Below are 72,089 nucleotides of genomic sequence, written 5' to 3' on the forward strand. Positions count from 1 at the left end.
ACTGAGATCAAGCGTTTGTATGTTACATCCCTCTCTAAATGTCTGAAGTAATGTGCCATTGAAAGCATTTCCTTGAAGATTCAACACACTAAGGCTATCACCAATCTCACCCAAACATGGTGGAATCCGACCAATGAATTGATTGTGAGATAAATCGAGGACAGCTAGGGATGTTGCATTGCAAACTGATCGAGGGATTTCACCACCGAGGCTATTGTTTGAAACTGAAAAGAATAAGATGGAGGGTGGTGGGATAGGAAGTGAGTCTTCTAGCTTGTTGGAGCTAATGTCCAGAATGCTCAAGTCACTCAACGAAAGATGGGGAGATGGTTCTATTCCCCGTAGAACATTGTGAGAAAGATTTAAATAGTTTAAAGACCCATTGCCAATCTCCCATATCCATTTGGGTATTTCACCACTAATTTTATTGTTGGAAAGATCCAATTGCCACAACTGCTCTTGATTTCTCAAGAAATTTGGAAATGTGCTGATGTTGCAAGAACGTAACAACAAAAATTGAAACTGGGGGATGGAAACAAACGAGGAATTACCACTGCCATATTGGACTGACAAGTTGTTATCTGAAAGATCCAGAGAGTAAAGATTTTTGAGGTTTTGAAATAAGCCTAGCTCCACAACACCACTGAAATTATTGGAAGAAATGTCTAGGTCTTCAAGCTTGATAAGTTGAAAGATATATCTGGGTATCATCCCCTGCAATTTATTGGATGAAAGATAGAGGAACTCCAGCTGTGAAGAAGAGGCATTGTGAAACTCGCCAAGTTGACCACTAAGTTGGTTACCTGTGAGACCCAACCTCTGTAATGATGGGAGTGAAAGCAATGATGATGGAATGGTCCCATTAAGCAAATTATTCGCTAAGCTGATCACTTTGAGACTCAGAAGCTCATTTCCATATGAAGAAGGAATTGGGCCGCTCAATTTATTGGATGAAAGATACAGATATTGCAGTTTGGTAAGGTTCAAAAGTGAGGATGGTAATGATCCTGACAAGTTGCAATTGCTGAAGTCTAATTGAGTCAAGAATTTGAGATTATTGAGAGAATCTGGTAACTTTCCTGAAAATCCAGTGTATGAAAGGAACAATTGCTGTAGAGTATTGTTTTGAGGGAACTCTGGCAAATTGATAGCTACAAGTGGATTACCTGATATGTCGATGATTCGTAGGTTTGGCAGCTGGAAAACACTGTCAGGGAATTTTCCATGCAATCCACACTCTGTAAGGAGCAGGGACGTCAAGGAGGATAAGTTCCCTATGAAATTGGGGACTGCAGACGAGAGATTGTTTCCACTGAGGTCGAGTTCAGATAGGAAATGGAGCCGTGAAAGGGAAGAATAGATGGAGCTTGAAAGATCACATTCTTGTAAGATCAACTTGCGGAGACTCCCTGGGAAGCTGGGCACTGCTGAGGAGAGATTGTTTCCGCTGAGGTCGAGTTCAGATAAGAAATGAAGCTGTGAAAGGGACGAATAGATGGAAGCTGAAAGAAGACAATCTCGTAAGCTCAACTTGCGGAGAGTAGGGAGTGGCAAATCTAATGTCTGGCCCTGCTGCAGTAAGATGTGTACCCAGTCTAGATAGAGTTCACTCAGATTGGACAGGTTTTGGACGAGCGCTCCAATGCTTGGGTTTTCGAGTTTCAGGTAGTGAAATCCAGAACCATTGTAATATTGATTGTAAGAAAGATCGAGAGAAACCAAAGTGGTCAAGCGGGAGATTTCCAGTGGGATTTGGCCATAAAAGGATAAGTGAGAGAGGTTGAGATGGGTCAAATTGGTGAGCTGGTCAAACCCAGATGGGAATGGAGAGGGATCAAACTCATTGTAAGCGAGGTTGAGCCTCCGCAGGCTCCGAAGACGAAAGAGGCTTTCAAAATCAATCCGACCAGAGATATAGAACTCACTGAGGTCGAGGCTGATCACGTGACCAGTGGGTCCATCGCACGTGATGCGTTCCCAATTGCAGCAATCGGTATTGTTTGAATTCCAAGAGGGGAGAGTAGAGAGGGTGGAGGCAGTGAAGTTAAAACCATGCTTGAGGTGTAGGATAGCAGAGAAGTGATGATGGTTGCATTGTTGGGTAGTGAGAAACAGAAGAGATGATAAAAAGACAGGAATGAGAAATGATGGGTTTTTAGAAGAAGAGAGGAGAGCCATTAGGTAATAGAGGTTGGGATGTGTAGGAATAGAAAGCGTGAGGTTTATTTATAAACAGAAAGTGAAGAGGTTTTAATAGTGTTAAGACTCGTTCGTGTGAAATACGAGAGCCGCTCATATGAGTAGTCATCAAAGAAAGAAAAAGAGTCTTGGGAATTTACATGGAAACGGATTGGCCACTCCCCCTGCCACCGGCCCGGTGGCTGTGGTCGGTGTTCTGTCGGCCCCACCATGATGTATGTGTTTCATCCATTTTTACAGATCATTTCAGTGCTCGCTCCCAAAAATGAGAGGAATATAAATCTCAGGTGGACCACACCATAGGAAAACAATAATGATTGGATATCCACCGTTAAAATCCTCTTAAAGCCCACTGTACTGTTTATTTGACATCCAATGTGTTGAGTAGGTTATACAGACGCAGATGAAGGGAAAAAAAACAAAGATCAGCCAATCCAAAACTTTTATGGCCCCTAAAAAGTTTTTAATGGTCGACACTCATTCAACACAGTTTCCTGTAATGTGGTCCACTTGAGATTGAGATATAAATCATTTTTGGCCTTATACCATAAAATGATCTAAAAACATAAATGGACAGCATGGATGGAACAAATACATCATGGCAGAGCCTACGGAGCAACCACCAGCCATTGGCGGGTGACAGGGGATAGCCAATCCGTTTCCTATTTACATACACAGCGTATTGGCTGCTGTACACACCACCGACCTGGGTGTATGTTGACCTAACCAAGTTACGTGTGTCCCATGAGGTATGTATTATATCCAAACCGTTCCTCCAGTTGGCGAGCTCGTCGTAAGGCTTGAGAGGCAAAATAAGAGAGATCGATCCACGGATTAAGGGACCGCACTGCATTGCAGAAGTTTTTGATCATTATGATATTTGTTTTTCCTCTTCGTCCATGTCCATGCGACCTTATTAACAGATTAGATTAAAAATAAATGTTAGGGTGGGCCTTAGAAATGTTTTAACGGTGAGAATCATTATTCCATTGCTATTTGTGATGTGATCCACCTGCACTTTGGATATGACTTATTTTGGGGCTCATTCATTAAAATGATCCCGCCAAATAGGTAAACTCCATGGATATAATAAATACATCATTGTGAGGCCCGTGTAACTTTGATAACCGTTAATACAACTCTGGAGCTCCGTGAGCATCAGCGGGACATGAAACCAAAAATGAGGTGATCCAAAACTTTAGTGGGCCGCATTGGAGGAAGAAGTAGGGATTCAGTGACCACCGTTTGATACGAATCAAACATTCATATGGCCAAAACGTTTCACATTAGGCAAAGTTTTTGGTGTTTTCACTTCATCACAGTGGTAATGACCTTATAAACGGTTTGGATGGCATATAAACATCAAGCTAGATTTGGATTGCATTGTTGATACTGGTTAGTCGTAGATGTTACCGTAAGTGGACCATACCATAGGAAACAAACAATGCTGATTGAATGCCCACCATACCTTGCGGTAGGTTAAAACATTTCCGGATTAGGTGCGGCCCAGTCTCACCCAACGTAGTGTGGTCCTGACTGTGGAGCCCACGTTGATGCATGTATTGTATATCCAAGCCGTCCATCCATATTTCTGCTCCATTCGAGGCCATTAACAAAAAAAAAAAAAAACACAAGCACGTCCAAATCTCAAGTGGACCACGGTGCTGATTGAATTCCCATCATTAAAAATTTCTTAGGGCCCACTTTAATACCCACTATGTGCTGATTGATAAGGACACAATGACCTAGATTTAGGGAAATACAAATATCAGCTTCAAAAACTCTTGTAGCCCACAATTTTTTTTTACCGGTGGATGTTCAACAACTACTGTTCCTCCTCTATGGTCCACCTGAGATTTGGATCTGCTTCATTTTTAGGCTCATGCTCGAAAATGATACAGAGAAACTGATGGAAGATGTTTATATACGATACATACATAGAATACCACCAATGTATTACAACGGAAAAGAGAGACAGGAGCGGATTGCCTACGTACCAGAGTGGCTACTGGTCGCTGCTATACAGGGCTATCATGATGTACTTGTTTAATCCACACTGTCCATGCATTTTACTAAGATAATTTTAGGGCATAAGCCCAAATATGAAGGAGTTTCACTTCAGGTGCACCATTCTAGAGGAAACAGTGGGGGGCATTCAATTAACTGGATGACAAATGAACATGATTATGAGCATTATGGTGGGCCTTAAGGAGTTTGTAATGGTGGGCATTCAATTAGCATCGTTTCTTATGGTATGGTCCACCTGAGATTTGGATCCTCTTAATTTCTGGGTTCATGGCCTAGAAGAAGCTGAAAAATGGATGGATGGGCTGGATATACAATAAATACATCAAGATGGTCCCACGGTCATCCTAGCTATGCAATCTGCGTTTGAAGAAAATTGTTGATTTTTTTTTTCTTCTTTATTAACTGGTGGATATTTTAGTCATTTTAGAAAAAATCATAAGGAAAATGGGAGAAAACAAACAGAAGGTACCCTTCACAATAACTTCATTAAGGAAGTACTTTAATGACAATTTAATTTATAAAGGTATGAGGATGTAAATGCCATGTAAAGAAAGTACTATTTTGTAAAATTCTTTTGATAGAAATTAAGTAAGCTGCATGGTAGAAACGGTGAGGATTGAACATCAACGGTTGAAATGTTTGTGGGGCCATAGAAGTTTTAAATCAGACTAACACTATTGTGTTTTCAGTTCCTCCCAGTAAAAGTGACCTCATGAACAGTATAGATGACATATAAACACCTTAGAACTAGGGAGGTTTCAATGGGAGGCATTTTCATACCCACTTTTTCCTGCTGTGTGGCCCAATTGAGTTTTGGATCTACTTCATTTTTTGGCTCAGGTTATAACAGAGTCTGGAAAAATTGATGGACAGGGGGGATTTCTTACAAACATCACAGCTGGTCCACCTAGCTTCTGAGCACAGGAACTTCCTGCCCACTTTTTCCCGTTATTGCTGCCACTTAAAATTTTGGATTTGCTTCATTTTTGGGATCATTCCCTAACAAAGTCTGGAAAAATGGATGGACGGGGTGGATTTCTCACAAATATCACAGTTTGGTCCCACTCTGCTTCTGATCAATACAGGAACTTCCAACCACAGGTTGTCCAAGCAATCCACGGACTAGATTCAGCAATCCACGGACTAGATTCAGATATTCAGACGGTTGTGATCCTTTTAGGCAAAATAGATGGATAAGTTGGATTTCTCACAAATACCACATTGGCCTCACCCAGCTTCTGAGCATTGGAACTTCCTGTGATAGGTTGTCCTAGGCAATTCACATCTCACATTCAGATATTCAGATGGACCTGATCCTTTTAGGCAAGGCATGCATCAACACTATCATGATTGTCTGGTAATTGGCTTTGATCAGCCTAACAAAGATGGCAGCTACTCATCAGTCACTACTTTATCTTTGTCCCCTCTCACAAATCAGGGCCAGACATGTATCAGGATGTGAATGATTGATAAAGTGATTTATAGTCACCACATTTTGTATACATATGTGGGTCTGGCTCTTTGAATCAAGGCATTTTCAACATGAGGATTGCCTAGTGAGTGGCTCCGATCTCACACATGTAACTTTTTCTGTGCGTATATTGAGTGCCAGAAGAAAGGTGCACTGAACAAATGCATGCATGCATGCAAGCACAAATATGATCTTTTGTCGTACATCTGATTCATGCACCGTGTGCCACCTTATAAGTTGACTGACCGGATCTTTTTTTCTTTTTCTTTTTTCCAGCCAAGGCATCTATGCAGTGAGGCTACAGTGAGTAAATTCCATGTTATGATCACGTGGAGGCATGTACCGTGCACAATAGAGTAAGGCCCACTTCACCTTGTATCCATGATATAATGTGGAAGTTGGGCTTAGGCCTTTTAGATGGATGGGATGAAATTTGCCCTATTTCCAAACACTGATAATCAACTAACTACATGAACGGACATCATTGGCCGTGATCATTCAAAGGAGGTGGCATCAAGTGTCCCACTTTCCATCTCTAGTCCATTTTTCTTGAAATGGAACACTTCCACACGAAACACGGCACATATACATGCATGACTTTGACAGTCGTCATTAGATGTGGGGCACAACATGCTTTAATTTCCAACTGCTCTTGGAATACCTAGCACAAGAATCTCACCAGGTCAAGCCAGCCATGACTATCAGCGGGTGGCACCATTTATTTATGCGAAAGAATCCGTGCACTATTTTTTTATTTTGAACTATTGACTGCCCTCATTTCTCCATTTCTTACTGTGTTTATAAATTATAGTTAGCAAACAGTACAAGCTACAAAATAGGATGACAAAGTGTCACACGATTACCTGATCTGGTGTGGCAATGGATTATAAGATGGGTGGGAAATTGATCCGGATGATTTACAGTTAACTGACAGCTTTGAAAGATACACATCATAGTGTTCCTACACACAAACCAATAGTTTGCATCCCATTTCCCATTGTTTCGTTTGATGTGACCCACTTTGAATTGTAGATTTCTTTGGTTTTTTTTTTTTTTTTTGTCCGAGGGCCCCAAATCCAAGACGTAAACTGGAGGACAGGAGTGGATGTTGTAACTTTGGGGGCAGATTAAAACTACCTTGGCTATTCCGAGCTTGGGACAGGTGAAAGCTCAAAGCATCTATAGAGGGGCCACCATTATGTTTGGATTTTATCCACCGTCCATCCATTTTCTCATACTATTTTAGATTAGTAGGCTAAAAATAAGATGTTTGTCCTCTTCGGTTCAACAGTTACGGTGGCCAAAAGGTTGCATCGTTCTTCCAAATCCTTCCTATTTCTATATTCTTGCAACCATGCCTCTTCTCTCCACCATCCATATCTTTCTGCTAGATCGATTTTCTCTTCTTGAGTTCAAGCCATGTATTGTGCTTGGGTTTTGGGTTAGGTTATTTCTGGACCTTGGTTTTAACTGGTTTTTCATATGGGGATGTTACATATATAACATTATGACCCCACATAGCTTTAAGAGTCACGTGTGTAAATGAAGGAAGTCACTCATCTAAGTAATCACCATATTTCACCATATTTGCATTATATTACAAGTCAAGTCAACACCGTAGTCCCCATCATGCAGATGCCTTGCCTCACAAGTAACAAGTCCGGTCTAACCAATTATTCACGTGAAAACGAATGACCGGTAGAATTTATTGCCTGTCTCCGCACTTCTAGGCAGGTGGGCGCATTTCGCAGCAAGTTCGCAACGATGCAGGGTAGGGCCCCAAAGAAATGTTTGTGAGAAATCCACTACGTTCATCAGTTTTGAGTGCTCATTTTATGAAATTCGACAAAAATTAAAGTGGATCTAAAACTCAAGTAGGTCACACTAGAGGAAAATTTGGGCAAAAAAATTCCTACCGTAGAAACTTTTTTAGGCTCCACCTTGATGTTTATATGCAATCTAAACCATTTATAAGGTCATTACCACTGGGATGAAGTGAAAATACCAAAAATAGAAGCCTTAAATAAAAATTTTATTGCCCCAAGAATGCTTCAACGATTCACAATGAATCCCCACTGTTTCCTCTTGTGTAACCCACTTAAGTTTTCGATACACATCAATTTTGGTCATATCCTAAAATGAGCTCTCAAAGCGGATGAACGGGGTGGATTTCTCACAAACATCTCCATGGGGCCCACCCAGCATCCTTGCACAGAAACATCCTGCAAAAGGCTTTGGCAGGGAATCCGCATCCATTGGATGATGGGCCTGATTCTTTAAGTGAAGGCATTTACATGGTCAGGATTGCCTGATCAGCTGCTCAATCTCATGAGATTGCTAACATGCATGTTCCACGTGGATGCTATCATAGTGGTGTCTCTATTCTAAATGACTAAAGACTTTAAACCATGATATCTACTGACTTCAAATCTTGTTAATCCTGTTGTAAAGAAGTTGTGGTACACATTGTTATAAATGGAAGCTGATTGAGGCAGATTCAAAGTTCAAGTGGACCATACTACAGAAAGCAGTGGGGGACAATGAAGCCCACCATTGAAACCTTCATAGGGCCAACCATTATGTTTATTCGCCATCCAACCTGTTCATAAGGTGACACATGTACAGATGTGGATGAAGGAAAACCCAAAAATCAGCTTGATCCAAAACTTACGTGTCCCCTAGAAGTTTTCAAGGCAGGCGTTCAATCCTAACTATTGAGTCTTCAAGTCGCTAAGATGTCCTTTTCACCATTGAGCCCAAGTCTACTTTAAGTTGGTCATGCTAGTGTGAATGCTATTTAGGTAGGATCTAGGAAAATATACTTGACATCCATCTATCACATTATGGGGTCACACTTTTTTATCGACTATTCAAGTCACTAATTTTTTTTTTAAGGCAACATAACCGAAATTCATTAAACAGAGGAAAACAGACAACAAGAAAAGCAAAAACAGAAAAGAAAAAAAAAAAAAAAAAGCGAAAGAAACAAGAGGCGACTAATTGCTGAGATAGCAGAAAGCCCCTAGCTACCTAAAAAAGAAAAATCACACTATTCAGATCGATGACATTGACAGCCCATTCTAAAATCATCTTTTTAGCCCTAGACCCCACTGCTTTAACAGTAGACGATCTGTCATTGAAGCAGCGATCGTTTCTTTCAGACCAAACCGCCCACCAAATTGCCAAAATAATCATACGCCAGATCTTCAATTTGCTTTTAGAAAGATTAACCCCATTCCATGCTTAACAGCTCCGCAGCGGACTCCAGGGATCCTCTTGTGAGGAAAAAGTTGGTCATAATAGTGCCAAAGTTATTAAGGTAGAGACCATTAAAAGTTTTAATATCTAGCATCTATCTATCACGTTATGGGCTCCTATTTTTTTCTTGTTGTAGCATGTGTTTTGTATTCACATTACTAGTTCTAAGGCTAGATAAGGAGGTTTGTGTCTAGTTGGCAACCAAATCACAACTTCTATCATAAATCCCAGGAATCTCATTGGCTCTTCAAATCATTACCTCCTTTTAGGGAGAAAAAGATTGCACCAAGCACAATCAATGAAATGTATTAAGCAATGGGCCACTACACAAAAAGACTACACAAAGCACAATAGGTGAAATGTACCAAAAAGTAGGCCAGACGGTATTGTGGTGCATTAAGTTGAGCATGCATGTAAGAATGTACTGCATAGTTTAAATTGATCAATGATTCCGCATTCAACTTGTGTAATGGTGAGAACATGGGCTGGAATTTTTAATCCATATATGCCTAACCTCAGCTGCTGAGTGGAAGCTTAGCTCCCCATCAACAAAGAGGACTAGGCTTAAACTTATTATGTATTTGGGTTGTGTGGGCATGCTGGATCACATATCAAGCTTGATTATTGTATACAGCATGTGTTTGTAACCATGTCTTGTGTAGAATATTATAACCACCATCCTAGACAGGTCATTGCTCAAATTAGACTCATCCAACAATCCTAACCATCTGATTTGTGCCTTCAAATGGACCATTGAAAGGAATCTTGTGTGTGACTTCAGATTGTTAAATTGATATGCTAACCCCTTGGATGTTGCTTCCAATTGGATTATTGACATTGTCCACAACAAGTCCATCAATCCAACTATTTTCATTAGTTAATCAATTTGGGTTTTGGTTATGGTCCATACAAAATGCAGCCAAGAAATTAGATGGTCCAGATCAGGTGCATCTCCTATACTGTAGAAAGTATTGAATATTCATGTGTGGTTCATTCACTATCAATTGCATTGGTTGAAAATAAGCTTGCTGTTTTATTTTAATTCTGTCAGGAACACCTTTATTTGAGATGTCTAGTGTGAGAGGATCATCTCCACCTTTTTTAGTGTCACAGTACAACTTCGGCCTGAAATCTGTTGCAACTTGTCCCCACTACAAACGATGAATTATGCAGCGTTCCGATCATCTAGAAAATGTAGACGTTCCAATGTGGGCCCACTGTTCGGTGATCCCTATTCTTTGATATTAGCCTCCTATTATGAATGGGCGATGCACCGAACACCTCCTAGCTTCTGGTGGCATGATGTATACATCCAACTTGGGAGTCTTCTGGGCAATGGCACATCCATTATGGGTCTCACGTCATCAACGGTTTGGATCATCAAAAATAATTGAAAATTTAAGTGGACCCCACAAATCACAATGCACAAATTTTAGAAAATGCGAAGTGCATTTATTTGATGAAGAAAATGTAAGCCATTTGCACTTCCCTAACTTGTAATGATGACATGCTATTCTCCAAGAACATTGTTACAAGCAATGTTGTCAAAATCCTATGATTTAGGATTTGAGTTTAATCTCAAGTAAAATTATTTGAATCCCACCTTTGAATCCTTTTTTATATGAATCTTATGATTTTATGATTTGAATCCCTATGATTTATAATTCAAAAGGTCATAGCATTGATCATTGAGATTTTTAATCTGATAAATTCAATATGCTAGTTAGATGGTTATCTTAAACAGATCAACGGTCTGGATTAGAAAGCTATGAGCCTCATCTGTCAGAATTGAAAACGGATGGACTTCTTATGAAGATAGGGGACCATGTATGATATTATTCCTGTTCGTTGCATAGGTAATCGCAGCGCGTATACAGACCAATGCCATGAACTAAATTGAGATTGGTTGGTATTTGGTGATCAGGTCCGTTCATCACGTGGGGCCCACCATAAAAATGTTAGGCGGGACCATTCTTCAGGTGGTACTGCATCAGAAGAATGGGACAGTACAAGAAACTTCCCAAATTGTGTACCACCTGATGAGTGGCTAGCCTGATTTTGGTCCAATGCATAATTACGGTGGGCCCGATCAGATGAAAGTCCAGAGCATGACAACTTGGCCACGTACGCACGGGTGGAGTAATCACCTCTTCAATTTCTCCTGAGCTACGGGTATGCAGAGTATCCTCCCATCCTCTGTTTGTAGAAGGCACAACGGTTGGGTGATGCAGACCATGATCTGATTCAGCCCCTTACCAAAGTTGGTGGGCTACGGTCCACCTACGGTCGGCCCATCACATGAATAGTATGGTGTTATCAGCTGAGTAAGTGTCCCCTGCATATTGTGTTATCAGCTTGAGCAAGTGTCCGCACTTCCATGATCAAACGGTCCACATTGAACTTTCCCAAGCCCACACGCGTGTACAAGGCAGTTCATGAATATTTGTAGTAGGGTGGCTAACATGCACAATAGCCAAACCGTCCATCAGGTAGGTATGACCTTGTAGATACTCTGATCCGTTTGACAGGGGGTCCACAGTATTAGAAACAGTTGAACGGATAAGATTCTCAACGGCACATGAATAATGAATGGGACTGGTTTTTAGGTCCCAGACCTAAATGTTGGTGTGGCATCCAATGGGTGGATTGAATTTCTTATAATTATCACAGTGGGCTCTATAAGAATCAAAATTGCAACTCTCTCTATCCTAGCTGTTTTCCTTTAATAGGGCCACTTGAATATGATCAGCTTAATCTTTTAGTCTTAGCCCTAATATGAGATTAGGCATCTAATGAATGGAGCAAGTTTTGCATAGACATCAAGGTGGTATGTTAGATCCACTCCGACCATTAGATGTGTATTTATATATTAGCCTAGATCCAAAATATTAGGCTGAACCTTCACTTAGGCGGACCACATCAAAGGAAACAATTGACATAGAGAAGTCCCCCTTGATTTTTAGATGGTGAGAATTATGTGAAATCCACTCTAACTATTAGATATCACACCAATTTATGCCCAGAGGCACTAAACTCAGCAGGTGAGAATATATTAAGGGAAATAGTTTAGAAGGTGAGTGTTGCTATATATTCTTATTCTAATCATGTAGTCCACTTGAATCTTAGCGAGGATTGATTTATGGACCCTCGTCTAAACCTCAAGTGACGGACTTGATGGTTTGAGGTGGAAAATTTTTTTCTCACAAGGACACACACTAGAATGGGTACTTGAACCCATGACCTTAGTGTTGAAACTCTTGTGAGTGTACCACTAAGCCATGAATAAGGACCCATCCAACGTGGATTTAACATAAACATCACTGTGTCCTCAATTGAGCCGCTACCCAACTACCGCGCCTTTGCTTGCCCTTCCCACCTGGCTCCAAATCTAAGGGCCTGTTTGGCCAGGCGAATCCCATGGGATTAGGAGGGATGGGATGGATTTTACGGTAATGATGGTGGTGTCAGTGGATTGGTTTAAGATCCATGGGATTGCTATATCCCAAAACAGCATATCCTGGGATTTTACCTTCCAATCCGTCCAACCAAGGGATGGGATCAATTTTAAGGTAATGATGGTGATGTCAGTGGATTATTTTAAGATCCATGGGATTGCTTATATCCCGGGACATGTTCACCGGGTCTGTTTGGCTCGTCATGCATATCCCATGATATCGCGATCCCATCCCTCATAATATCGTGGGATCAGTCTACCCAAACAGACCCTAAAGGGAAGGTACTCCAATGGGGTAGCTTATGGAAAACCTTTTTGAAAAGAGTATTGGAATGCAAATTTCATATTAATCATGTAGGTTCTATTTGTAAAATTCCCTTATTATTTAAGAAAATGTTCTAAAAACCTGTATATTTAATATGAGATTTACTAAAGACTACCTAGTTAATATAAAACTTATATTTTGTCATCTTGTTAGAAAGGTTTTCAAAAAAATATCTCATTAATCAATATAATCATCATTCCACTATCATTAACACTGCCTTGCCAGCAAATGGGTGGGTGTGCCCCACCGTGATGTTTATGTAAAACTCACCTCATCCATAAGGTGCACCACCCCATGTTAGGACACCGACCCAAAAATTAGCTCCATTCACCCCATGTTAGTGCAAGAACCAAAAATTTGCTCCATCAGTGAATCAGGTGGCCAAATGATAGGAGACAATAAATAAGATGATGCTTATCCTCTACACTATTTCCATTATTGTGGTCCATGTGAATCATGCATAGGTATGATATTTTTTTCTTATACATAAGTTTTTGTGTAGAATCTAATGGTTGGAGTGGATTTAAATAATTATCATGGTGAGCTATATAAAAATCAAGGGTCAACATCTCTAGGATAACCATTTCCTTTGGTGTCACCCAGGATCAATCCAATCTGTATGTCTTTGGGCCTAATATTGGACTAAATATCTAATAGTTGGAGTAGATTTTACATAAACATTGTGGTGGGCCTGTTAAAACCAATATCAATATCCCATACAATTCTTCCTCTTAAAGAATCTATCTGTGCCATTAGACAGGGATTCAGGGACTTGATTTTTAGTGGGGCTCACGGTGATGTTTATGGGAGATCCACTCTGACCATTAGATGTGTAATCCCAGTTTAGGTGTAAAGCTAAAACATAAAATTGGGTTGTAATTCAGGTGGGCCATGCCAAAGAAACCAGTTGGCGGATAGACATTCACCCTTGATTTTTTTTAGGGACTGCTACGGTGACTATACAAAATCTACTTCATCCATTGGATAACACATAAAAATTCAGGACCACGGCATAAAAATCAGCCCATCTGTAATTCAGGTGGCCCATACCAACCCTTGATTTTAGGACGAGTACACTCATTCTTTTTCAAATTTAGTAAAGCAGCGGTTACATTGTTTTAGAGAAATGGTCCAGTGCTCGGACAACACTATGAGTTACAGTGCCCCTAGTTGGATTCGGATACTTGGAAAGTCAACGCATTGATCTAAACTGCTCATTAACTGTACCTTTTGTAAGGTAGCTCATGAAATGTGTTAGGAACTAACAGACAGTTTAGATTGATTGATCTGGCTATCCAAGTGAATCCATGCAACTAGCTGCACTATGAGTTAATAGGTGACAATGGGCTGGGTTTGGGCTAGGTGAGACTAAGGCCGGGTGCCCAACATTTAGACATAAGGCCTAGGCTTAGACTGAACCACACAGCATGTGGAAGCCTGAGTGGGAAAACAAAAAGAAAAAAAAGCCAACCCAGCCCATGACAAGCCTATTTTGAGACGGTTTGGAATGTAAGTTACTTACCATAAGTTACTTACGTGATTTCTTCTTCTTAATGAGATAAGTATGTATCATGTTTGGTAATTAAGAATGTACTTATTAGTCAAAAAGTAGTAATATAAGTCATGTTTGATCTTCAGCAACATAAGTATTTATCCCTCAAGTATGTATAGTCCTCTTATACATTCACTGTCCATCATGTTGGGCCAACCGTTGATGTGGATTGTTCATTGTGTGGGTGCACCTGAGAAAGTCTTTACCATTTTGGGTGGTTCCATGAGCTCGAAGGAAACAAACAGGAAATTAAAAAAGGAAGACCAATTTGGTCAAGTGACACATAGCGGCTAGGGGGTTTTAATGGGTGGGTTTAAATCCCCACGTTTTTTCTGTTGTGGGGTTTACTCATCAGACCCCAGAGTGTTTCAACCATAGAGATTCTATCCTTATTGTTTTTTAACTAGTGGGACCCACTTAATTAGCTTGGTGGCAAGCACCTTACCGTGGATCCCAGCTGTTGGCTCCATATCACTGGACCCCAGGGAGGCTACGGTGGTGGGCATAGCAAAACTGATGGATGTCATGGATATACAATATAGAGAGATGGGCCATCAGGGCATGTGCAATGATGGGTGTCATTGCTTCCTGCTGTTAATGGTGAGGTTATTTTGATGGATAAAATGGATTTCTCAAAATTATAGTGGGTCCCACTGTCCCACATGGTGAGACCCACGCTCAAAAAGACCTCACCAAAGGGATGAAGAGCGATGATCTAACACATGACAGAGTGGTACTTCAGAGAGAGGTTTCAGCGGTAGGTGCTTGGTCACCACCGTAAGATGGTGGACCCATGTCTGAGATTTAAATCTGCCACAGTTTGGGCCTGATAATGGGTGGATGATGTGAGCATCACATACATCAGCAGGGTCCACAAACTGGTGGCCGACTAGTGATACATTAAGTTAGTGTTAGTGCTCACATCAACTGCGTCTATATACCCAGCAACAGGTTGGGTTGCAAATATCACCAACCTTTGGTGTGACCAACAAAAACAAAGAAAATAATTTGCTTTTGGAAGAAAAAAAATAAAACAGACCGAAATAAATAAGGTATATTTTCTAAAAAGTTACTTATTCTAATTTAATAGTCAAACTAACTTGATTAAGAAAAGTAACTAAATGACTTACATAAGTAAAAAAAAGTTATTTATTTGGTAGTATCCAAATGAGCCCTTAATGTCCTTTCCATCTAAATGATGGTTTAAAAATACATGTTTGCTTCCATATCATGAAAATAGTATATGAACTAGAGCTAAACAACAACAATAAAATGTAGCACTTCATAGCCGTCGGATTTTATTTTTATCATGCTCAATGTTTTGAGACCTAAAAGGAAGTTCATCCAAACATCAATTCAATCGGTTGAACCCTTGTCAGAAAACTTTCCTATCTTAGAATAATTAAATAGAAGCGTTTGGCGATAATTTACTCCCAATGTTTGTACTCTGGGTGTCATGGTTTTGACCATTGATAAGTCTAATTTTCATTTCCATGAGTAAACAGATGACCTTATGATCGAATTAGGAATCCAGTGATCTAGCCTATTTTGGTGGACATTTCGATCCAAGCTAATCTAGCCATTCAGTCTGGTCCAATATTAATGATGAATGGTCCAAACGGGTGGGCCTGTAGGATTTGACGGTTTATACAATCTTGAGACCTTCGTGCAAAGCTGAAAATGAGTAATCTACATTCGAAAGTCTACCTAAGTACTATTGCACAAATAGGATATGATCACCCCCTCTAATTTTATAGTTAAGATAGTGCCCGGATTAATCTGTAAAAGGCATTGATTGTTCAAAAGTGGGCCATATGTACACACTGAGGATAAACTCTCCTCCCTATTTTCTTTTTTTGAGAATTCTTTGAGAGCAATTGCACGAAGGATACATTCCCTTCTCTCTCTGTTTTTTTTTTAAAAATTTTTTTTTTAAATTTTTCTATGAGGGCCGAAGGAATTAGATTAGGCATGAGTTACTGATACCAAATGTGTCTTTGATAGCATGAGTTACCTTATCTAATTGGATATCTTCCTGATACCAAATGGGTCTTTGATAGTATTTAATTTGGAATCACCGGGAGGGGGTATGTGTGTGGTAAAAAGTTTCTATTCCGTGGCCTCACCATGATGGAAGGTTCTATTTGAGCTCATAGGAACTCCTCATGCAGTTGAGCTGTGTAGGCTTCACCATGATGTATGTTAAACAACAACACCGTGAATTTGATGGTCCTCTTTAAATTATCACTATCTCAAAAATCAGTTGTTTGCGGAGTTTCGGGCTATACCATCTAAATTCATGTAAAGAGATGCGCCCACCTAAGATTTGAATGCATTTGAAACTTGGTCTAAACCCCTCATCCAAGTTGGACACACATGATGGATGGATTGGATTTGTGAACCACATTTCATTGGGCTCAAAAAATAATTATAAATATTTTAATGGAAAGTAACCACCTCTCAACTCTTGTATGTGGTGTGGGCCACAGAAGTCACGGATTGACTTGATTTTTATGCCCCAGGCCCACCATGAAATGGTGCATCTGACTGATGGGGTAAATGTTCAACATACATCATGGTAGGGACCAAAGAACTCGGCCACACGGGGAGTTTCCATGAGCTCGACCGTATAGAACCTTCTCCCCACCCCCGCCCCCATATAGGCGATTTTTGTCGTCGCCGCCATTTATTTATTTACTTTTTAAGGTACCCCCAATCGATAAATAAATGAATAATTCATTTCTCATTCTCTCTCCGCCCCCGCACGACTCCACCACCTTCTTGACAGTGCAAGAGCTCGAAGAGATCGATCAACTTCTATTGAGATTGAGAGACATAGTCATTGGGCATTTGGAAGGAAAGCGCCCACGTGCTTCTTTCTCTCTGATGGCGTTATCATGGCCGCTGATCTTTCTCAGCTCTACTCGCCCACTCTCCACGGCCCCACCATCCGTACGATCGCATCTCCTTACCCGCCATCACCTTCCAACCATCTCAGCAACCGCCCTTTCCACTTCCCAACTTTCACTCCCCGACAAATCCCATCCCTTCATCACCACTCCCACAAAACCCCACGACCGGGTGCTGAAGATCACAGCCGCCCACTTCAACATCTCATTCCCACCGCTCATCTGTCCTCACGATCATTGGAGAATATGGACCTCGCTCTTCACAGCTGGTGCATTCGGCCTCTGGTACTACTTCCCACTCATCGATCCTGCCTTGATTCATTTCTTCTTTCCTCTTTTTATTTTGAGATTTTGATTCAGAGATGTCTGTTTTGAAATGGGATCGAAAGGCCGGAGAAGACGAAAGTGCGGAGTGCGCTGAGCGGCGCCCTGGTCAGCACTCTGGTGGCGCTCGCCACGACCAACCTCAGCATCATTGCTAGTGAGGTCCCGGTGTATTCTGTTGTCTTGGAGTATCTGCTGCCGGTCGCCATTCATTTGCTGCTCTTCAGAGCAGATCTGCGTCGCATCCTGCAGTCCATTGGGGCGCTGCTTTTGGTCTTCTTGCTTGGATCAGGTTACTCTTATTAGCGAATAGTAGGGCTTTTGATAGTAATTTACTTTGGATATCTACCAAAATTGTATATGCCAGCGTGGCCCCACCACGAAGATCACCTCGTGCAGACATTAGGTTGGTACACTTGTCAGGTGGGCCACACATGTACATCAATTTTAGACTGTTGTTAGTTCTCATCTAAATTTCCAGTGTTTCTGTATGTGGTGGCCCACTTGTTGGGTGGACCGATCTGATTTTCGTGTCAGGTGATCTTCATTGTTTTGGTCCACTGTATGCAGAGTCTTGAATGTTCTAGGCATGACTCGTTTGCACATGAACTAGGTTCGGGACTAAAACCATAAGTAGATGAGGATAAGGTCTTTCATTAGATGTTTCTTTTATAATTAGAATTAAGGAGACAGGAAATGATTAAAAAGGGAAAGTAAAAACAATCATAAAAGAAGGGTAAAAGATAGGATTGAAGAACGTTTGAATGTTGCTACCTTTAAGGTTGCCCCATACTATTATATCAGTTTGCAAGTGGGTTAAAAGCAAACCCGCCTGCAGGATACAACAAGCCCAACCTCTCGATCTGAGAATTGTGTCCTTATATTTGCAAAATCAAAGTGGGTGCCTACCAGACACAACAACCTCAAGTATGCCCAAGAATAAGAGAAATTACTAAGTTGTGTCATTCAGAATAGAATTACAAAATAGCAGAAAACCAAATCTTGGTCTAAGAAAGCAGTAGAGATTTGAGAGACAGGGAGAGAGAGAGGAGAGGCTGGAGTCTTTGGAGCATATTCAGACACTCTGAATAGATACAGACCCCTTCAGATGCTTTTTGATGGGTTTGCTATATTTAGAAATTTGCCATCTCCCCAATTCAAATTACAATGATCTCCAGATCCAACCCATCTAATCACACCTAATCGACCCAGGGGCACAATCCAACAGTCTAATCAAGCAAGTGCAAAGTGTACTTCAAGCGGCCTTCCTCATGCACGCACCACAATGGCCTTAGGGACTCATGTGCCTGCTGATGGGGTTGCTAAGCACCTATGAGCAAACATAGTAAGGCTTGCATACGAGAATACTATACTAGAAAATCAACCTTTTATGAAGCTTAAAATATTCCCATGTATTTCTGATGTGGGACTATTTTAAAAGACAAAAAAGGAGAGAGATGCAAAAATCACAAAGTCATTTTCATGAAAACAAAACCACACCTTTTCTCATCTTTTCAGAATTTCCATTTTCTTATTTTAATACAAAATTCATCATTGTTTTCATATCTACAAAATTGGCATTGAGTTTTAATCAAATAAGTGGTCCATTATTTGTTTGTTTATTTATTTATTTTGAAAAACACTGAAATAAACTGTATTTAATCATCAACCTATTTTATTTTTTAAGGTTTTTACCTTCATTACTTTCCTCCATTTGTGTTATTTGTTACTAATGTCTTAGAAATAAAAAGGTTGACCCCAATTTATTGGGCACGATACCTTTCACTGACATTGAAAATGCAACAGTGATCAAGAGCCTCCGTGTGATGTAGAAGGTATACCAGTATTGTAAACTTAAAAATTACATTATGTAGTTCTTTAATGTAGCTCTACACTACACAAATTGAAAATTACCATCCTGCAGTGACCACATCACGTCCTGGATTTTTCATCTGTTTTGGGTGGAATCCATCCAACTTAGAGCTGTTTTTCAATTACAAGTTCTGACATTTCATATCGTTACAGTTTCTCCTTTGAAAACTTGGAGGAGTTTCCCTTTGCTGATGTGTGTTCTGAAGTAACCATAGTTTTCAGCAAAAATTAGAAGGATTTATAACCATGGTCCTTTTCTAAATGCTATACAAATATGATATACAGAAACACATATAACACTGAAACAGCATACCACTTGATTCCACTAGTTGTAGCTATTGCAATTTTCAAAGTTTGAACAGTGTACAGGAACTCCCTCAAGCCTTCATCTACGTTCTGTGGGATCATCTTGAGAAGCTTCTTCGCTGCTTTGACCTGAAAAAGAAGCAAATCATTCCATATAAATGGTACCATATAACAAGAGAAGCTCTGTTTCTTACCTGTTTTCTGCTTGGAACAAATTGAAACATGTGAGGCCTTTCCTGCATAACAAATGGTTAACAATGTTGAAACTAGACCGAGGAAAATGATCATATAGTGATAGTCAACACAAATGAGTACATAAAGATTATGCAAGTTGATATGTAATATAATTAGCAATTTGGCAACTGAAATAAAATTGTGTATGGAACACAGTCTCATTTTCTAAAAGACTCTAATTGTCCAAAAGAAAATAAATAGTCCTGCAAGTCTGCACCGTTCAAATGCTGACTGATATTGCAGTATAATTATAAAACATATGCAGCTTTGTTAGATAATATGTACTACAGGGAAGGTGGAAGAGAGTCCAATCATTTGCACAAAACTTATTCTACTCAAAATTATAGAGTCATACTAAACCTCATTGAGTTGTGGATACCTTATGGTTAGTTTACAATATTCTAGGAAATGTGACATCAATTTGTTTGTTATGGCTAAACCAAGAAATCTCGCATCAAAACCTTTTTCCCGAGTCTCATGATCTTGCTCTTTAAACTATAGAACACAGATAGATGTAGATATAGACAACCTACAATAATTGGATCATTTGGAAAAACTGGAGTATCCAACTCAGATGCTTGGATATTTGCATAAGGTATCCGCTACTTAGAGACTTGGAATTCTAATTCAAATGGGGCTTTGAACTCCTAACATAGTTTTGTTGAACCATTGGTTTTTTTTTTTTTCTCCTTTCTTCTTCTTCTTCTTCTTCTTTTTTTTGACAAAATTGCTCACTCCATTCAGAAACTGTATCTGTTAATGAGGCACCTTATACGATTTTTTTTATGTACTTAGATGATGCATGGCTTGTTTTAAGATTAAAATATGTAAGTGGTTGTTTTAAGTTATCAAATTTGAAGAAAAAAGTCAAACTTGTGTACTAGTTGCTATTTTCTATGGATTGTTTTGTTTTGTTTATCATCTCCTCACTTTATGCAATGGATTAAGGGAGTTGTTGGTTTTATCCTCTATGAATTTTCCTTTTTCGAATTTTAAGCATGAACTCTTGCAAAAATTGCATGAATCTACGGTTGCCGCCTCCTCTAAAATTTCAGTGCACCCACGAATGATATAGGGCAAGGTGTTCCGTATCCGTTACGATACGCCTGTAAATGCCAATGTGTATAGGTAATGGCCATGACCGTTATGCGATACGGGGCAATTAGTTTTTTGGGACTGTCTCAGCCGTTATGGTAGCCGTAAAGGCCGTTACAGGGCATAATGATCGTTACCCCCATAACAGTCGGAAAACAACCACTTTTTTCTATTTAAATCTATCTCTCCTCAGCTTTTTCAAAAAGTTTCGTAGATCATTTTACAACAGATTTTGACCACTCTTACTAAAGTTTTTAAGATTAAAACTAAAAATTGAAGTGATTCGATTGAATAGATCTTGCAAAAAAAAATAAAAATGAAAAAGTAGTATTTATGCCTTTTTATTTCTAGTTGTAACACTTGATTGTAATGTGTAAACATTAGATACATATAATCATGTTCACAAATTCACTAGACGGCCCGATACAACATTCTCACCAAAGAGTGGACCATTACGCTACCATAGACATGTTCAAAACAAAAAATGAATACATATATAAAATATTTACATTGTTTTGGATTTTCTACATATTTTTTCATAATTTTTCAGTCAAAAGAACATTTTCAACTGTTATGGGAGTCGTAACGGTCGTAACGCCCTTGTAACGGCTGTTAGGGCCAATACCCGTATCGGTAATGGTGGTGACTATTACAGCCACCGTTGCCGATACGGAATACCTTGATCTAGGGTCACCTAATGAGTGTTTATGTGTGCAGATGGTACATTTTATTGCAAATATTACCTTTTTTATTTTTTTTTATATTACTCGGCCTGTGTACATCTTGTGCATGACTTTGCCTATGATTGATAATTGCAGTTCTTATCTTGGTTTCTCATTGAATGTCTTATTTAGTTGGGAATCATTTCGCAAAGAATCATGGATTAGATCTACACAAGGTTGTATTCAAACAGGCTATTGATGCAGGTCTCAAAGTCTGGTTCTGTAAAAGTGGAGAAGCTTATGAATGTCGAACGATACTCCTATGTGATGCACATTAGCTCGACTGTGAGATCTTTTGCTTTCAGTCATAAATGGATGGAAAATAGAACTTTGACAAAGTTCCAAAGTCTTACATATTACTTCTACGTTTTGTTGAAATTCTTGATACATATTGGCTAATATGATATGAATTTGTCAATAATCTGCTGACCTCTACCAAAATAAAGGGGTTTGGATCTTCCAATCTGATGGAGATTTGTAGGGCATCCTCCATCTACAGTTCGGGCTCCAATCCTTTTATTTTAGATTACATCTTCTCTATGATTCTGAAAAGTTGCATTCCCATAGCTTTTATCATGACAATGAACCTTGAGTGAGCAAACAAACTCCAATTCAAATACCTTATTATATGTCATTGAAGCTTTTAACACTGGATGTGTACTGTTTGGTAGCAACTGGCTCAAAACCTGGTAGAAAATTCAAGTGTTTTTTTCTTTTCTTTTTTTTTTCTTTCTTTTTTTTTTTTTTTTTTTTTTTGTGTGCAGGTTATGGGGGACTTGTTGGATCATCAAACTAGCTGGAATGCTGGAACATAATCTATTGTTGCAGTTTAATGCGGACCAGTGTATTTGGAAAAGTTGCACCAGTCCTCTATCTAGACCAGTGTATTTGGATGTAAGCTATTGCAGATTGCAATTTGTTATTGATTGTGCTTAAAAGATGAACTTCATTTCTCTAGTCTACTGATCACAGTGCTACGAAGGGAAACAACTTTTTGAATTTGATTGGGCTCACAAAATAAGATCTTGCCTCGTATTGTTGTGGACGATTCGCAAAGAACAACACTTCACAATTGCCCGATGCAAAAATGAAGAAATTTACAGAAGATGCTATCAAATTCAAAATGGATGACAGTATGTGGATTCATAATTTTCACACTACCCTTTGCATTTATGTTTTAATTGAAATACACATAAAGTTCGAAGTTTACTGTTTTTTCTTTCGTTTTTCTATGTATGAAGCATACCTTCAATGTCATGATATTTCCTTTCTTGGCTTTTTGCAGCTGCTGAACTGTATGACTTTGATGATGAGAAGGTGCATGTTGATTTCCCTAATTTTGATATTTGAAGATGGGCACTATGAGTTGCTGCTAATGTATTTAATTCTTTCATAAGTTCTGCTTATTGATTCATTGCCTTAAAAAATGTATCCCCACGCCCCATCATTTCCCTTCATCTCTGAAACCCTCACAGGGAGCTTCTGATTCCCTTCGAACTCTCTGTCCAAATAATTGGATCAATGTAAAATGGAGAAAATTGATGTCTCCTGCTTCTTCTGGATTATGCAGATTTGTCGTCCGTTCGCAGAACTGATCCGATTATAGCAACTTCAGAACACTTGGATTTAAGATGGATGGATGGGATGGAAGTTGGATCAAGTTGGTTGGGAGAAGCATTTTTGGTTTTGCTGCTGCAGCTACCACTGTGATTGCCATCAGCTGCGATTCCTTGGGCCTCGCGGAGTCTCTCATCATTGCTTTCCCTGCTTCTCATGGAGAGCTTGATCGGCCTCGTGAATAGGATCGAGAGGGCCTATATGGTCCTCGGCGATTACGGTGGCGACAACTTCTTGCTAACTCTTTGGGAAGCCCTTCCGTTCATTGCTGTCGTCAATGGACAGGTTCGTCTCTCAATCTGTTTCCATATACTTCAGCTTCTTCATTTTTGTTGAGTTATGTGGTTTATACTTTGATTTTATTTCATTTGATTGCAGAATTCTGCAACGATTTTGGAGAGCATCGTCAGGCGAGATTTTCTTTTTAGGGGATCTGGTTGGAGTACTGAATTTTTTATTCTTTTACTTTTATTTTTTATTTTTTTGAGTTTTTTCTATGGTGGATCTTGTGGTATTCTTGAAGGGATTGTCACATGTCGGCCATCTGCAGCTGCACAAGACAGACAAAGGACAGACGGAGCATGTTGAGTTTCTTCATATTTTCAGGTTTAGGTAAATCTTGTTTTTCTATTGCTTTGTAGATTCGATGTTTGATTTATGGGTCTTTTTTGCCCCGAAATCTCCCCTACATTGTCGCTGCTTCTTGATTTTATTTTCATCTTGAATTCCATCAATTCTAACTTAATGAGTACATGCATACAGCAACAAACATCTTCAAGTAGGCAGAGGAACTGTAAAAGCGAAATAATTACTCTCTACTGCCATTGATCCGAATTGTTTTTTTTTTTTTAATGAAATAAGGTATTTCCACCATGCTCTTTTTTAATAATTATTTAATAAGTAGGTTGATTAGATTGTTGAATGAATACATGGATATGAAAAACTAACGTTGAATCATGAGGGAATGGAAAACTACAAATTTCATCAGTTACTCTGCTCTACTTTCTAGTCCATGAATTTGTTTTTGTTTTTGTTTTTTAATTTTTTGTGAAATTCGATACAGTGGTTGATGAAGGATTTGTTTATTTATATATATGATGAATTCTGCCCCTTTTTCTCAATAATCAAGAAAATTAGAATTCCTCAAAAAATCATTTTCACTTGAAGGTATTCAACTCAGATCTGTTCACAAGTGCAAATTGGGTTAACTTTGTACATGAGTCTGTCCCTCATTCTGGGATCTTTTGTTGCAAACTTCTCTGGAAAGTAGAAATTAGCTATTGTTTCTAGCTTTTGATGCGTTGATGATATATATATATATATATATATATATATATTAATGGGATGTGATTGTAGGATGTGCATTTCCAATATATTAACTGTAAGTTGCAGCTATCTTTTTTATCTACTAAAAATTTTCAGTAAAACTATTTTTATTCAATGTATAGAATGTGATATTTCTAACAAAAAACAAGAGGCAATAACTTACAATGCATTTTGCATATTTACAAACAAGTCCGTCCACAAACATATTAGGATAGAGAATGTTAAAAATTCACCCTACGAAAAAAGCAAGGAACTTGTAACATTATGGTTAAGTTGGATTTCTGCCACCAATAACAATCCAGCCTCCGGTGGTGATAAACAATCGTAAACTTTAACTTTCTTTTGATCTTTTTTTACCAAAAAATCCAATTAGATTCTTGTTTCATGTACTTAAAGCATTACTAACATTACTTATTAACTTGAGCATCAGAAACAAAAAAAATAAAATTAAAATGAATATGAATGCCTTATTAACATTATGTTTGATAGTATTTAGCAGCAACTGGCAATGAGTATTGGTGCAACTCTTGTGACAGTGTACTAGCAGTCTGTAGTGCTAAATCCTCTGTTTGTTGCAACTTAAAAGTAGTCCATGGGGATCCATATGTGCTGATGAGCACAGGACTTGCATGTCATCGTAACGCTTGCTGTGCATCGCCTTTGTATTCTTTTTTACGAAAGAGTTACCAAAGGTGCACTTGGTGTTTCTAGGATTTGGTTTATGAGGGAGAAGAAGTATCTTATCCATCATTGTTATGGCTAAGTGACGCAGGGGAGGACGTGAGGTCGAGCACCGTCTTCCTCAAGAGGATAATTATTCCGAATCCACGGAACTTCTCTGGACTCCTCACAGAGACTTCTCGAATCCACGAGGAAAGAAAGCAGAAAATAGAAATAAATTCTAATAAATTCGAAATTGATTGATGAATAATTGATAATTCCATAATGTGTGTCCTTACACCATTAATATAGAAAAAAAAAATAAACTAAAATTCGTAATTACCAAAAATAGCAAAATTCTAACTCTAATAAAAATCCTAATTCTAATAAAACTCTTCTAAGGCCTAATTTCTAAAAATAAAAATTGCAAATAAACTTTCTCTAGAAGAGTCCTAGTATAACTAAAATTTATTTCTAAAAGGAAAGAAAATCTAAAACTCTAAAAAATATTTAAAAAATCGGAATTACTAAAAATAGTAAATTTTTTTCTAAAAATTCGTTTTTGAGCTGAAAGCGCACGTTTTCTGACGAAACGGACAGATGCGACCCACTTTGTGGGTCGGTTCACCTCGGATGGCCCGTTTCAGTAAAGATTGATAGGTTGCATGCCCCATAACAATACCCGGATCAAAAGTTATGGTTAATTCACCGTCCATCTTCTTTTGTCTCAACCATGCTGGGAACGTATATGTGATACGTTCTACATCAGACCCCTCCACTTGAAAAAAACTCGTCCTCGAGTTACGCAAGAGACTTGGCACATGAGTCTGAGATATCTTCTTACGCCGATGTTCATTAGTCCTTTTTTTGTACTTGGCATTAAGCTCTTGAGCTGACATAATATACGTACTCATGTTTTCCTTGACTTGACTAATATTGATCAGTTCCTTCACATCTGTCTTCAAGATCTTATATTTTTTCTGATAATGTGGACAATTAGGCGGACTTGCCCCTGAGATGGGATCAACGTAATTTTGCATATCTCGTATGGGAGGTAATTTATTGGGGAGTTCATCGAGCACAACCCCCTTGAACTCCTGCGATACTGGTTCCAAATCCTTTAGGATATTCACAGGCTCCACATATTTTTTCTCTTCAACTACTGCATATATGTCTCCCGTTTCCTTAGATTGTTTAACAAAGGCCTGTTCAGTCATGAGAGATTGTCCCTCTACTTTAGAAGTCTTGAGTTGGCTCACCGTTTCCATAGGGGTCACATGTTTTCCACTGATGAATCCTGTGGTTTGTTGCAACTCCGTTTTGACTTGATCACCTCTCGCCGACAAATAATAGGATTTCTCTGCATAACCCTTTAATGATTGGTTATCTTGCCAATAATTTTGATTTTGTTGGAATAATACCTGATCGTAATTGGTAGGGAAGAATCGCATGCACAATAACTTCTTCATCTGCGACCACATGCGGATTGGCGCCTTCATCATTCTCGTTCGCTCGAGTTGAAGTTGTTCCCACCAATTTGAAGCTTTGTCCGTCAACTTGTAGGCCACGAGTTTAACTTTCTTTTCTTCCATTATGTTCATGTAGTCGAAGAAACGTTCGACTTTAAGCAACCAATCGAGGAAGTCCTTGAAGTAGAGTTGACCATTAAAACTAGGAAAATCGACTTTCATCTTGAATTCTTGGTCCATCCGATCCATCTGATCAATGGCTCGTCTAGGATGCTGTAAAATCATGTCGCTAGATCCCACTTTATCAGAATTGATCCTGTGGTTCACTGATAGCGTCGCCCTACGATTAATATGATTACGAATTCTAGCAATTGTTGATGGTGGATCACCACCATGAACACGGAGCTGCTTTAGGGCCTCCGCCAAACGATCCGCCATGCGATCGATGGAAGCCTGCAGCCCTTGCATGGCTTGCCGATTCTCTCGCCGTGCTGCTTCGAAAGCTGCCGCCGTTAAAGGTAAATTTTCTGAAGCACCGCCCATGGGATTGTTGCCCGACCCGTCGTTAGAAGCCATCAATCCGAGGAGAAACCTCGCTTTGATACCAAATTGACGCAAGGGAGGACGTGAGGTCGAGCACCGTCTTCCTCAAGAGGATAATTATTCCGAATCCACGGAACTTCTCTGGACTCCTCACAGAGACTTCTCGAATCCACGAGGAAAGAAAGCAGAAAATAGAAATAAATTCTAATAAATTCGAAATTGATTGATGAATAATTGATAATTCCATAATGTGTGTCCTTACACCATTAATATAGAAAAAAATAAACTAAAATTCGTAATTACCAAAAATAGCAAAATTCTAACTCTAATAAAAATCCTAATTCTAATAAAACTCTTCTAAGGCCTAATTTCTAAAAATAAAAATTGCAAATAAACTTTCTCTAGAAGAGTCCTAGTATAACTAAAATTTATTTCTAAAAGGAAAGAAAATCTAAAACTCTAAAAAATATTAAAAAAATCGGAATTACTAAAAATAGTAAATTTTTTTCTAAAAATTCGTTTTTGAGCTGAAAGCGCACGTTTTCTGACGAAACGGACAGATGCGACCCACTTTGTGGGTCGGTTCACCTCGGATGGCCCGTTTCAGTAAAGATTGATAGGTTGCATGCCCCATAACAATACCCGGATCAAAAGTTATGGTTAATTCACCGTCCATCTTCTTTTGTCTCAACCATGCTGGGAACGTATCTGTGATACGTTCTACATCACTAAGTTTGTAATAAAAACTTTCTTTGTTTTGTAACAATTGGTGATGAAGCTGCACGACAGTAGGTGTGTTGTCAGCTCTGCAGATTTTACCTGTTCCCTGTTCTGCATAGCCTTTGGTTTGCTCATTTAAAATGTGGTGCTATATTTTGGTTTCGTAGGTTAGTTTGACAAAAGTATTCACAATCAACAACTAATTTGATTTTGGGAGAAGAAAATACCCTTTTGAGTAATTCTGAACTGATTTTCCTGAAGCTGGTGCTTCCCTGCTGCACCATAACCATTGCATGGTTACTACACCCCATGCATCACGCATTGTTATAAAGATTAAGCTTTCCACTAAAGTTGAAATACTACTTTCTCACATAAAGTAACCTGGAACATTTCTAGAAAGTCTGAAAGACAACGAATCTCCTTTAAACTCTCCAAAAGTTTAGTATTCACCTAATTAGGATAAAACTCCCACATTCCTACATAAGGGTATCAATACCAAACATTTACCATATTTGTATTTTTCTCGTTTAAATATCATTTCCAAGCACAAGTTTCAGGAAATACAAAACCAACCATCCTTACAAAAGTCCTAGAATATGGGTGTTTGATCGTTATGGCCTAACCGGAAAATAACAATCTGTAAATCCAGGAAAAGGGACTCTGTATGACCTTGTAAGCATATGACAGGAGTAAAAGTATGTTCTGTCAACTAAAATTTTGAATAAGGCGATATTTATGTTCTATATTTGTATTTGGAACAACATGGCAAATTCTTTTAACGATATGCCACGAAACAAAACTGATCCATCAACCAAACTGTAGTGGTAAAATATCGATTTTTTCCTCCCTTGTATTTGTCTTTTTAATGCTTTTCCATTCCAGGAAACTTCGAAGAACATATTGGAAATTGGATATCCAAGAGATGACACTAGATATGAAAATTCACCTCAATCAGAGTATATTGACCTCCCCCAGTACAGGCAAGCAACACGTGTATTCGCAGCAACCATTACTCACAAACAGCTTTGATTCTGTTCACTCATCATTATCTCCTAGCTTTGCCACACTACTGACAAGTTGTTCAACAGAAAATTTGAAAGGTATGATATGCAAACAAGAAGTGTTGTAGTCTTGCCATATTGTTGTGTAGATTTTCTTTTGTACATTGTTCAAAAAGCTTGTGGCCTGACTGAAAGCTTGGTTGAGTTGACCTGTTCAAAACGGGAGCAAAACATTCCAAGTTGATGATTCACTTGGAGTATTAGTAGTTTCAACCCAGCAAGTTTCTGGCTTGTTGAAACCGAAGTAAAACTTTCAGTTTCTTCTGGGAATTGCTGGCATTTTGTTTGGTATCATCTTTTTGTTGATTCCATCCACTCCTTTACCGCTTCCAACACAAGGAAAACCCAATTGAAATTGGTGAACTTTTGGCTTGTATTATTGGTTTATGTTGGCTTGTAATTGAAAGGTCCCCTTCACGATTACACTTGTGATCTGTTTTCTCTCTGTACCAATTTCTTCTGACCGAGGTTTACGAATGCTGCAGAGGCACCCGAACCAATGGAAACAGAATTCGTGTCCCAAATCATTGTATTGTTTTTTCTTGACCATTCATTTCTTTGATAACAATGTTCCTGCTACTCCAATATATGTTTATTTATTTATTTTGTTCTTTTTTTTAGCAGAGATACTTGTTGGATTCTTTTGATTACACAACTAGCTCAAAGTATTTGTTAGAGTCAGAACCTACATCGAGTAATTTGATTACACATTGGATTGCAGGGATATGGACCGCGAAGACGATCAACCCAACAGTGCCATCTATGTTCAACAAGCTAATGCATGAAGTGGCTTGAGGAGAGGTTTACCAGTTCGGTCTTCTCCATTTCATTGGACAGTGGCCAATCTAGGAGCGGACCACATGAAGGATTTTTATTTATTTATATGTATTCAAGACCATTTTCAACATATTATTGTAAATATTATATATTTTATTGTAAAGTAATACAATTTTTGTTTAATATTCATTTTTAATTGTACCCTAACATTTTTTAGGTTTCAAATATTAAAAAATACAGGTTCCAATCGAAAAAAAAATTACTGGCTTTTGCCATGGGTTGCACGGCTTTTAACAGTGCTTCTCAAACCTTTGCCGGCGCTTCTCAAACCTTTGTTGTGCTTTGGAAGACATTTATCGACACTTGGACAAACTTTTATTTGACGTTTTTAATGTTCCTAGGCGCCTTTTCAATGATTACTGGTGGCCAGCAACGGTGCTTCAGAAGACTTTTACCAGTGTTTGGACAGACTTTTGCCGGCGCTTTTTCCGCTTTCCCAGACGCTTTTTTAGTGATTACTAAAGCTTATCCTGGTATTTTTGACCTTTGCTGGTGCTTTTGAACACCGATAAAAGTCATTTTTCTTGTAATATATTTAGAAATCAATTTCAAACCTCAAAGAAAAAATGCAAAGAAGGATTTAAAGGTAACAGCAAGATGCATCATAAAAATTAGGGAAGAAAACCATAATGGTCCATTCATCCGGTAGGTTTCTGTTGAACTGAGTGAACGGCCAGTGGTCCAACTCAATCTATGTGTATGTCCCGCCTAGTGATGGGTTGTTCTAACTTCTTCAAGTAATCCTCGTGGTATAGCCACTAGTTTTACAGGTATGATGAGAGGTGCTTTTGTCATTTTAAGTTATTAATATGAGTAGCCCGGCCAAGGGCAAATGCATATACCCTGCACTCAACACCAAAACAAACAAGACTTCTACCTGTTACACGCAACGGGTAAAACATTTGTATTCTATCTCGACCACCGAATTTCTTGTGTGACATGCACTTGGTGCAAACAACCCCATAAACAACTCCTGTAGGCTAGATTCTTAGTAGCAATGTAAAACCATGCCTAAAATTTCCAAGTTAACAATGTGCGGTTTGCACGTGTTTTGGACCATGATGACTCTTGGAATATTATCTATTCATCCTAATTAGACTAATTTGATGACCGGACTGTATAGAATATACACACCATTTAGGCCACACACATAACCTATGGTTGGCATCCCCTCTTACATTATTTCTTGTGTTTAGGCCCAACTCAGTTGTGGATGGAGATGAATTTTTGTCTTATGCCCTAAAATTTCAGGCATACCTAATTTAGGGACTGGATGTCAGGCACACAAAATAGTGGGCTTAGAGCTCGATTGTTGTTCGAGCTGTGCTGTAGGCCCACCTTAAAGGCATGCATGAAAGTCATACATATCCATTCATCAGGTTGCCAACACTGTAGAAAACTATACATGATATAAAACAAAATTACTCAAGAATACAAGTGTGGCCCACTTGATGATCTTTGGGTTGGGACCTACCTTTCTAGGGATGGGTGCCATATACATTGTCACTTTAGCTATATAAATTCCTAAATGTAAGAGTGCAACCTACAGTTGTTATGAAACTCAAGAGTTCCAAACAATGACAAAAGCATGAAATCCTTTTATTTTTGAACGTCCCCTTCGAAAAGTGCCAATGATTTGCAAATGGACTCATTTGCTAAGCCCTCGTGTCTGTGCTTCAAGCTCATGTATGGAATCACATGTTGCAACATGGGATATAAGTGTGAGATCCCATCCATCCATTAGGTTGGTCTGACCTTTTACATGTTTTCCTTAAATAAATCTGGTCCACTAAGCATGTGGCCCCTTAAAAGTAGATCAACCAAATTCTTGGGCTAGGGAATGAATATGGTGATATTTTTCTGATGGATGGTTGGATTTTGGCTTCATAGTTCCATGCTGGCATTATGGCATGTAGATGAGCTTTGGTGCTCGAGCATATGGGCTTAACAAAGCTCTCGAAAGTTGATGGATGTGAGATTGTAAATGGGATAGAAAAAGTATGATTTGTAACCCACCACCAACAACTATTAATTTGGGTATATTTGATACATCAGAACACTTCCTTTTCCCTTATGCTAGCTAACAGGTGTGTAGAGTTAAGCACTTGAACACAAGCATCCAGAATGAAAATTAAGCTAATAACTTATCTCTCCGCATCAGGTAGGATACATTTTTTTCAGTTTATTCTTCTTTACAAAAAGGTGGGAGCACACTGCCTGTAATTTTTTGATATGAAAAACAACCATTTACAATCCTAAGGAAAGACAAAAAAAAAAAAAGAAAAAAAGAAAAATCCAAACAAAGGCAAGGCTAAACCAAACAAAATCAGCCACCTCAAACCAACAACATACGTGCCTAAACATTTCTCGGAGAAGCTAGGAGTCATGAACAACCATAACTTAAATCCACTTATGGTCATCGCTTTAGAGCAAATATTGCAGAGGAAAAAAAAAAAAAAATCAATGAAAGCATCTTATTTATAAATTTATTATATTCTTTCCTTCCCTTTGCCCATAATGTTACAGTCTAGAAAAGAACTCCCGTTCTTACTTTATATCTGACTCCAAATCCTATCCACATGAATTTCCAATCCAATTCTGAATTCGCATCTTCAAAGGTTGGTTGACATTATTGATGGTGGTGCAATGCATTTTCTCAATAGTGAAGGTTCACATAATTCTGAATTTTTTTGGAATGATTCATTTATAAATATAAAAACCCGTTTAATTTGTGATATGCTTCTCATAATGTGATTTTGTGAAAGGTTCAATACTGATAGGAATGTTACCTTTGTCAATTGCCAAGAAATCTCCCCTAAAATATTGATCTAATCCATCCACATGTGGGACTTCTTTTTATATTTATTTATTGCCAAACCATGGATGGGATGATTAGGTTTTTTTGATAAAATTGATTCTTTAGAACCGTAAGCAATAGATGATGGGCCTAACAGATAGATGGCTCACTGCTGAATAGGCCTACTTTCCCATAAATTATGTTGATTGTCCACTTAATAGTTATTTTTCAGATGGTATGCTTATTGGTGGGATTTTTACATGGTGGCCTAAAAACTGTGTTATGAATGTAATGCACGACCCATATTGCTTGGTTAGAGCCAAGTGTCCCCTTGCAAGTATAAAACTGTATATTATGGTGCCTTTAGAGCATATGATGATTTCCACACTTTTTTTTGGCATCACAAAAGTCCAACTCAAAAATCACCACATGATAACAAGTGATTACTCTTACACTCCACATACATAGATGTGGGAAGGTGAAAGAACTTTGTGTAATTGATTGAAAAACACAAAATATAAAAATATACATAAAACACCACTCTTCTTCGTCTGAATGTTTGCTTAGCCTACATTTGTCTAGACCATTGGGAAAAGAAAAAAAAAAAAAAAGACCACTAGCTAGGCTACATTGGTTAGATCATCCAGCTCATAGATTAAGTTATCTTGTTGTTAAGGTGGGCCAAAATTTGAAAACAAAGAGACAGCTGAGACATTTTTTTTTTTCTCTTTTTCTTTTTTTTTTTTTTTTTTTTTTTTTTTTTTTTGCTTGCAGAAATGTGGGAGCACACCACATGTAATTTTATTTATTTGAAAATGTTCTTTACAACCATTCAAGAAGGTGTAAATGCAACAAACAACTACAACACATATCATGAAAGACCAAGCAAAATACACAAAATTACAAAGAGGAGAAAACAACTAAAACTTTTTTTCTTTCAGCCACAAAACTATACAATTAACACACTTACCCTAGCTCCAATCCTATTACCATCATTGCTATTTAGTAAATACCATGGAAGGAAAAATCAAAGAAAGCATTCCATCAACAAATATATAGAATTCTCTTCTTCCCTTCCTCCAAAGTGCTAGAGTCCAGAAAAGCATCCCTACACCTACTCCATATCCAACTCCAAATCCTAACCACATTAATTCCCAATCATATTTCCTTTCAGATTGCAATGTTGACAAAGTGGGCGATGGTGCACTCTTTGCATCTTCGCATTTGTTTGCTAGTGGAGGTCCACACAATCCTAAGTTTCCTTTGAATGATTCATTATTAAATGTAAGAAACTGCCGACTTTGTGGTATTTTGCCTATGAGGAAATTCTGTGAGAGATTCAAAACTGCAAGGAATGTTAGCTCTGTTAGCTGCCAAGGGATCTCTTCAGACAATTTATTATGTGAGAGATCTAATGATTCTAGATCCCTTAGATTCTGTAGTGATGTTGGAATTCCGCCTGTTAAATCATTGTTGGACATATTAAGCACAAGGAGTGACTTTAGATCCCCAATTGATTCTGGGATATGCCCATAAAATTTGTTCCTTGAGAGATCCACTACAGTGAAGGCAGTAAGGATCTTTACCACTTCCATCATTAGCCCTTTGCTCACTACAGACACTTTGTTTTGATAGTATATGGAACTTCTACCGTGTATGATCATTTGCCCTTTGCTCACTACAGACACTTTGTTTTGATAGTATATGGAACTTCTACCGTATATCATTTTTCCAAGGACCAAAGATTGGGATTTGTCGTCTTCCATCATTGCCTTCCAGCTCTTGAACATATTTGATGGCAAATTACCCTCAAAGCTATTGAAAGAGACGTCGAAAATTTGTAACAGAGGAAAAGCTTGATTTGTTAGAGGATGCCCAATTGTGCCATGAAATTGGTTGGATCTCAAGACGAAAACACGCAACTGGGATAAAGCTTCCGACCAAAAAGGGAAGGTGTCATGTATTTGATTGTTTGCAAGGTTTAATACCTCTAACATTTTGCAATTGACCAAAGACCTTGGCACTTGACCCTCTAATTGATTCCCACTGAGATCAAGCATTTCTATGTTACATCCCTCTTTAAATGTCTGAAGTAAGGTGCCATTGAAAGCATTTCCTTGAAGATTCAACACACTGAGGCTATCACCAATCTCACCCAAACATGGTGGAATCTGACCAATGAAGTGATTGTGAGATAAATCAAGGACTGTTAGGTATGTTGCATTGCAAACTGATCGAGGAATTTCACCACCAAGGCTATTGTTTGAAACTGAAAAAAAAAAGATGGAAGGTGGTGGGATAGGAAGTGAGCCTTCTAGGTTGTTGGAGCTAATGTCCAGAACACTGAAGTCACTCAACAAAAGATGGGGAGATGGTACTATTCCCTGCAGAACATTGTGAGATAGATTTAAAGAGTTTAAAGACCCATTGCCAACCTCCCATATCCATTTGGGTATTTCACCACTAATTTTATTGTTGGAAAGGTCCAATTGCCTCAACTGCTCTTGATTTCTCAAGAAATTTGGAAGTGTGCTGATGTTGCAAGAACGTAACAACAAAGATTGAAACTGGGGGATGGAAACAAATGTGGAATTACCACTGCCATATTGGACTGACAAGTTGTTATCTGAAAGATCCAAAGAGTAAAGGTTTTTGAGGTTTTGAAATAAGCCTAGCTCCACAACACCACTGAAATCATTGGAAGAAAGGTAAAGTTCTCGAAGGTTGGTAAGTTGAAAGATAAATCTGGGTATCATCCCCTGAAATTTATTGCTATCCAAATAGAGGTTCTCCAGCTGTGAAGAAGAGTGGAACTCGCCAAGTTGACCGCTAAGTTGGTTACCTCCCAGATACAACCCTTGTAATGATGGAAGTGAAAGCAATGATGATGGAATGGTCCCATTGAGCAAATTATTCCATAAGCTGATCTGTTTGAGATTCAGAAGCCCGTTTCCATATGAAGAAGGAATTGGGCCGCTCAATCTATTGTATGAAAGATCCAAGTATTGCAGTTTGGTAAGGTTCCAAAGTGAGGATGGTAATGATCCTGACAAGTTGCAATTGCTGAGGGCTAAATCAGTCAAGAATTTGAGATTACCGAGAGAATCTGGTAACTTTCCTGATAATCCAGTGTATGAAAGGATCAATCGCTGTAGAGTATTGTTTTGAGGGAACTCCGGCAAATTGATAGCTACAAGTGGATTGTCTGATATGTCGATGATTTGTAGATTTGGCAGCTGGAAAACACTGTCAGGGAATTTTCCATGCAATCCACACTCTGTAAGGAGCAGGGATGTCCAGGAGGATAAGTTGCCTATGAAATTGGGCACTGCAGATGAGAGATTGTTTCGACTGATATCGAGTTCAGATAAGAAATGGAGCTGTGAAAGGGAAGAATAGATGGAGCTTGAAAGACCACATTCTTGTAATATCAACTTGCGGAGACTCCCTGGGAGGCTGGGCACTGCAGAGGAGAGATTGGTATAGCTGAGGTCGAGTTCAGATAAGAAATGGAGCTGTGAAAGGGAAGAATAGATGGAGCTTGAAAGACTACAATTATATAAGATCAACTTGCGGAGACTCCCTGGGAAGCTGGGCACTGCAGAGGAGAGATTGTTATAGCTGAGGTCGAGTTCAGATAAGAAATGGAGATGTGAAAGGGAAGAAAAGATGGAGCCTGAAAGAAGACAATCTATTAAGCTCAACTTGCGGAGATTAGGGAGTGGCAAATCTAAGGTCTGGCCCTGCAGTAAGATGTGTACCCAGTCCAGATAGAGTTCACTCAGATTGGACAGGTTTTGGACGACTGCTCCAATGCTTGGGTTTTCGAGTTTCAGGTATTTACCGGAGGAACCATTCCAATATTCATTGGAAGAAAGATCGAGAGAAACCAAAGTGGTCAAGCGGGAGATTTCCCGTGGGATTTGGCCGTAAAAGGATAGGTGAGAGAGGTTGAGATGGGTCAAACTGGTGAGCTGGTCAAACCCAGATGGGATTGGAGAGGGATCGAAGTAATTGTCAGCGAGGTTGAGCTTCTGCAGGCTCCGAAGACGAAAGAGGCTTTCAAAATCAATCCGACCAGAGATAAAGAGCTCACTGAGGTCGAGGCTGATCACGTGACCAGTGGGTCCATCGCACGTGATGCGTTCCCAAGAGCAGCAATCGGTATTGTTTGAATTCCAAGAGGGGAGAGTAGAGAGGCTGTAACGAGAGAAGTGAAAACCATGCTTGAGGTGGAGTAAAGCAGAGAAGTGATGATGGTTGCATTGTTGGGTAGTGAGAAAGAGAAGAGATGATAAAAAGAAGAGAATGAGAAATGCTGGGTTGTTTTTAGAAGAAAAGAAGAGAGCCATTGGTCAATGATAGATGGGTGTTGGGAGTTTGGGATGTGTAGGAATAGGAAGCGTCAGCTTTATTTATAGACAAAGAGTGAAGAGGTTACTACTGTTAAGACTCATACGTGTGAAATACGACTCGTGGTGCCCGTTTGATTTTCCAAATTCCAATATATGTGTGGCCCACCATGAAGTATGTGGCTTATCCACACCGTCCATTCATTAATTCAGCTTAATTTAGTTAATTAGAAAACAATTGAGGAAGATCAAAATCTCAAGTGCACCACATGCAAAAGGGAATTTAACACCGACCGTTAAAAACTTCATGGGGCCACTATTTCCTTTGGTGTGGTCCACTTGAGCTTTGGATATGAATTATTTTTGGACTCATTTACTAAAATGATCTCTTCAAATAGATGAACGGTGTGGATATAATAAATACAACATTGTGATGCCCATGCAACTTTGATCTCATTTGACGAGCTCGGCAAGCGTCAGCGGTACGGGGATTTCCAGCCAAAGTCTTTCCCATGAAGTTCCTGCATTGTGATGCTAATGGGGCCCACCGTGATGTCTATGAGAAATCCACACCGTGCATCCGTTTTGAGAGATTATTATAGTATCTAAGACCAAAAATGAGGTGGATCCAAAAATCAAGTGCGCCGCACGGGAGGAAACAGTAGGAATACAGTGACCACGGTTTGAAACATTAGTATGGCCAGAAACTTTCATCTCAGGCAAAATTTTGGGTGTTTTCACTTCATCACAGTGGTAATGACCTTATAAATGGTTTGGATGGCATATAAACATCAAGCTAGATTTGGATTGCATTGTTGGTACTGGTTAGTGGTTGATGTTCTCTAAGCCTACCGTAATTTACGACTGTGGACCCCACCTTTTATCCAGCGGTTTTTTGGAAGCAATACAAACTTAGAATACGCAGTTGGACCTCCTCGTACGGAGTCAGAATTTGAGGACGAAAATACCCCTCCTCCTTACGGAAACGGATTCGGTACTCCCCCTGCCACCAGCGAATGGGGGACTGTCGGCGTTCTGTGAGCCCCACCATGATGTATGCTTTTCATCCATGCCGTCCATACATTTTTCCACGTCATTTTATGGTATGAGACCAAAAATGAGGTACATCCAAATCTCAAGTGTACCACGTTACAGGAAACAGTGTTGAATGAGTGTCAACCACTAGAAACCATTAGAGGGCCATAAAAATATAGGATGAACTTGATTTTTGTTTTTTCCCTTCATCTATGCCTGTACGAACTAATCAACAGATTAGATGTCAATTAAACAGTTCATTGGGCCTTAGGAGAAATTTAATTGTCAATATCCAATCAATATTATCTTCTTGTTGTGTGGTCCACCTGAGATTTATATCCCTCTCATTTTTTGGACGAAGGATTAAAATGAACTGAAAAAATGGATGAACGGAATGGATGAAACACATACATCATGATGGGGCTCACAGACCACCGACCACAGCCATTGGGTGGTGGCAGGGTGAGTAGCCAATCCGTTTCCTTTTCTTTAAACCCCTGTTGCTTTCACTCCCTTCTCAAAATAACAGTCTTTCACTCCTTTTCAATGATAAACCGACGCACGGAGGTTATTCTTCTCATTTTCCTCGTCGAATCTTAGTGAATCATGTAGATATCATCATTCTACATTTGCCATTTTCTTTCTTGGCTGGGGTTACGTAAAATCCCATGAAGTGGCTGCATTTGCAATCCTTGAGAAGGTTAAAAATATTCCCTCACTCCAAAGCACCTCTTTTCAACCTACATTTGACCTGTACTACGGTAGTTGGTGGTACAAATATTTTTAAAAAATGCTCGGCTCGTACAATTGCATTGCATGCGAAGTTCGGTCAATTCCATGTATTAGGCTTACTCAATTTTATGTGTTAGGCTTAGTTAATTTTATGTGTTGATCGGTCCAATCCATGTGGAACTCGCTCAATTCCATTTGAAGCTCACTCAATTCCACGTTAGAGCTCACTTGATCTCATGCTATGCTCGCTGAATTTCATGTTTACCCTGCTCAATTTCATGCTAGCATCGCTCAATTTAATGTTAGCCCAACTTAATTTCATGGTAGGTAAGATAAGGTCAATTTAATGTTTGCTTCGATAAATTTCATGCCAGGATCAGTCAATTTAATGTTTGCCCAGCTTAATTTCATGCCTAGATAAGATAAGTTCAATTTAATGTTTGCCTCGATAAATTTCATGCTAGTATCGCTCAATTTAATATTTGCCCAGCTCAATTTCATGATAGATAAGGTCAATTTAATGTTTGCCTCGATAAATTTCATGCTAGGATTGCTCAATTTAATGTTTGCCTAGCTCAATATCATGCTATGCTCGCTCGATTTAATTTTTTCCCTGCTCAATATCATGCTATGCCAGCTCGATTTAATGTTTGCCCCGCTGAATATGATGTTATGCTCGCTCGATTCAATCTTTGCCCCACTGAATATCATACTATGCTCACTCGATTTAATGTTTGCCCAGCTCAATATCATGCTATGCTCGCTCGAAATATCATTTGCCCAGCTCAATATCATGCGACGCTCGCTCGATTTAATGTTTGCTTGCATAGCTGAATTTATAGTTTGTCCCGCTCAATTTTCTGTTTGCCCTGATCAATATCTAGTTTGCCCGACTGATTTTTTGGATTTTCCTGTTGAATTTTGTAGGTTGCCCCCCTCCATTTCTAGTTTGTCCCGCTCAATTTTCATGTTTGCTCTGCTCAATTTTAGTTTGCCCCGCTGATTTTCTAGTTTACCCTGCTGAGTTTCATGTTGGCCCCGCTCAATTCCATGTTTCCCCAGCTCAATTTCTAGTTTGCCCCGCTCATATTTCCAATGTATGAGCTTTGGTTGTTTATTTGATGCTAGCTCAATGAATTTATTGATGTACTTATTTGATGCTAGCTACGGTCAATTTAATGCAAGTTGATGCGCATGTGTTAGACTTAATCAAATTTATGCGTTAGGCTTATTGAATTTGATGCGTTGATGGGGATTACATACACTCGATTTAATGTTTGCTTGCATAGCTTAATTAATAGTTTGCCCCACATAATTCTATGCTATGCTCGTTGAATTCCATTTCGCTCAATTTCATATTTGCCCTGTTGAATCTCATGCTTATCCCCCCGTTGAATTTCATATTTGCCCTGCTCAATTTGTACGTTGTCTTGCTCATTTTTCCAGTTTGCCCTGCTCAATGTCATGTTAGATTGCCTTACTCAATTTAATAAAATACGATACGAAATCATTCGTAGAAGGCCTAATCCATATAAGCTCTGGTTGTTTACATGAAAATTTAACGCGTTGCTTATTCTTTATTTCCTTAAGCTTTGTATCATTCTCATTTATAAGGGAAAGCGAGTTTTCGGTCTTTTATTATTTTATTGAGTTTTGTCTTATGGGAAGCTTCCGTTGTTTAACGATTTATTGATAATTTGTCATTGCATTGGATTTTGCAGATAATGGCTACGAGAATCATCTGTTGCTATGACGGGGAGTTAGAATGTGAAAACAAGCAATGGACGTACACGAGTGGAAGTACGGAAACTATTTCGCTAGATGTTGATACTACGTACGAGGAACTTCTATCCAGAATGTACAGGATTATTAAGAGAACACCAACAGATTGTGATATTCAGATGAAAGTTTTGTATTCCTGCTCCAATAAATCAATCCCTCCAACTGTACTTGAGGACGACGATGATATCAAAGTGTTCTTGGCAACATAGTTGGAGCATTCGAAAAAGTTCATCCCTTTAGTCATCGAGACAATCGAACACATTAATATGACATCACACATTGACAGTGTGGCAGAAGAGCATGGCGTGGAATTTGAATATAAGCCAAATCCATTACAAGTAGTAGGAACAAATGATCAACTGTCCAAGTTGCCCCAAACATCAAAATTTGTGAGTACCCAAGCCTGCGGTGCATGTGACATTGACCTCATTTGTGATTGCATGACACCGCCTCTAGCAACAACAGCAGATCTGCCGTCATCATCCATAGCCCGAAGATACATTAGTCCTGAAAGCAACATCCCACATGCAAATCTTCCCGAAACAACAAACTTCAATACCCGTCAAGTTCCTGTGCCGTTTGATGATGCTGCATTCACTAATGCAGCAATGCTGGAATATACGGATTCGTTGAGTGAATCGATCGAGATAGCCGTTGGGCAAACATTTAAGGACAAGAGTCGGTGTCAGCATGTTTTGAGCCAATTTGCCCTTCAAAATAAATTTCAGTACAGGGTACTGTACTCAAATTCTAGGAGATTTACGGTTGTATGCTTCGAAGAAAGATGCGAATGGAGGGTTCATGTATCACGCGTGGGTGATTCAGGAATTTTCAAGATACGGACTTATATGCCAAATCACACGTGTGGCATGTCATGGATGAGGAGTGATCACCGGCAAGCAAGCAGTAAGTTAGCATGTGATTTGGTTGTTAGCCGCATAGAGCAACGCCTAGGGTTGAGGCCACGTGATATTATCTTCGCCATGCAAGAGAAGTATAATATTGTTATCAGTTATAGGAAGGCATGGGCAGCTAAGGAGCTTGCAATCAATCAGGTGATGGGGTCTTATGAAGACTCCTACAATCAACTCCCCTTGTATTTACATGAATTGAGGACGGTCAACCCAGGGACAGTAAAGAGACTTTCAGGTTCGAAAGATGTTTTGTTGCGCTCGGACAATGCGTTAGAAGTTTTCAGAAATCATTGCGGAGGGTATTAGCCATTGACGGGACACACTTAAAGGAAAAATACAAGAGTGTTTTATTCATCGCCACGGCCTTAGATGGGGACAATCATATATTTCCAGTTGCGTTTGGCATCGGGGAATCGGAGAACGGTAATAGTTGGAATTGGTTCCTTACTTACCTTGGCGATGCGATAGGGTCTCCGGAGGATCTTGTGATTATATCCGATAGACATAAAGGTTTACTGAAAGAGGTACCCCATGTCTTCCCACGTGCAATTCATGGCTACTGCGCATATCATATCTACAGAAACTTGGTGGACACCTTTAAAGACAAGTCATTGGAGATGTACTACTGGCGGACAGTGAAGACATGTAGGGTGGCTGAATTCGACAAATTAATGCATGATATCGAAATGGCCAACACCGCAGTACATGCATGGCTGACAGAAATCGGATATGAGAGATGGGCATCTTCACACTTTCTAGGAAAAAGATTCAACTTGGTTACTACAAACATTTCCGAGTGTGTCAATGCCCTCTTCAAAGAAGCACGCGAATACCCCGTTACGAAATTGATAGAAGGGGTTAGATTGAAGATACAGGAATTGTTTTATAAGAGAAGAGAATCTGCGGCATCGTTTATAGGGCCATTGACACCATGGGCGGAGCAGCAGTTAAAGGATCTTGTGCAGAAAGCGCGAGATGTTCGCTGTCATCCTATTTCTCGAGACGAGTACTATGTTGTGAGAGATTATAATGATACAGTCAATCTCAGTAAGTTTTCGTGTACATGTCGCGAGTTTAGCGTGAAGGGGTATCCTTGTATGCAGTCTTGTCAGCATGTATAAACTACAATCTCCCTCATTACTCATACTGTTCCCCATTCTACACGGTGCAAAATTACAAAGCCACATATAGCGAATCGGTGTACCCAGTACGTGACAAGAGTGAGTGGGAAGAAATTTCAGTGGGCTTCAAGGAGTATTGTGCGCAAATTAAACCCCCAGGACAAAGGAGGTCAGCTGGCAGACCCAAAAAGCTTAGAATTCCATCGCGTGGAGAAGAATCGAAAACAACAAAGTGTGGGCGATGCAAACAAACTGGGCATAATCGCCGGAGATACAAGTTTCCCATATCTGAAAAATAGCATACTTTGTAAATTCTTTAGTGTTTTGATGTATAGCATACTTTGTAAACTTGGTGGATGATGAATGAACTTTCTACTTTGTCCCACTGTATTTTCAATTTGTCCCGCTAAGCTCGTCGAAAAGGAAAATGCACATGGAACTCCATGCAAGGCAATTGCCAAGATACTAGAATGAGCAAAACCAAAAACTGATGGCTGATAGACAAGAACTTCACAGGCATAGAAGGGAAACTCCTTGCCCGCTCATTTTCATGAGAAATTCACTGAATTCCTAGTTTGCCCCCCTCAATTTCATGTTTCCCCCACTGCGTTTCTATTTTGGCCCGCTCAAGTTTAAATGGCTACAAAGCAGGGCTGGACCACAGTTCCAAAGTACGATCGGAGGTGGAAGTGGCACCAGGAATAGAAGGATTATGCAACTAAGGATTGGAGCACATGCAAATAGTCACACCAATGAGGTGAATTACATCCACCTGAGATCTGCTGCAGAATTTGGACTGCAAACCAGGCTCTAGTTTCCACCAACTAGATGGTTAAGATAATCCAATGAGGAGTGACTTTTGATTCTCCATCCAAAATGGGCCACATGACTGCATATGCCTAAATTGACTTAAATTACATGCACGGTGGATGAGTTGCAAATATTTAATAGACGATGGGAGAACACACGTGAGTCCTTGGAAATGACGTGGACAAATGAGACCCGACATCATTAGTGTACCTTCTACATAAACAATCCACACTCGATTATAATTTATAAGTAGCTAATATAACAATCGGGTTTGTGTTGGGTCGAGCAACCTGGGACCTCAACCTAAGCCCAGCCTAAGTTTTCTCGGGTTGGTGTTTGTATAGCCCAACCCGAAAATCACCTGGGCAAACTAGGAGATCGGCGATGCAAACATGAAATTCAGTGGGGCAAACTTAACAGATAATTTTATGGCTTAAGCCAATAAATCTAAACGTATCCAATGTTCAAATGGACCACACTCATTTTCATGTTTGCCCCGCTCTTTTTCATGCTTGCCCCGCTCTTTTTCATGTTTGCACCACTTATTTTAATGCCTACCCCACTCATTTTCATGTCTGCCCTGTTCATTTTCATATTTGGCCCGCTCATTTTCATGTTTGCCCCCTCTTTTTCATGCTTGCCCCGCTCTTTTTCATATTTGCCCCGTACTTTTTCATGCTTGCCCCGCTCATAATTGATTGTCCCATTGTTCTTCTAGTTTGTCCCGCTCGTACTTGAGTTTGTCCCATTGTTTTTCTAGTTTGCCCCGCTCATACTTAAGTTTGCCCCACTGTTTTTCTAATTTACCCCGCTCATAATTCAGTTTGCCCCACTGTTTTTCTAGTTTGCCCCGCTCATATTTCAGTTTGCCCCGCTGTTTTTTAAGTTTGCCTCGCTCATAATTCAGTTTGCCCCGCTGTTTTTATAGTTTGCCCCGCTCATATTTCAGTTTGCCCCGCTGCTTTTTAAGTTTGCCTCGCTCATATTTCAGTTTGCCCCGCTGTTTTTTAAGTTTGCCTTGCTCATATGACAGTTTGCCCCGCTGCTTTTCTAATTTGCCCCGCTCATATTTCAGTTTGCCCCCCTCGGGTGGTAGACTCTTAGGAGTTTCAACACCCAGTCAAGCGCTCGAGTATCCATAGGTGATGAAATTCCACTAGTGTGAGTGTGTGGGGGTATGTGTTCATGCTTCCCCTACTAAATTTCATGTTTCCCCCGATCAAATTTCTAATTTGCCCCACTCAATGTTTTCTCAAAGTGATCGTTTTATATATATCGCAATAGAGAATTCCATCGTTTATAGTTGAAAAGAGGAGTCAAAAGAGATATTATGGGGTGAATTCCATCGTATATATATCACTGATCAAAAGTGTCCATGTGGGGTGAAGATATTATCACGTGCACTCCACAGATTCCATGAAACATGCATCAAAGCAGCATTCCTCTTCTGCTTATAGTAAGGAGAAGATGATTTCCTAGTAAATAAGGAAACAAAGTCACCATAGGAAACGAAGAATGTATTTTAGCCAAAGACAATCAGTTTCCTGATTCATCCTATTGTTTTCTGATCCCATTCCCACCTATTCATATAGCATACCCTGCATCCACTCATACAGTAGGCCACTGCACATGAGACAAATTGATGGCTGGCTAAGCATGTTTTAGCTGTTCATTTGTTTTGTAGACTGTGCCCCATCTGATGGATCAACTGCTAGCGCCCACTGATTACTGAGCCAGGTCGTTGAAGGAGTAACGCCCAACTGATGGACAGCTTGGATCTTGCAGTTGTTTACTATCTAGGCACATGTGATGGCATGTAAATCGGCTGGATTGTAAACGCTTGAGACTTTGAAGTCTCATTACATTCTTAAGCATTCAAAGAAAGGATATTAACTGTTAAGAGCAATGGAGTTCAATTGGCAAACTGGAAAAAAAAATAAAAAAATATTAATTAATATTATTAAAAGTTAGAACGTGTGTAATTATAGTTTATGGTGTGAATGAAGCAGAGGTAAATAAAGCAAAGAAGAAGAAAAGCTCACCCGCCTTTGTAAAGATGTTGAATGTGCCCTCCCATGCGTTTTTCCATTGGTGGAAGAAACAAGCAACTAAACTCACCTGCCTTTGATAGCCGGCCACAGCAGCAACTTAATTTATTTTCAAAATTGCTTCTTAACCTAAGACATCATTTCATATTGTGATTCCTTTTTACACATCAAACACCCGTTAACCGATGGCGCTTTCGAATGATATCAATTGTAAAAGTCTTGTTCAATGTACTAGACCACAAAAAAGCCTCGCAAGAGAAATAACAAAGGATCAACCAATGCATAGTTATCCTAAAGGGCATGTTTGGATTTGTTGTAAAAGGGGCATTTGATGCATAAACACCCTTTTGAGCAACCCCCCTTCTGAGCCACCAAGGCACTGATAGCTTTATTCACTTTTCTTGCATATCTGATCTAAACAACTGATGGCATTTTTTCTTCACAAACATAGACGGTGCTATGAAGGGTAACATGGATGAGTTGCCACAATGACAATTTCACATCAAAATCTAGCCCATCAAAATGTTAGGGTGCTTTGCCTGGGAAGGGTGGCTACGAATTGTGAGCAAACCTTTTGTTGGGGGGATTTTCAAATATTGCTAGCATACATATTAGCAGAGAACATTAAAAACAAACCATAGATTCAAGAATTCCTGGCAAATATCACCCGAAACATAACTACATCCATACATTCTTCTCCTATATACCTAACCAGTAGAAAAAACATAAGGTACCCAACTACAAACTATTAAACTATTAGGTGAAAATTCCTCATTTCTTACAACCCACAAATACAAAACACATAACCACAACCATGGCTTCACCCGAGACCTAATGGTCCTGTGAATCAGTCGGATGTGGCTCTACTCCATCCTTTTGGACGCAGCATAACACTTCCTTCAACGTACGTAAGATCTTCTTGTTCCATTGCTCTTGTTCGGTCACTTTGGCCTTCATTTCAGTCCTGAAATCAGTTAATTCAGACCAAACCGATGTCAACTCCTCTTCCACCCGATTGAAGCGCTCATGTATAAGCGGGGGGGCCACAAAATCTTCGTCGATGTCTTCATCATCGTCTTCCTCTTCTGCCTCTTCTTCTTCCTCCTCCTCTCCTTCTCCTTCCTTATATCGTTCTCCTCTTTCAACCTCTTGTTCCCTATTCAATTTCATCCTTTTAATAGAATTAGCGTCAATAAAATTCTGCGGCTCAAGCCTTACATTGCAGCTGAAACTAAACCCACAGTCCTTCGCCATCTTACAGACTAACCGTCCAAAGGGTAAGGACATATTGGAATTGGTGGCCGCCATCATTATATGCCGCATTACAATAGATGGGTAGCAAACCTTTTTGCGGGTACCTACTAAGTATAGAACCTCCAACATATACTGTGTTAGTTGTGTATGATTACTCAATCTAGGATACACATTGTACGTGGAAACAAGGTGGAGGAACCTGTAAACTGGAAGCATCTTTGTTACCTTCAAACAATTATCATCCTGTATCCAAGGCTTATTTTCACCACAAACATGAACAGTCTTCTCCTCCTTGTACCTGGACCTCTTCGAATCCTTATATGGAACAACCACTGTCCCATGTGGCACCCTAGAAATCCTCTCAATGTCAGTAATACTAAAAGTTCTCAAGGAATTACCGATTAACACGTCGAAGGTCATTGACTGTAGACTTGGATTTTTAATTGAAGCGTAGAAATGTCGCACAGTATCAGCGTCGGCATTGTTGTAGGGTGTGAAGATAGGATTCCACCCAAGTAAGGCAAGCCACTTGCGCTCTTGGGTATCGGTGAACAAGTCCTTATGCACGTACCGCTCAAAGCATATCTTGCGTTTGGCGAATCTTCCAATATCCACTGCTTGTTCTGCCCCAACTCCCCAGCCGCGAGACGTTGACGGACCCGCCCGAGACATGGATGGACCCTTTTGAGGTCCCGAGGTAACTCTCTTCTCCCGGGTAGCTGCGACTGTTGAGGTTGGCGCTCCAATGTCCTCCCTTCGCTTGGAGGGACGATTGTATTGTTCTTCTTCTGTTTCCTGTGCACCACACTTCTTAGCCATAAGGCTCACCATTAATGGGAATAGTAGCCATGAAGAAACGAGAAGAAGGAAAGCCCCCATTGGAAATTATCAATGGGTTTTGTTTGGAATTTTGTAGATTTCGGTGGAATAAGATAGAAAAATGAAGAAAATGAAGGAAATGAAAGTGGGTTATGGGATTTGTATGGGAGTAAAGAAGGGAGCAAAGAAGGATTTGAGAAAATAAGAAGGATTGTGGAAGAAGATTTTAGAGAATGGAATGAAGATGATGATGGGTTTAGGATTGTGGAAGAAGGGAACGTGACTAGAAGATGAGAAGGTGTGTGGAAGAAGAGGAAGTGGGTTTTAGGCAATGGGTTTAGGAGATATAACTTACATTTCGACCGGGCTTCGGGCTTCGGGCCTGTTGTTAGGCATTTTAATGGTCGAAACCGTCGACTGGCTAGAAGTACAGGACAGCGAGATGGGGTCGACCGGGTCAACCCGGTCGACCGGGTAACCATATATACAGCAAGATGGGGTCGACCGGGTCAACCCGGTCGACCGGGTCACCATATATACAGCAAGATGGGGTCAACCAGGTAGATCCGGTCGACCGGGTAAAAGTGTATTAGAGCCAGATGGGGTCGACCGGGTCAACCCGGTCGACCGGGTAAAGGGCATATTCCAAAAAAAAAATAAAATGAAATAGATCCAAAACCAAGTTTCTTCTTCTTTTTTCCTTTATTTTAGGGCCTGGCTGATAATCCTTTATTCATTTTTCTTTTTTGTCAACCTCACTCAGCAAAACCAAGATTCAACTCAAATATAACATATGTATAGTATTTTTACGGATATTTGGAAAGAGAAAACCCGATTAAATGCTTCAACCTGGGGTTTGGGTCAAGGGTCGTTAGAACCTATCTATCATTACGAGGTTTATAAGGATAGTTGGAAAGAGAAAATCCAATTAACCTATGATTTAGGTCAAGGGTCGGATCTCACCTCTTAGTTGATTCTAGCGAACAACAAAGGAGTTCTTGGGCTATGATTCTAACGAGGCACATGCATGAATCATTGCATGAGACTTTACTACTGAAATTCTGACGATTGTATTGTCTTCCGGTTCTCTTTGTGTTAGTTGTGTCAGGACACATGTATGCGGCCATAGCTACGAAAATTGGAAGAGAGCTCGAATTTGTTACCTTTTATCAGCCACACTTCGCATCCACTACGGTAGGACCGAGGTCTCTGGCGAATACACCCACACACACTTCGTCCATGTTGCTGGAATTGTTGTAGGAGTGAGTGAAAGAGAGGGGTTAAAGGGTTTTATACCCTGGTTTTAGGTCAGTTGGCCCCGGCTTTCGCTAATTCACCCAAATGGCCTTGTTGGACTTTATTCCGGTCACCATTTCTCAATCAAGGGTCAGATTTGATTGCCCCGCTGCAAGGACATATCTTCAATATTCAAAGCGAAAATTTAGGTGAAATCTGAAGGCCGAAATGCCCCAGTTGACTGTCCCAATTTACAGGGCCATTTGTTTAAAAAACACAAGATTTTATTTCAGGGCTATAGCGATATGCACTTTACAAGTGCCCACTGGTCGATGCGATTTGTTCATTTACGGGTGCGGTCTGGATCTATCGTCCGTGATGTACCACAAGCCCAGTTTGGTAATATCATTCAATCCCTTCCAAACCACCAGGCCAAACGGGCCCTAAAATCAGCGGGGGAAACTATAAGGGCCCGTTTGGCCAGTCGGATTGGAAGGGACTGGATGGTATTGGAAGTTAAATCCCGGGATTGGCCGGGCGTGCCAAACAGAGACGGTGATCTGATCCCAATCCCACCGATCTTAAGACAATCCATTGACAACATCATCATTACCTTTAAATCACATCCAATCCATCCTAATCCGTTAAAATTTGCCAGGGACGTGTTTGGTTCGAGGGATTGGAAGGGATGAGAAGGTTTAATCCCGGGATTGGCAGGGTGTGCCAAACAGACTGGATATAGCAATCCAGTCTAATAGCAATCCCATGGATCTCACGACAATCCACTGCCAACACCATCATTACCTAGAAATCCATGCCATCCACCGTAATACCATTCAATCCCTTCCAAACCACCCAGCCAAACGGGCCCTAAAATCAGCGGGGCAAACTAGAATATCAGCGGGGGACACTACAAAAACAGCGGGGCAAACTACAAAATCAGCGGGGAAACTGTAAAATCAGCGGGGCAAACTACAAAATTAACTGGCCAAACAGAAAAATCAGCGGGGCAAACATGAAAATGAGCGGGGGAAACATGAAAATCAGCGGGGCAAACTACTAAATCAGTGAGGCAAGCATGAAAATGTGCGGGGCAAGCATGAAAATGAGCGGGTCAAGCATAAGAATGAGCCGGCCAATCTCAAGCACTGAGTCACAGCAACAGCATACTTGATCGATAAGTATAGCGAGGCAAACGAAAAATATAGTGGGACAAAGTATAAAGTTCATTTCATCATCCACCAAAATTACAAAGTATGCTATACATCATAACTTACAATTCCGACGAATATGCCAAATTTTTTTAAAGTATGCTATCCACCAAAATTACAAAGTATGCTATACATCAAAACTTACAAAGTATGCTATACATCATAACTTACAATGTACATTCAACGATGTATATAGTACAATGTATACAACATATTTCGAAAATTCATCCCATGCCCTAAATAAATATCATCTACAAACTAGAGACAATCAATCATATGCTATTGACTTCCTCCAAACGGCGGTGAATTTTTGCATGTCTATTCCCGCCAAGGTGAGACCGCTACACAAAATATCGATGTATTTCATTACAAATATACCACAGTCATAACCATTGTCCTGCTTCGGCGCATATTCATCGACTCTGATGGTCCACTTCTTCCCTTTAAGTGCAGTGCTGTCTCCAGTAGCATGAAAGAGGATGGGGAGTGTATCAGTCATCATCTTCATCTTTTGCTTGTACTTCGGTAATAAACGGGTGCACAAGCTATCCACAATAACAATTTCTCTTGCTCTAGGATAGATGACTAGCAGAAACCAATGTGAATTATCGTGATTTATGGGTGCATAGACCTATTCGTGATTCACAGAATAATATATTAGTCAAACATGATAGAAGACATAACAGTAAGAGATGATGTTCTGTGACAAGTGCATTACCCGTTCATAACACCAAATTGCTTTGGCGTATAGTCTATCTCGCTGTTTGGCAACTGCGTAGGCCGTACCCATCTGACCTAATAGCTCGGCCCGTTCTGACGCTGATTTGGAGGCCTGGTATGCAGTCAAAATAGGCAAACACCCCTCAAGGCTTTGCTGTTACAAACATGATGAAAGTTCACGTCATGTAAGAAAATTAAATTTTCAAACAGATTATGGATTAGCGCAATAAACAGTTACCGTAAAATACGTAGGACAGAATTTACAATCTTGAGGATATACTATTGTAAGGTCGTTATGCCTTTTCTCAAGGAACTCGATGTATGTGTCGATAGCCTAATCAATAGGATAGTATGATTTAGTCATAGATTAATATAACACATAATTATATGTCAATCAATGCATAATATAGAATCAATTAGTAATACTTGCCTCGTTATCAACCCACGCATCCTTCAACCATATCGTACCGAACCATTTTCCCGCTGCCCTGGCTTTGTTTGCTTCATACCAGTCCTCTACCTCTTTAACCTCATGTGCGGATAGTATCCTGAAAGGATCCATCTGTAGAGGAAATGGTATCGGAGATGTTGCAAAAGCTGTTACTTGCTCGGGTCCCAGAACCGCCGCAGGGGTTGTATCAAATGTAGATAGGGACAAGTATGGAGAAATTTTGTAATATGACGGCTTCGGTATCCTTTTGGTTCTCCTTTCATAAACAGGATGAGAAGTGGATGCATTCAATACATTACCTTTGACATTACTATATGACTGCACATCTAGGTCCCCATGTCCATGCTCTTTATCTTCAATATCATTTACTTCCCCTCTCTTCCTCAACTCCTCACCCTCCTCCGTCACAAAACATTCCCTCCGTGTATGACTACATTCTTTTTCCTTAATAAACTCCTCCCTCTCATTCACTAACTTTTCCTTGTCCTCAAAAAACAAATCCTTCTCCCTCTTCAATTGTTCTTTCTCATTCAGCAACCTCTCCCTCTCGGCAAACATTGCTTCTTTCCTTCTCATCTCTTCCCTCTCTTTTCTCAATTCTTCCCTCTCCTTCTTCAATTTCTCTCTCCTTCTTCAACTCTTCCCTCTCAATTCGAAATTCCTCTATAAAAACAACATTCTTCATAATACCCCCCCTCGGTCCCTCTCCCTCCGCGCCTTTCTCATCGTTATCATCTGACTCATCCTCCTCATGATCAGTCTCATTACCCTCATCATCATTATCTTCCTGGGTCTCGGTAAGCTACAAGATGTATAGATGGATATGTAAGAGTAAGGAAAACTTTACAATGACAGAAATTTATAGTTCATTTTTCATGACATCTCACTTGGAAAGTGTCACGCACCGAGCATACGGCATCCGTTTCCCATTCTCGTAGAGTTGGTTCTAATTTCGTAGCTACTAATGTCTGTAAAAGAACAAAGAGTAATGGTAAATAATTAAGCGTATACGTCATCTTAAGCAAAGTAAATACTGCTGATATATAAACTTACAGCTTTATTCTCGAAAATAGCATTTATTCTGTTGTACCTCCAACATTTTCAGCCTCGGTATTGAATGAAGCGTGGAATTTGATGGGGAACATATGAAATAATACACTCTTGTAGGGCCGGATATGTCTCTACTGCCCATACCTATTAGAATGAAATTGTATATGGTTAAAAATCTATAATTGAATATAGAGGGAAAATATAGGAAAGAAAATGTGGTCTTACTTGTAAGGGAAGGACGCAACCACATACAGTGTACTGACGGGACATTGATGCGACAACAGTAGATTCGATTCCTTGCAACATTGTATAGTATCCCAGACTGCCCCAGGGATACATATAGAAATCATCTAGCGAGTCCACCAGGTGAATATAATCCAAGTTGCACATGGTTTTCGGTTCGGTTCCCCTAAGAAAGCACTCTACAACTAGAAGTAGGGTAACCTTCACGACGTCCTCATGTTTATTGCTGTCAACTAATCTCTCAAACATATCCATTAGGTGCTTCTTTAGGATTGGATATTCTTTGAAGTATTTATCTCTTAGTGTACTCGTAGTGCAACGATTCTTCGGTATAGTAAGATCTCCAATCTTAAGACCAGTAATGAGGGCGAAGTCCATCTCCAAAAACTGCAATCGCCTCCCCCTGATCTCAAATACTGAATCACCTTTGTATCTTAATAAAAGAACGTGAAATATAACCCCTATAAATCTAAAGGATGTAAGGGGGATTGCCTAAATAGATTTAGGCGACTATTGTGTTTTTCCACTCCACCCTTCACCTTCTTAAACCACCATGTCAGTTACACCTAGATGTTGGGTTGGAGATTATGGCAGAATATTCATCACCTAAAGAAATGAATTGAAAAACATATCAAACATACAATTCACAAGATAAACATAGTGTACAAACTTGGAATCATTTCTGAAAACAATGTAGCATTTCATTAATTTGAACAAGTTTCATATGAAATATAAATATAAAATGAGCAAGGAAATACCAAAAATTGGACGGAGACAAATAATCAACATAAGCTATACATTGATTGGAGCTAACAAGAAATTGAAAATTGAACAGGGCAAGCTGGACATTTTACCAAGTTCAACGTTGGCCAGTTTAGTGAACATTTATAGTGGTAGTATCAACAACAAGATGATATTTGCAACTACCTTTATAGTTGGTTCATTGGTCATATTTTCTTCTTGAAGAGAGTTGTCATCTTCAAAGAAGCAAGCCGAAATCATTATGCCCACTGTTTTCATCGCAATATGTATACACCAAAGCCCCATATGTGGAAGGGAACCTAGACATTGAGGGTGGACACCTAGACATTCAGCAGGACAAACCTGAAATTGAACGGGGCAAACTAGAAGATGAGCGGGGGAGACTGGAAGATCAGCGGGGGAAACTAGAAGATCAGCGGGGTAGACTAGAAGATCAGCGGGGGAGACTAGAAGATCAGCGGGGCAAACTCAACAAATAATTTCGTAGCTTGAGCCGAAAAATCTAAACATATCCAATGTTCAAATGGACCACACCACATGAGATTTTGAGTTGAACTTCTAATGTTGATCATTTCTTAGGGGCCACAGAAGTTTTGGTTCAAGCTTACAATTGTGTTTTCTATTAATCCATATATGTATGATCTTGTGAATAGGTTTGATAACAAACAAATCATTATGCCCACTCTTTCCCACGGTATGATCCACTTGATCTTTTGATATGCTTCGATTTGGGGGCTAGACCCCTCAAAATAAATGAAGAATCGGATGGACTGTGTGGATATATTACATACATTCATTGTGGGCCCAACTGAGTTTACAGAGTACAATGGGAACGTACTACTAACTCAGTACGCAATCCGATTACGCTTGCTACGCCCCATGATGGTGTTTTATTTGTAATACGTCGTGTTCATCGGATTATGTAATGTCCATCCGTTTTCATCGCAATATGTATACACCAAAGCCCCATATGTGGAAGAGAACCTAGACATTGAGGGTGGACACCTAGACATTCAGCGGGACAAACCTGAAATTGAACGGGGCAAACTAGAAGATCGGCAGGGGAGACTAGAAGATCAGCGGGGCAAACTAGAAGATCAGCGGGGGAGACTAGAAGATCAGCGGGGCAAACTTAACAAATAATTTCGTAGCTTGAGCCGAAAAATCTAAACATATCGAATGTTCAAATGGACCACACCACATGAAATTTTGAGTTGAACTTCTAATGTTGATCATTTATTAAGGGGCACAGAAGTTTTGGTTCAAGCTTATAATTGTGTTTTCTATTAATCCATATATGTATGATCTTGTGAATAGGTTTGATAACAAACAAACATCACTATTGGGCCGGCTATGGTTTCGGTGGTAGAAATCATTATGCCCACTGTTTCCCATGGTATGATCCACTTGATCTTTCGATATGCTTCGATTTGGGGGCTAGACCCCTCAAAATAAATGAAAAAACGGATGGACAGTGTGGATATATTCATACCTTCATTGTGGGCCCAACTGAGTTTACATAGTACAATGGGAACGTACTACTAACTCAGTACGCAATCCGATTACGCTTGCTACGCCCCATGATGGTGTTTTATTTGTAATACATCATGTTCATCGGATTATGTAATGTCCATCCGTTTTCATTACAATATGTATACACCAAAGTCCCATATGTGGAAGAGAACCTAGACATTGAGGGTGGACACCTAGACATTCAGCGGGACAAACTTGAAATTGAACGGGGCAAACTAGAAGATCAGCGGGGGAGACTAGAAAATCAGCGGGGCAAACTAGAAGATCAGTGGGGGAGACTAGAAGATCAGCGGGGCAAACTAGAAGATCAGTGGGGCAAACTAGAAGTTCAGCGGGGCAAACTCAACAAATAATTTCGTAGCTTGAGCCGAAAAATCTAAACATATCGAATGTTCAAATGGACCACACCACATGAAATTTTGAGTTGAACTTCTAATGTTGATCATTTCTTAGGGGCCACAGAAGTTTTGGTTCAAGCTTACAATTGTGTTTTCTATTAATCCATATATGTATGATCTTGTGAATAGGTTTGACAACAAACAAACATCACTGTTGGGCCGGCTATGGTTTCGGTGGTAGAAATCATTATGCCCACTGTTTCCCATGGTATGATCCACTTGATCTTTTGATATGCTTCGATTTGGGCGCTAGACCCCTCAAAATAAATGAAAAAATGGATGGACGGTGTGGATATATTACATACATTCATTGTGGGCCCAACTGAGTTTACATAGTACAATGGGAACGTACTACTAACTCAGTACACAATCCGATTACGCTTGCTACGCCCCATGATGGTGTTTTATTTGTAATACATTATGTTCATCGGATTATGTAATGTCCATCCGTTTTCATCGCAATATGTATACACCAAAGCCCCATATGTGGAAGAGAACCTAGACATTGAGGGTGGACACCTAGACATTCAGCGGGACAAACCTGAAATTGAACGGGGCAAACTAGAAGATCGGCGGGGGAGACTAGAAGATCGGCGGGGTAAACTAGAAGATCAGCGGGGGAGACTAGAAGATCAGCGGGGCAAACTAGAAGATCAGTGAGGCAAACTTAACAAATAATTTCGTAGCTTGAGCCGAAAAATCTAAACATATCCAATGTTCAAATGGACCACACCACATGAAATTTTGAGTTGAACTTCTAATGTTGATCATTTATTAGGGGGCATAGAAGTTTTGGTTCAACCTTACAATTGTGTTTTCTATTAATCCATATATGTATGATCTTGTGAATAGGTTTGATAACAAACAAACATCACTGTTGGGCCGGCTATGGTTTCGGCGGTAGAAATCATTATGCTCACTATTTCCCATGGTATGATCCACTTGAGCTTTTGATATGCTTCGATTTGGGGGCTAGAGCCCTCAAAATAAATGAAAAAACGGATGGACGGTGTGGATATATTACATACATTCATTGTGGGCCCAACTGAGTTCACATAGTACAATGGGAACGTACTACTAACTCAGTACGCAATCCGATTACGCTTGCTACGCCCTATGATGGTGTTTTATTTGTAATACATCATGTTCATCGGATTATGTAATGTCCATCCATTTTCATCGCAATATGTATACACCAAAGCCCCATATGTGGAAGGGAACCTAGACATTGAGGGAGGACACTTAGACATTCAGTGGGACAAACATGAAATTGAACGGGGCAAATTAGAAGATCAGCGGAGGAGACTAGAAGATCAGCGGGGCAAACTAGAAGATCAGCGAGGGAAACTAGAAGATCAGCGGGGCAAACTAGAAGATCAGCGAGGGAGACTAGAAGATCAGCGGGGCAAACTAGAAGCTCAGCGGGGCAAACTAGAAGATCAGCAGGGCAAATTGAAAAATTAGCGGGGCAAACTACAAAATCAGCGGGGCAAACAGAAAAATCAGCGTGAGATTTTTGAAAATCAATGGGGCAAACATGAAAATCAGTGGGGCAAACTTAACAAATAATTTCATGGCTGGAGCTGAAAATTTTAAACATATCCAATGTTGAAATGGAATGTTGAAATTGACCACACCACATGAAATTTTGAATTGAACTTCTAATGGTGATCGTTTCTTAGGGGCCACAGAAGTTTTGGATCAAGCTTATAATTGTGTTTTCTATTAATCCATATATGTATGATCTTATGAATAGGTTTGATAACAAACAAACATCACTGTTGGGCCGACTATGGTTTCGGCGGTGGAAATCATTATGCCCACTGTTTCCCGTGGTATGATGCATTTGATATTTTGATCTGCTTCAATATGGGGCTCAACCCCTTAAAATTTTCCATTAACGGATGGACAGCATGAATAGTAAATTCAATGTGGGCCCAACTAAGTTTAAAATATAAAAGGAAAACGGATTGGCTACTCCCCCTGACACCAGCCACGGAGCTGGTGGTCGGTGCTCTATGGGCCCCACCATGATGTATGTATTTCATCCATTCCGTTCATCCATTTTTAAATATCATTTTAGGTTTTAATCCCAAAAATGAGAGGGATATAAATCTCAGGTGGACCACACCACAAGAAAACAATAGTGATTGGAAATCCATCATTTAAGTCCTCCTAAGCCCACTGTACTATTTGTTTGACATCCAATATGTTGATTAGGTCATAAATATCCAGATGAAGGGAAAAAAACAAAGATCAACTTGATCCAATACTTTTATGGCCCCAAAAAGTTTTTAATGGTCGAAGTTCATTTAACATTGTTTCCTGTAATGTGGTCCCCTTGAGACTGATATATATCTCATTTTTTGTTTATTACTATAAATTGATCTAGAAAAATAGATGGACGGAATGGATCATGAAAAACATACATTATTATGGGGCCCACAGCGCACCGACCACCAGCCATTGGCTGGTGGTAGGGGGAGTAGCCAATCCGTTTCCATATAAAAGGTGGGGTCCTTACTCTTGCTCGGGTGGTAACCTCTCAGTAGTTTCAACTCCCGGTCAGGAGTTCGAGTGCCATAGGTGGTGAAATTCCACCAGCGTGAGTGTGCGCGGTGTGTGTGCAGCGTGAGTGTGTGCGGTGTGTGTCTGTCCGTGTGTAATAATAATAAAATTATATATATATATATATATATATATATATATATATATATATATATATATATATATATATATATATATATATATATATATATATACACACACACACCTGTCTTGTGTGCTTTCTTCGCTGGACCCACCATTTCAAGAAGAAAAGATGAAATGCTGATAAGGGGCCGACAAAAAGGGTGTTTTTTTGGGTCTTTCTACGGGAAATGCAGTGGGGAAATGGGGGTGAAAGCAACGGCAGGGAAAGCGGCAGCAGAAAGGGAGAGGAAAAGCAAAGAGAGGAAATGGAGAGGAAGAGTCGTTTCCGTCAGGAGGAGGGGTATTTTCGTCCTCAAATTTCGACTCCGTACGAGGAGGTCCAACTGCGTATTCTAAGTTTGTATTGCTTCAAAAAAACCGCTGGATAAAAGGTGGGGTCCACAGTCGTAAATTTCTCTTTTTTATACACTTAGGTGAACAATACCATTGTTTCCTTTGGTGATTGACTGCTATATAGGGCCTATCATGATGTACTTATATAATCCACACTGTCCATCCATTTTACTAAGATAATTTTAGGGCATGAGCCCAGAAATGAAGGAGATTCAATTCTCATGTGGACCATTTTAGAGGAAACAGTGGTGATTAAAGGGCCACCATTAAAAACTTCTTATGGGTTATAAAAGTTTTGGATCAAGCTGGTTTCAGTTTTTATCCTTCATCCAGGACTGTGTTCTTATCAACAGTGGATGACAAATGAACATCATGATGAGCATTATGGTGGCCATTCAATTAGCATCTTTTCTTATGGTATGGTCCACCTGAGATTTGGATCCTCTTAATTTTTGGGTTCATGACCTAGAAGAAGCTGGGAAATGGATGGATGGCCTGAATATACAATACATACATCAAGGTGGGCCCACGGTCATGGCCGCACCCAATCTGGAAACCTCATCCTAACTATATATGCAATCCGCATCCAAAGAAATTTGTTGTTTTTTTATTTTTTTATTTTTTTATAATAATATTAATTACTAATTTTACTTTTAGATGTCTATTTAATTCTTTTTAAGCAATTTTATTAATTGGTGGATATTTTAATTATTTTAGAAAAAATTATAAGAAAAGTGGGAGAAAACTAACAGAAGGTACCTTGACAATAACTTAGGGCTGTACATGAGCCAAGCTAGCTCAAAAAGCTCGCTCGGCTCGGCTTGACTCAACTCAAATGATGACTCAAAGTGAGCCAAGCTTCATATGACCTAGCTCGTTTTAAAAATGAGCTGAGTTCGACCATAATGGATCTCGACTCGACTCAACTCAACTCGAAGCTTGAGCTCAAGCTCAACTCGAATATATTATATATATATATATATAATATTATATTTAAAAATAAAAAATTTAAAACTTAAACCCTACTCTATTCGTCTGTCCCTTTCTTTCTATTTTCCCTTCCTTACCTAACTCGCGCGCGCCTAAGCTCCGCTCTTTTCCTCTCTTGTGCTCGAGCTCCACAGTCCCCCCATCCATCTCTCTCTCTCTCTCTCTCTCTCTCTCTCTCTCTCTCTCTCTCTCTCGTCTTAGCCGTCACGCCTGCACTCAGCCACTCACTCGAGCTCTCTCTCTCTCAGCACCAACAATAAGGTACCTCTATAGCTTTATTTAATATTGTATATATATTATTAATTAAATATTTGATTTACGAGTTGGGTCGAGTGTGGGTTGGGTTAGTTAGGTCGGGTGGTTAGGTTGAGTCAGGTGTCGATTGGGTCAGGTTGCTGGGTTGAGTCGAGTGCTGGGTTGGGTTAGGTTGGGAGCAGACTCGACTCGACTTGATGTAAGCTCGCCTCGACTTAATCCACTAGCTCACGTCGAGCTCAACTCAAAAGGTTTAACAAATAATCCAAGCTCCATTGGTAAGCTCAAGGCCAAGATCGAACTCGAAGAGAGCACGAACGAGTCAAGCCAAGCTTGGCTTACCTCGACTCGACTTGCCTCGATGTACAGCCTTACAATAACTTCATTGAGGAAGTACCTTAATAAAAATTTAATTTATAAAGGTATCAGGATGTTAATGCCACCTTAATAAGGTACCATTTTGTAAAATTCCTTTTGATGGAATTTAAATAAGGCACATGATAGAAACAGTGAGGATTGAACATCAATGGTTGAAATGATCTTGGGGTATAGAAGTTTTAGATCAAGCTAATACTTTTATATTTTCAATTCTTCCCAGGAAAAGTGACTTTATGAACAGTAAATGATATATAAACATGATAGAATCAGGGAGATTTCAACTGTAGGCATTTTCCTACTCGCTTTTTCTTACTGTATGGCCCACTTGAGTTTTGGATCTACTTCATATTTTGGTTAATCTCATAACAGAGTTTGTTAAAATGGATGGACAGGGTGGATTTCTAACAAACATCATAGCCAGCCCCACCTGGCTAGCTTCTGAGTAGGGAACTTTGGGCCGCTATTTCCTATTGTGCTGCCACTTAAAGTTTTGGATCTGCCTCATTTTTGGGCTCATGCCCTAACAAAACCTAGAAAAATGGATGGAGGGAGTGGATTTCTCACAAACATCACAGTTTGGCCCCACTTAGCTTCTAAGTATAGGAACTCCCAGCCATAGTCTGTCCAAGCAATCCACGTACTGGATTTAGATATTTAGACGGTCCTGATCCTTTTAGGCAACATAGATAGATAAGGTGGATTTCTCACAAATTTCAAATTGGCCCACTCAACTTCTGAGTATAGAAACTACCTGTGATAAGTTGTCCTAGGTAATTTGCATCCCACATTTAGATATTTAGATGGACCAGATCCTTTTAGGCAAGGCATCCACACACTGATAATCAACTGACTACATGAACTGGTATCATTGGCCGTTATCATTCAAGGAAGGTAACGTCAAGCATTTACCATCTCTATCTTATAAATGCCATCAGTCCATTTTTCTTCAAATGGAACACTTCCACACGCAAACACATATACATGCATGAATTTGACATTGCCCATTATACATGGGGCCCAATGTGCTTTATTTTCCAAATGCTCTTGGAATTCCTAACCCAACAATCTCGCCAGGTCAAGCAAGCTATGATTGTAAGTAGGTCAAGCACGGACACCATTTATTCATGCAAAAGTGTCCGTGCACTTTTTTTTTTTTTTTTTTTTTTTTCCTGTTTTTAGTTATTGACTATCCTCATTTCTACATTTCTTACTAAGTTGGTAAATTATAGTTAGCGCGCGCGCACACACACATATATATACACATGCATAACTGTATGTACAAAACTGGATGGAAAACTCCCATAAGCCTCACCAATGTATATGTGAGAATCATTTTTCCATTGTTATTTGTGGTGTGATCCACTTGAGCTTTCGATATGACTTATTTTTAAGGTCATTCATTAAAATAATCTTACCAAATAGGTGAACGATGTAGATATAATAAATACATCATTGTGTGGCACATGTAACTTTGATCTCATTTGAACCGTTAATACAACTCCGAGCTCGCGAGCGTGGATGCAGATTTCCAGCAAAAGAAAAACCTAGTGGGGGCTACCATGATGTTTGTGCGGAATCTACATCAGTCTTGTGAGATCATTCAGGGACTTTAAACTAAAAATGAGAAGTATCCTGTACTCAAGTGGTCTGCATTAAAGGAAAAGGTGCGAAGGGAGATTTTTAAACGTTGAAACCTCCTGTAGCATCAATCCTACCGAGATGAACTGAAAACACAAATATTAGGCTGATTTAAAACTTATGCGGCCGCACGAATATTTTATTTCAACTGTGAATGTTTAATCCTCATGTTTTCGGCTTAGATCTTACTCCTTTTTTAGTCTCACTTTCTAAAATGATCTAAAAAAAACAGATGAACGGAGTGGGTTTCGCACAAACATTATGGTAGTGTTTCCAGGGACTTATTCTAAGGAATTAAGGAAATCACGCGCGTGGGGGAGCATTAATAGGGGCGCGGATTTCCTGACAAAGCCTTTGGCAGGAAGTTCCTGTGCTGGGATGCTAAGTGGGGCCCAGCGTGATGTTTATAAGAAATCTACACCATGCATCCGTTTTGAGAGATCATTTTAGGAAATGAGGCTAAAAATGAGTTGGATCCAAAATTGAAGTGGGCTGCGGTGGGAGGAAACAGTAAGAATTCAATGACCACCTTTTGAAACATTCGTTTGGTCAAAAAGCTTCATATCATGCATAGTTTTTGATGTTTTCACTTCATCCCAGTGAGAATGAACTTATAAACAGTCTAAATGGCATATAAACATCAAGGTAGATGCCATAGAAGTTTCAACGATGGTCAACTCTTTCCACGGTTTCCCTTCTGGTATGGCCCAATTTAATTTTGGATCCACCTAAATTTTTGTAGCATGAACTAAAATGAGCTCTTAAAACAGATGGATGGTGTGGATTTCTCACATACATCATGATGGCCCCACCTAGCATTCCCGCACCAGTCAAGTTGGTCGCGTGTGGTACAGCAGCCTTTCCATTTCTGCGTGGCAGAATTTTACGAGATCATACTTCTTTATTATTATGTTATTTACATCCTGCTACCTTTTTAAAATGATATCACTTTTTTTTTCTAAATTAACTAAAATGCCCACTAATTAATAAGGTTGCGTAAATAAGTGTTTTATATATATATATATATATATATATATATATATATATATATATATATATATATATATATATATATATATATATATATATACATAAACCGGCCGCGGATTGCATTGCTGGTACTGGTTACTGGTCGATGTTCTATGAGCCCTAGCGTAATGTATATTTTTTATACACTTTGGGTGGAAACAACGGTGATTGAGTGCCTACTATTAAAAACTTTCTATAGCCCACTTGACATTTGGATATGCCTTATTCTTATAGTCATGCCCTAAGATGATATGGAAAAATGAGTGGATGGCGTGGATAAATCATATATGGAGCCCATAAAACACCATAAGTGGGTGTCTTTGTAGCAGAAATGTCAACGGGCCAGATCAGGGATTAGTCTCTGCCCGGATTTTGAACTCTTTCCGGCCGACTGCTATTCAAAATTCTGTTTTTTCAGGCCAGAACCCGGCACACTGACACCCATACTTTGTGATAGGTTAAAACCTATCTGGATTAGGTGCGCCCTGGTCTCACCCAACGCGGTGTGGTCCTCACTGTGGAGCCCACGTTGATGGATGTATTTTATATCCAGGCCGTCCATCCATATTTCTGCTTCTTTTGAGAGCATTAACACAAATAATAATAATAAAAATAAATAAGCACGTCCAAATCTCAAATGGACTACAGTGTTGATTGAATTCCCACCATTAAAAATTTCCAATGGCCCACTGTAATACCCACCCTGAGTTTATTTGCCATCAAACCTATTGATAAGGACACAGTGACTGGATGAAGGGAAAAACAAATATCAGCTTCATTCAAAACTTTTGTAGCCCATCAAATGTTTTTAGCAGTGGATGTTCAACAACTATTGTTCCTCCGGTGTGGTCCACCTAAATTTGGATCTGCTTCATTTTTTAGCTCATGCTCTAAAATGATCAGGAAAAACTGTTGGAAGATGTTGATATACAATACATGTAAGATTTCTATAAAGTGGCATTATTGATTAACGGTCTGAATTGTCCTAAAGGTTGGAAAATGTGATCGGGTAAACTAGTGGGCCCCACTGATACTTCCATAAAATATGTGTAAGGGGTGGAATGCTATAGCTGTGATATACACACTGCTATTTCAGCGTAACTAGGATCTGCTTGCGTGTGGAGCCTTTCATAGAGAAGTTTTAATGGTTTCAAACTCTTTTGCTCTCTGCTAGTATTTAGCAGGCTGGGTCCCCAATCCAGCACCATGACAGGAAGATATTTCCATCATATCTTCAGTAAGGAGGTTCATCCGGCATTCGATTTCCACATTAAGAAATCTAACAATACATACACCACGGCTAATAGAGTACCAATAGGATCCTTGCTCTTGCTCGGGTGGTGGAATCCCAGGAGTTTCAACACCTGGTCAAGGGTTCAAGTATCCATAGGTGGTGAACTGTGTGTGCTTGTGTAAAAAATAAAATAAAATAAATAAATAAATAAATAAATAAATAAGAGTACCAATACATTACAAAACTCACGATAAGCATTATGGTGGGCATACATCAAGATGGGCCCCACGGTCAGGGCCACACCGAATCTGAAGATCCTCATCCTAACTATGCAATCGGCATCCAGAGATAATTGTTGATTTTTTTTTTCTTTTTTGTGATTTTTTATAAAAACATTAATTAATAATTTTATTTTTAGATATCTATTTAATTTTTTAAGCAACTTTATTAATTGGTGGATATTTTATTCATTTTAGAAAAAAATATAAGGAAAGTAGAAGAAAACTAAAAGAAGTACCTTGACAATAACTTCATTAATGACGTGCCTTAACGAAAATTTAATTTATAAAGTTATGAGGATGTAAATGCCATGTTAATAAGGTACTATTTTGTAAAATTTATTTGATAGATTTAAATGGGCTGCATGACAGAAACATTGAGGATTGAACATCAACTGTTGAACATTTGTGGGGCTATAGAAGTTTTAGATCAGGCTAATACTTTTGTGTTTTCAGTTCTTCCTAATAAGAGTGACTTTATGAACAGAATCAGTATGTATGGATGACATATAAACACAAGATACCTAGGGAGGTCTCAACTATAGGCATTTCTCTGCCCACATTTTCCTACAGTGTGGGCAGGTTATCCTTGGCAATCCGCATCCCACGTTCTGGTATTCAGATGGACCTGATCCTTTTAGGCAAGGCATATATATACACTATCCTGATTGTCTGGTGATTGGCTGGTGATTGGCTTCGATCAGGTGGTCACTACTCTATCTTGGCCCCAGTCTTACAAATCGGGGCCAGACATGTATCAAGATGTGAATGATTGATAAAGTCAAGTATAGTCATCACATTCTGTATACATATATGGGCCCGGCTCTTTGAATCAAGGCATCTTCATCATGAGGATTGCCTAGTGAGTGTGTCTGATCTTACACGTGTAACCTTTTCTGTGTGTTTATTGAGTGCAGAAAGAAGGTGCACTGAACAAATGTATGCATGCATGCATGCAAGCACAAATATGATCTTTTGTCATACATATTATTCATGCACCGTGTCCTACCTTATAAGTTGACTGACGGGATCTGTTTTTTGTTTCTCCAGCCAAGGCATCTATGCAGTGACCCTACAGTCTGTAAATTCCATGTTATTATCACGTGTGGAGTCACGTACCGTGCACAAGTGGGGCCTACTTCACCTTTTACCCATGATGTAATGTGGAAGTTGGGCTTAGGCCTTTTAGATGGATGGGATAAACTTTGCCCTATTTCCAAACACTGATAATCAACTAACTACATGAACGGGTATCATTGGCCTTGATCATTTAAGGGAGGTGGCATTAAGTATCCCACTTTTCATCTCTAGTGCATTTTTCTTGAAATGGAGCACTTCCACACGCAACATGGCACGTATACATGCATGACTTTGACAATTGCCATTAGATGTGGGGCCAACATGCTTTAATTTTCAACTGCTCTTGGAATTCCTAACGCAACAATCTCACCGGGTCAAGCCAACCATGACCATCAGTAGGTCAAGTATGGTGGCACCTTCTATTTATGCAAAGGAGTCCGTGCACTTTAAAAAAAAAAAAAAAAAACCATTGACTGCCCTCATTTCTCCATTTCTTACGGACTTTATAAATTATAGTTAGCAAACAGTACAAGCTACAAAATAAGATGACAAAGTGTCGCACAACTAGAGAATCCTTGCGCACGAACGCCGTCAGTATCCCATCGTCCGCTACTCCCCTGCCACCAGCCAATGGCTGGTGGTCGGTGCTATGTGGGCCCACCATGATATATGTGTTTCATTCATGCCGTCCATCTATATTTCTAGATCATTTTATGGTATGAGACTAAAAATAAGGTATATCCCAATCTCAGGTGGACCACATTACAGGAAAATAGTGTTGAATAAACATGGAACATTAACAACTTTTTGGAGGCCATAAAAGTTTTGGATCAAGCCGATCTTTGTTTTTTTTAATTCATCTGGGTCTATATGACCTAATCAATAGATTGGATGTCAAATAAACAGTACATTGGGCCTTAGGAGAATTTTAATGGTGGATATCCAACCACTATTGTTTTCATATGGTGTGGTCCACCTAAGATTTATATTCCTCTCGTTTTTGGTATCAAGCTCTAAAATGATCTTTAAAAATGGATGAATGGAATGGATGAAACAGATACACCATGGTGGGCTTAGAGAAGTGTCCCATGTTAAAAGTTGGGATGTGTGTACGCAGGGATAAAATCTTTCTCCCTTAAAAAAACAATAATCATGGAACGCATTCTTCATTCCCCGTTAAGCTAGACTGTGCATTCTTCATTCCCCGTTAAGCTAGACTCCCTGAAAAATTTCAACACAAAGGACTCCTATCATTGAAAATTTTCAATGTAAAATCATGGAGTGCTTTCCTTCTTATGCGTTAACAAACACCACTAAACATGGAACATTTTCCAAATTTCGAGTTAAGTACAAAAATTCAACATTAACAAATAGGCCCTCAGCTAGTTAGTAGCTAACCTGCGTCCCATGAAAACGAAAGAATGATAGAATTGATAGCCAGTCTCCACACTTGTGCGCCGATTTTCTGGTAAAGCCTTTCACAGAAAGTTCGCAACGATGCCGGGTGGGCCCACAAATATGTTTGTTAGAAATTCACCATGTTCATCCGTTTTGAGTGTTTATTTTAGGAAATTCGACAAAAAATGAGGTGGATCTAAAACTCAAGTGGGTCACACAAGAGGGAAAATTGGGGGAAAATTTTCCTACCGTTGAAACTTTTCTGAGCTCTACCTTAATGTTTTATATGCAATCCAAACTGTTTATAAGGTCATTACCACTGGGATGAAGTGAAAATACCAAAAAAAATTGCCTTAAATAAAAATTGTATCGCCCAAGAATGTTTCAATGATTGACAATGAATCCCCACTGTTTCCTCTCGTGTAACCCACTTAAGTTTCAGATACACATTATTTTTTGTCGCATGTTCTAAAATGACCTATCAAAGCAAATGAGCGGGGTGGATTTCTCACAAACATCTTAATGGGCCCCACCCAGCATCCTTGCACAGGAACATGCTTTGGCTGGAAATCTGCGTCAAGTAGCTAATGGGCCTAATTCTTTAAGGAAGGCATCTACATGATCAGGATTGCCTGATCAACGCTCAATCTCACTAGATTGCTAACATGCATGTTCCAAGTGGATGCTATCATAGTGGTGTCTCTATTCTACCATGACTAAAGACTTTAAACCATGATATTTACTTCAAATCCTTTTATAAAGAAGTTGTGGTACACAATGTACATAATGACAACCACCGTTGAAGCCTTCCTAGGGCCACCATAATGTTTTTTCACCATCCAACCTGTTCATAATTGGGAAAGAGCACAACTAAGGGTCACCGCCTATCAATACAGAGATGCTCGACATTACAACTCTAGGGTCAAGATACACAGGTTCCGAGCGGGAGAGCTAGTCCTCTGCAAGATTTTTCAAAATACCAAGGAACTTGGCTCAAAGCTCTAGGGTCGAATTGGGAAGGACCCTACAAGGTGGCAAGTATGGTTCGACCAAAGACCTATCAGCTAGAAGATATGGAGGGGTTGCTTTTACCTCATTCGTGGAACGCCGATCATCCAAAGATCTACCACCCCTACGGGATTTCTACAAGTGTTACAACTATGTCCGACCAGCCCGACTTGACAAGGAGCTACATGAGTTCAATTATGAGAAACCTCCCTTAGTCAAAAGGAAAAAGGTCCTCCTTCTCATTTCTACTATTTTATCTGTTGTTATTGCGACCTACGAGATCGACTATGAGAAACCTCCCTCAATCAAAGGGAAAAATGTTCTCATTTTCATTCCTACTATTTTATCTACTATTATCGTGACCTACGAGTTCGACTATGAGAAACTTCCCTCAGTCAAAGGAAAAAAGGGTTCTTCTCTTCGTTTTCACTACTGTGGTTACCATTATCGCGACCTACAAACTCGACTATGAGCGACCTCCCTCTGCTGAAGGGAAAAAAAGTCCTCCCTCGATATATTGACCCTATATACTTGACACTGAGTGCCAAAAAGGGGCCACACGTGAACAGACCAGCTATACAAGAATTGAATCAAATAATATATATATATATATATATATATATCTATATAGATATATATATATATATATATATATATATATATATATATTCACTAATAACAAGGGAGAGTGTACACAAAAAGAAATGGCAAATACAAGGATAGTGGGGTCTATTCCCCCAAAGGCTTCTCAGCCTTGGAAGGGGCAATGACAGGGTCATCTGGAGTGTCATCATCCTAGCGGTACAAATCGAAATCTAGATAACTTTGTTGAAAATCTGCTCGGCACCGCTGGAAGCCCAGGTTGAAGATATCCTCCAGCTCGACTGCATGCACCTCGGAAGCTTTAAATGCCTCCACAGCCGCCGCCTCACTTGCGGGAACCAAGGATTCGACCTCTGCCACTCTAGCTTTCGCACAGTCACTCGCCTCTCCGTCTCAGAAAGGCAGGACTCGACCTTCATCGTTTAGGCTGCCAGCTTAACCTTCTCCCACTATTCCGCAATCAGATGGGTAGTGCAAGCGGCCCTGTCCTCCTCGACGACCCTCAAGGCCATCCGCAGGGCCTCAACCTTGGCACAAGTCACCGCAGCCGCTTCCAGCTTCGGAGCCTAGGCTTGGATCTTGGCCCTGACCACCTCGAGACTCCGACTTGCCTCTTCAAGGCGACCCCTTATCTCGAGGAAAGCGTGGTGGGAGGTTAAAACCCTTATGGCACCCTGCAAAGAAAAAGCAATGAAAAGTCAGTCAACCAGAAAGAAAAACACATACAGGGAAAGACAAAAAGCACACATCTTTATGTTGGTTAGCATCGACGCCACCCCACCCAGCAGGGGTTCAGGTTTCAGGGCAAGCATGGATCCGACCTCCTCCTCACTCGCGATGCGGCTGTTCCAATGTGCTAGCATCACCATATGCCGGGGAATAGGTGCAGGAGCTGTCGAACCCACAACTCACGTGGGTGCCCAACGGCCCGAGCTGCTCCAGCTCCAATCTTCGGCCCTCTTCCTCTGTTTGAGTCGGGGGTGACTCAAAGTCGACAACCTCCCTCTGGACCAAATTAAAAGGAGAGACACCCCAAATTGAACCATTTAGGGTAGCCTCTCCCCTCCTCCAACCTCAGCTTTGGTAGCCTCCTCCGTAACCCTGGCTGCACGGCTTGGGGAAGGATCTCAAGGGCAAACATCGGACCGCCAACGTCGATCTCCATAGCCTCAACTAGGTGGACTGAGGATGAGGGGGCATCCTTCCTAGCATTCCTCCTCATCCGCTCTAGCTTGGTTGTGGAAGGGAGCTTTAGCCTACCCGAGGACAATCTATCATCTTTGTAAAAGAAGTAAAAAGAGGGGCAATCAACCCTACAAAATTGAAGGAAATAAAGCAACAAATCTTAAAAGCGACATACCCGACGATCCGAGTGATCAGCTTCTTCTAATTCCTCTGATCTCGGCGCTACACTCCCGACCGAGCCTGACTTAGCGGAGCTGTAGCTGGGTAAGATCTGGCTGGCGCTGGGACAAAGAACGACCAGATTCAATAAGAAAAATAAAAGAAACAAGGCTAACAAACGAAGCTGTGGCTCAAGAACTCCGACCTGGTAATGCAAACTTGATAGGGACCTGAGAGTGTAATCTACCCAGCTCCATCATCAAAGCCTCCCACTCTCCTAAAGCAAAGAACTATTTATCCTTCCAGCCCTTATTGGAAGAGGGGTTATCAGTGATGAGGGTCTAGCCTTTGTTTGAGTGAGAAAAAAATAATACCAGCTTCGAGAACCTAGGTTGCTCTTGGCTCTGTACAAGTACAGGATCTCGTCTGCGGTCAGCTCGGCATGTTCCAATTGAAGCCAGAGGATATAACTACCAAAAATAGCCCACCACATATTAGGGTTAAGCTGCCAAGAGACAAGCTTTTGGTGGTGCAATACCTCTCACCCGATAGGGTGGAAGGGTAGCCGCAAGCCACAATAGAAGAAACCAGAATAGATGGCCACCTCCCTCTCGGGAAGATGGTCTGAGAGTTCCCCAATCTTGGGGAGCCACAACACCATTGAGTCGGGGATGTGAAACTCTGACCTGAGGGAAACCAAATTCGCCTCCCGGAGTCTCAATCCGAAGGGGCCCACCTGAAGATGGACCTTCAGAAGACATGGAGCCTAGCCCCTCTTGGGGAGGAATAACCTCCTCTTCCTGAGCTGTTATTGCCGAAGATGGCCTGCTCGATGATACATTTAACCAGGAGTCCACACTGTCATGGATAAACTCTCCGTGGAAGGCCCCTGACACATATATCCCCCAGGAATCTTCCGACGACATCACGGAAAGGAAAAAATCAAAATGGGAAAAAAAGAAAAATGAGAGGAAAGAAGAATAATATGAAAGCGCATCAAAGGAAAGCCTAAGTGACCGGGCAAAAAGAAAATAAAAGGAAATGGAAAGGTTGACACAGCTCGAACGCCACATGAATTAGTGGGTGAAGAGAATGAGGTCAAACCTTTATTTATAAGGATTTGGGAGGGGGCATTAATGCCTGCATTTATTGTCGAGACATGAAAAGATCACTTGACACACGATCTCCTCCATATGGCAGCCCATAGTTCACTCTCAACCCTCATTAACTCAACAACGACAGGTGTTAACCTATAAGTCGCTCGAAGGCGAAGCAATGCTCGTCACTCTGTGCACGTCCCCTCATACAGAGCCTTGTCATAATATCCTCCTCGATCACATCAACACATGCTGTCTCTTTCTAATTCTCGCATTAAACACCTGACAACAAATCCAAGAAGTACCCATGGAACGAACTAACCTCTCACATATGTTAAGAATCTCCCGCTCATATGTCAAGACAAATCGGCTTACTTCTCGAGCTCATGAACATGGAACTTAGAAGTATGGGGCAACTGTTGTGGAGAGAATCGAGCTAACTTGATATATGAGACACATGGCAAAAAGATAATCTAAACAAATTCTTTGAAAAACCTAAGCGTTAGAGAAGATAAGCCGAGCAAAGGGACTAGATGACCGAGTTGAAACAATTGACCTGGCTTGAAGATAAGGCTCATCAACAAACCCACTGATCTTGACTACAAACATCAATCTCGACCTTACATGACTGAGCTTGACCTCGAGGTCAGACCTTGGATGCCGACCTCGACCACAAATTCCGACCTTGACCATGGATACCGACTTCAACATCGGAATATAAACATCTAGATAAAATTTCATGCCATATATGAACAGGACTGCCCAGAGGGATCCTAACCAAAAACCACGCTAATTAAGGCATAATTAGAGAAATATTTGAGAGCAATTTTCAACTCCAAGATGGGCCCTCCAGCGTATCCAGCAGATCCACTCAAATATGCAAACCGCCTAGAAAGCCTATAAATACACCCCTTGGATGAAAGGTACATACAAATATATCTCAAATTTATTACACCTATCTTGAGTCCCCCTACCTGACTTAGGCATTAAAGGGTCTCCGGCCACAATCGGTGCCCCCAGTATCCCTTTTATTTTGCATAAATTTGCAAGTATCCTACAGCTCACAAGAAGTGAGGCACGATCAACTAGATTTGAGTAACAACAAAGAGCAACACTTAAAAGTCAAATACGTACGACACCATAAGTGCATTACTTTGACAATTTTCATTTGATGTGGGGCCAATACTTTTTAATTTCCAAATGCTCTCTGAATTCCAAGCATAACAATCTCAACCTTGCACATAAAATTAAACTATTTTCAAGAAAATAGAAAGTTTGGGTATTCTACGTATTGTTGCTTTACTTGTAAGTAATATATGATATTGGCTTTCGACTGCCAAAGTTATGGACGATAAGAAGAAATAATTAAAAATGGTCCACATTCAATATTCATACATTTCAAGGTTAAAACGACAAATCTAAGTAGCTCAAGCACGCTAGGATGATCAGCAGGTCAAGCACG

At 39.9% G+C, this 72,089-nt stretch overlaps 4 protein-coding genes across 8 annotated transcripts in view; 2 read left to right on the forward strand and 2 right to left on the reverse strand.

The window, feature by feature from the left end:
• LOC131255183 (receptor-like protein 7) overlaps positions 1–2,178 on the reverse strand; it is a 2,901-nt gene extending 723 nt beyond the window's left edge. Inside the window, exon 1 of the mRNA XM_058255880.1 lies at positions 1–2,178. This exon is cut by the window's left edge and continues 723 nt beyond it. Within this exon, the coding sequence (XP_058111863.1) occupies positions 1–2,178 (2,178 nt within the window).
• A 14,836-nt stretch (positions 2,179–17,014) lies between these two features.
• LOC131255184 (uncharacterized) lies at positions 17,015–23,665 on the forward strand. The gene is made up of 4 exons (XM_058255881.1): positions 17,015–17,481; positions 17,586–17,812; positions 23,035–23,066; positions 23,320–23,665. Exons 1-4 carry the CDS (start codon positions 17,015–17,017, stop codon positions 23,353–23,355), a joined length of 762 nt encoding a protein of 253 aa, XP_058111864.1. The 3' UTR covers positions 23,356–23,665.
• A 324-nt stretch (positions 23,666–23,989) lies between these two features.
• On the forward strand, positions 23,990–30,145 carry LOC131255765 (uncharacterized). 5 transcript variants are annotated; one of them, XM_058256575.1, is made up of 4 exons: positions 23,990–24,227; positions 28,967–29,184; positions 29,631–29,674; positions 29,767–30,145. In XM_058256575.1, exons 2-4 carry the CDS (start codon positions 29,007–29,009, stop codon positions 29,938–29,940), a joined length of 396 nt encoding a protein of 131 aa, XP_058112558.1. In that variant the 5' UTR covers positions 23,990–24,227; positions 28,967–29,006; the 3' UTR covers positions 29,941–30,145. The 5 variants fall into 5 exon arrangements, 3 of the variants coding, with proteins under 3 accessions (XP_058112558.1, XP_058112556.1, XP_058112557.1); XR_009176383.1 differs by lacking the exon at positions 23,990–24,227 and having other exon boundaries at positions 28,099–29,184; positions 29,867–30,145; XM_058256573.1 differs by lacking the exon at positions 23,990–24,227 and having other exon boundaries at positions 28,099–29,184.
• Positions 30,146–33,611: 3,466 nt separating this feature from the next.
• LOC131255185 (receptor-like protein 7) lies at positions 33,612–37,131 on the reverse strand. The gene is made up of 3 exons (XM_058255882.1): positions 36,541–37,131; positions 33,793–36,159; positions 33,612–33,638 (listed from the first exon to the last, which is right to left on the reverse strand). Exons 1-3 carry the CDS (start codon positions 37,129–37,131, stop codon positions 33,612–33,614), a joined length of 2,985 nt encoding a protein of 994 aa, XP_058111865.1.
• Between the last annotated feature and the right edge of the window lie 34,958 nt (positions 37,132–72,089).

This window comes from Magnolia sinica, chromosome 9, assembly GCF_029962835.1.
Source record: "Magnolia sinica isolate HGM2019 chromosome 9, MsV1, whole genome shotgun sequence".
Classification (NCBI taxonomy): Eukaryota; Viridiplantae; Streptophyta; class Magnoliopsida; order Magnoliales; family Magnoliaceae; genus Magnolia; species Magnolia sinica.

What these genes read in the sequence shown, in the direction of transcription:
- LOC131255184 (XM_058255881.1), top strand. Translation starts at nt 17,015, where the DNA reads ATGAATAATTCATTTCTCATTCTCTCTCCGCCCCCGCACGACTCCACC. An exon ending in GCTGGTGCATTCGGCCTCTG is followed by an intron (nt 17,482 to 17,585) that starts GTACTACTTCCC and finishes TGGGATCGAAAG; the next exon opens with GCCGGAGAAGACGAAAGTGC. An exon ending in GGTCTTCTTGCTTGGATCAG is followed by an intron (nt 17,813 to 23,034) that starts GTTACTCTTATT and finishes GGCTTTTTGCAG; the next exon opens with CTGCTGAACTGTATGACTTT.
- LOC131255765 (XM_058256573.1), top strand. Translation starts at nt 28,950, where the DNA reads ATGCTTTTCCATTCCAGGAAACTTCGAAGAACATATTGGAAATTGGAT. An exon ending in TTCAACAGAAAATTTGAAAG is followed by an intron (nt 29,185 to 29,630) that starts GTATGATATGCA and finishes CGAATGCTGCAG; the next exon opens with AGGCACCCGAACCAATGGAA. An exon ending in AATTCGTGTCCCAAATCATT is followed by an intron (nt 29,675 to 29,766) that starts GTATTGTTTTTT and finishes TCTTTTTTTTAG; the next exon opens with CAGAGATACTTGTTGGATTC.
- LOC131255185 (XM_058255882.1), bottom strand. Translation starts at nt 37,131, where the DNA reads ATGGCTCTCTTCTTTTCTTCTAAAAACAACCCAGCATTTCTCATTCTC. An exon ending in GTGAACTCTATCTGGACTGG is followed by an intron (nt 36,160 to 36,540) that starts GTACACATCTTA and finishes TCCCTTTCACAG; the next exon opens with CTCCATTTCTTATCTGAACT. An exon ending in CTTTGATTTTTCCTTCCATG is followed by an intron (nt 33,639 to 33,792) that starts GTATTTACTAAA and finishes TATGTGTTGTAG; the next exon opens with TTGTTTGTTGCATTTACACC.